Here is a 59,096-nt window from a genome sequence, read left to right as displayed (position 1 = left end):
TGTGTGTGTGTGTGCACTTCATCTGAACATTCCCAACTTGTAGTGAACCTGTAACCTGCTACAGTGTGAAAGAGTGAGAGTTTATTTTTGTTATTTTGGTGTTAGAATTTCCTGCTGCATACATCAAACACAAAGCCTGTTCATGAACCACTGATTCATCTGAGAACAATGTGTTGGAAATACATTTACACTTGGCAGACACTTTTGTCCAAAGGGACGTACATTCATACACTGATGGCAGTGGCGGCCACGCGAGGTGCCGACCAGCACATCAGGAGCAGTTACGGGGCTCAGTGTCTTGCCCAAGGACACTTTGACATGCAGACCAGGGGAATCAAACCAGCAACCTTCCGATAACAAGACACTGGCTCTACCCCTGAGCAACAGCCAATACACACACAATAAAGTTAACATTGAATTTAATACAAACATCAGATTCTTATTTTAAAAATATGGATTGTGTTAATGAATAACACGTGTAAACAGTTGACACGTTTTGTGTACTCTTCTTCGTTGTATGGCCATGATTGAACACGTCATTCACTAATTCGACTAAAATAATCTAATAAATCTGACTTTAGGTCAAAGTGGGGCAGTTTTAGTCTACTAAACTGCAGAGGACTGGAGGAGGAACAGGCCCTTGAACTCACCACTGCGAGGCTTGGTTGTAATGTGCGTCTGTGGCCACTAGATGGTGCTCTTTCATTGGGCACCATGAGCGGCTCCCGAGCTCCACTGCGCCTCTTCACTTGTTTCCCAAAAACTAATGTACAGTCACCGGGCTGTCAAAATATGCGGGAGGCGATGACTTGGCAGTGTCCGGAGTTTAATCTACAGAGAGCTTAAAACACGAGCGTCACAGTGCCAGTCACTTTAACAGGCCTGTGGAGGGTGTGAACACTTTTATTTCTTCCGAGTCTGAACACAGAGAGACAACTGGGTGCTTGGAGGTGAACGTTTAAAATGACGAAATAAGGAATAAATCTGTTTTCAGAGCACGATGCAGTTCCTTTTACTCACAGCCGCGATTCTCTTTACGCACGACCTGACCGGTGCTGTGCGCTCCGACAAGTGCGCCTCCCGGTGCGACGTGAGCTCGTGTCCGAGCCCCAGCTGTCCCGGCGGGTACGTCCCGGACAGATGTAACTGCTGCCTGGCGTGTTCGCCGCGGGAGGGAGACCCCTGCGGCCGCAAGAACGACCTGCCCTGCGGGGACGGCCTGGAGTGCAAGCTGCTCGCCGCGGGGAGGCGGCGAGGCTCCAAGGGGGTCTGCCGGTGCAAGATGGAGCATGAAGTGTGTGGAAGCGACGGGAAAACGTACGGTAACGTGTGCAAGATGAGAGCAGCCAGCCGGAAGGCCGAGCAGAAGGGGAGAGCTGCAGTCAGCCAGGCGCACAAAGGAGCGTGTTCACCTTCAGGCGCAGGTAGGGCTGCTGTGGGTTAGCTCTCTGGGCTTTGGATAAAACATCACACAACTTCACAAAACTACCTGAACTGACTATAAATGTGTTTTTTTTGTTGTTGTGCAGTATTACACATGTTCTATGTGCTAATACTGCAGTGTCATACTTGTTTTGCACTTGATATCTTTCATCTCCTCAGATCTCTGAACAGCAGCAGGGTTTTTTGGGAATCTTGAATGAATTGAGTTGCTCTGAGGTCTATGTAGGGCTGCAACTTACATTATATTCATTATCGATTAATCGATGAATCGTTTAGAACTGAAATTTTTTGCCGAAAAAATATGAACAATGATTAATCTAATTTCAAAACAGTAAGCGATTTCTTTTTTTGAATTTTGCTGCTCTGGATGTTTGTTCAGTAGTTCATTTTATTGGGGCTTAAACAATATCTGGAATAGATCTGCAACAATTAGCTCATTAATCGATTAGTCATTGTAAGAAAATCAATCAGCATCTATTTGAATGAACCGACTGAGCTTGAAGAGTACCAACTACTCTCTGATATGAGCTTCAGTGTCAGGATTTGTTGCCTTTCTCTGTGTTAAACTGCTGTGAGATGAACATTTTCAGGAGTTTGGAAAAAGGGAATTGGTAGACGTCACTGCGAAGGTCACTTTCGATTTTCTGGTATTTTATGATCCATTCATCAACAATAATACCCAACAGATTCATTGACAAATGAAATGAAATGAATCAGCCCTAATCTGGAACTGTTTCTTTTTAAACTGCTTCAGCATTAAGCATCTTATTTGGCATTACTGCAGAATAAATGGCTAACTTTAACAGCGGCGGAGGTTCATCCTGAATGTGGCTCTTTCTCCTGATACTGAGTGTAAAACAGACTGAGTGTCTTCAGTACCAGGATATAAAGAATACAACTACAGTCATGCTTGTGAAAGTTGCGGTTGAGGGGTTTATATTGTGTGTGTGTGTGTGTGTGTGTGTGGAGGTGGTGGTGGTGGTGATGGGTATTTATGTTAACGCAGCGTGCTCTTCATGTCAGTACAGATCCCTCATTGGCCCAATCAGGCAGCCTTCGCTACAAGTTCAACTTCATCGCCGATGTGGTCGAGAAAATAGCACCTGCTGTTGTCCACATTGAACTGTTTATAAGGTGTGTGTGTGTGTGTTTGTGTGTGTCTATCACATAGCATTTATGTTTTATCATTTACAATTTGTCTTATATCTTTTTTTATCGACTTTTTTAAAGAACATTTTAACGTGGGGAGGGTTGGTTTAAGTTATTCTCATGGCATTGTTCGGGTTCATAAAAGCATTGTGAACTTTAAGAATTCACAAGCTGTGGCCTTCTGGGTAATGAAGACTCCAAATTCAAAACTCTTCCTGCCAGGCTGTGCCAAACTGCCTTTAAAACGCGAAACCGGATTCAAATATGTCTGTCCTCTTCCTGCCCGCCCTCGGTGTCCAGACATCCTCTGTTTGGTCGCCACCTGCGCCTCTCCAGCGGCTCCGGTTTTATCGTCACCCACGCAGGTGTGATCGTGACAAACGCTCACGTGGTGACCCCGACCGCCACCTCGACGGGGAGGCCCCAGCTGCGTGTGCAACTCCACGACGGCGACGCATACGAGGCCTCGGTCAGGGATGTAGACAGGAAGGCCGACATCGCCACAATCAAGGTCAATCCTCAGGTGAGCGCGTCCACGGCGGACACAGGAGCTTTTTTTTACATCCAGTCAAGATCACGATGACCCTCTTTATCCACTTTTTCCGGTCCAAAGTGAAGTAAAAGATAGTTTTCCAGACATTTTCTACATCCCTGACCCTAATACAAAAAACACTCGAGCCACATCCCGACACGTCTGTGTGCCAAGCTCTGACAGCCTCCCTCTAGACATTCATGAGGCTAGCAGGAACACTTTCATAAACAGCAGCTCTGTGACTCAGAGACGCAGCGCTGCTGTGTGTATTCTCACACCCATACCTCAAATAGTTCAAGAGTTTTGTAAGCATTCAACTTCTCTTCCTTTCTCTCTCTCTCGCTTTCTCTCTGTCCGTCTCTCTTGTCGCTATCTGACACATCTATCCGTGCGCATGCTTGAGCAGAAGAAGCTTCCCGTGCTGCCTCTGGGCCGTTCAGCTGATCTGAGACCAGGGGAGTTTGTGGTCGCCATTGGCAGCCCCTTCGCCCTGCAGAACACCGTCACCACTGGCATCGTCAGCACGGCTCAGAGAGACGGCAAGGAGCTGGGCATCAAGGACTCAGACATGGACTACATCCAGACTGACGCTATCATTAATGTGAGACACACACACACACACAGACACACACACGCTTACATATACACACTGTTATTGGCCTACTCACAGCCTGATCATTTCTTTTGTACGGGTGTCAAAGTCATGATGTAATTGTCTCTCTGTCCCATACTTCATGTTTCCTATGAGAAGTACGGGAACTCTGGAGGGCCTCTCGTTAACTTGGTGAGTAGAGTGGTGATAATGAGTTCCATGACTGTGAATATGACTGTGAAGGATTTTTCAGCCAGACTGTTCACACATAACGGAATGTCCAGACGTGATCCTGGGACCACATTTCAGGCCTCCAATTTCTCTCGATCCAGTGAATTGAATAAAAATCTGAGAAGCTGATAGTGTAAACACGGGGGAGGCTACAAATGTTATTATTATTCAAATCTTAGAGTGATATATATCAAATGTAGCATTATTTATGTATATTGTTGTTCAATAAAACACAGATCAGTTGAAATAAATCAGTCTTAACTATTGGAAACCCCGGACCTGCATATCAAGAACATACACATGGGCTTTCTGAACCTGGGGATTGAGTTCAGGGCTTGAAATGAATCAAAATGCTTCTGAGGGTCTAAAAAAAGATCATAACTGACAATTTACTATTTATTCATTGTTGCTAGTAGTAGTAAATGACTTGATTTGACTCATTGGTTGTTAAATTGTTAATCACATCAAACTGTAATTAATCTAAAAGAGTGATTAGATAAAAAAACAAAAAAACAACGGCATATATGTGTGTCTCAGCTTTTACTGAAATTTTGGCCTAAATGTACGACCAACATCTTTACAGTGCTTGAGATGCAGTCGTCCGTCGCATTGACCGTGTGCTCCGCGTATTTGTACACGTGTGTATCTCTGCCAGGACGGCGAGGTGATAGGCATCAACACTCTGAAAGTGACAGCAGGGATCTCCTTCGCTATTCCCTCGGACAGGATCAGCCGCTTCCTCAACGAGTCACAGAGCAAACACAGCAAAGGTCAGAGAGGTCAAAGCTGCAGCAGCACCATAGGTAGAAATAAACAGCAACTAGATCCAGCGTGTGTAGCTTGGGATCCTAATAGCTGCAGAAATACTGTGCATGAAGTGGTTATTTCTAAGTGAATCCCACCCCACTTTTTGGTTGTTGCCTTTTTTTGACAGAAAAGACAAGACAGCAGAGACGACTCACAGAGGAACCCCAGTCGGATGCAGGTTGGAGAAAAGGATTTCAGTGACTGTGTACATGTGTGAGGGGCTGTGCCAGGTAGCTCCCTCCACTTCATACTTTTCTGTTGTTTTCAGAGTTGTCAGAAGTCAAGAGACGTCTTTTAGGCATCAGGATGCTTACTATAACCGAAAGGTGAGTTGTAACATCCACAAACACATACCAGCTTTGAAAAAAAAGTATATTTTGGCCTTTTTTTTAACGGTGATGGACCTGTTTCATTCAGTGAAACTCGAGTTGAAGAATTAAATGTCACTGGTGTCATTATTAATACTGGAGTAAACACTGCTCGTGTCGATGTTTTTGTGTGTCTCAGTCTAGTAGCTGAGTTGAGACGTCAGCATCAAGACTTTCCTGAGGTCAGCGGTGGGGTTCTGGTGCAGCAGGTCATACCTGACACTCCAGCACAAAAGTATGTTCACACACGCATGCTAAAACCCAAGCACACACACACACACACACACACGGCGCTGAAGGCACTCGCAAGGAACGAGACCGCCATTCATCAAAGTAGCTGTTCAATTATTACTGTTGTTACTATTATTTATTCATTATTGGGTTGATTTTTAATGAATGCTTATTAATGTTCAATAAATGATTACGGTGGTACTTTATAATAACCATCATTAAATAAATGGGACATGTATAGTTCATTAATCTTTAGTTAATAGTTATTACACTGCTAACAAACAGTAAAATGCTGTTAAGCTATTGTTTATTGTAAAGTTGCAACTTTATAATCACCATCATTAAATAAATAGGACATGTATAGTTCATTAATCTTTAGTTAATAGTTATTACACTGCTAACAAACAGTAAAATGCTGTTAAGCTATTGTTTATTGTAAAGTTGCAACTTTATAAATGATTAATGAATACTGTGTAGTTCAGCTATAAACGCTAATCGAATAGCCATTATATAGTTGCAGCTGATGTTTATAAACCTGTACAACTGTTTAATGAATGATTTATAAAGCATTTCATCATTTGTTAACAGTCAAATAACAATTAACTAATGTTTAATTAACTATATATTTACCATCTATTAAAGGTGCAATATATAAGAATTGAGCACCTGTCAAGCTCAAAACAAATGGGGGCAGCATATGGCTAGAGTAACCGCTAACTGCAGCTAACTGTAGCTGTCATACGCTAGTTAGCTCAGTTAGCCCTGCAGCTAGCAGTCCAGACTGGGAGTTTGAAGGGTAGGAGTGTACAGCTTCAAAACGGGGACGGGTCAGGGCTTGCTTGTTGGTATGCTATCTTCCGTTGATATCTTTGCAACACAATAAAGTCAGAATTGTTGTTTCGTCACGTTCTTCTGATAATTTAATCTTTTGAATGTTGTCACAGCTGGACGTCTCACATATTACACCATTAATGATGGCTGGTATATGATTTCTTGTCCATAAACGATGACTCGTGACACTACATTGCATCAGAAAGCGACTACAGTTTCCTTGTGTTTTAGTGGAGGGATTATGGAAGGTGACGTTATAGTCAAACTGAATGGACGACCGGTCAGGACCACTGAAGACATCCACGCGGTGCTGCAGCGGGACGGGCCTCTCCTGCTCGAGGTTCGTCGAGGCAACGATGACCTGCTGTTCAGCATCCACCCTCAAGTCATTCTACACTGAGGAGCGGCACATTTAATTTGTTTCGAGTGTGAACAAGGCTGGCATTAAAAGTCCCATTTGGCCACGGACAACACACTGCAAGGGAATTATGAACAAGCCATACATGGAAATTTGAACTGATGTGAAGTGTTTTCAGCTCTGATTTCTGGTAAAGCGAGCGAGAAAGAAAAACAGTGTTTACCGTCTGATGATGTATATTTTGTTTTGATGGATTTTGCTGAGCAGAATATTTGGGTGTGTTTGACGAATACCGCAGTTTACTGCAAAACTCGAAATACTGCAGAGGGATGTATTGCACTGTCTGATGTATGTAAGGTGAAATCGTTTCAGAATAAAAGCTTCCAAACAAGGAGCTGTACTGGCATTTATTTCCTCGGGCCAGCAGCTGTCGTCCATCTGCGCAGGCAGCAAGGTTCCACTCTGTTTATGTCTTCTTGTCCCTCTTCCCTCCTCTCTGCCACGGAAAGACGTTCTCTCAGTTTAAACAAACCTAAGCCGACACCACGACACACACACGCTCACACACACACACACACACACACACACTCACACACCGAGTGAAGTCCTCTTACTGGAAAAAAAACACTTTTATCCTCTCCTGTTATGGAAATGGAAATTGTCATGCGTAACATTATCTGAACCACGAAGTTAAGGACAGAAAATCCTCCCCGGGCTGCTTTGTTGGTCTTCAGAGAATCCGGAATAAAACGAATTGCAAATACTCAGATGGGCCACGTTTGGGTCTAAGTAAAATAAAATACAATAATGCATAGTTCATGTGAGAAAACACACAGACACAGACACAGATTTCTACAGGCGTTTCCCACGAGGGCATTGCCTTAAAAAACGACCCCACCTGATGTGTGTGCACAGGTCATAAACTTGACCCAGACAGACGATCCTCCCTGCTTATTTGAATGGAGACTGTGCCATGTTGCTATTGGCTGCGACGCAGTGAGAGACAGAAACAGAAGGACGATGGGGAAAAAATGAAAAGAAAAGGGAAAGAGACCAAGAGGGAAGGAAAACGGTTCTGAAAAAGAATAACAAGGGACAAATTACCAGCATATCACCCAGCAGGAGTCGTCCTCTAACATGTGCTTCTTTGAGTCTGGAGTGTGTGTGTGTGTGTCGCTGACCCAGTTGTTTGAGTGTGTGTGTGTGTGTGTGTGTGTGTGTGTGTGTGTGTGTGTGTGTGTGTGCTGTTTTCAAGTCTCGCCAAGACATGCTGTCATAGCAGAGCGGCAGACTACTTGAGCGGGGACAGAGCGAGGACACGGCTGTTTGTCCTCACACAGGCGAGACTTCACATTAAAACCATATCGAACTGAACACACACCCAATCAAGACAACTCAGACAAGTCAGACATTACACATTTGTCTGCATTCAATGCATCACTTACAGTGCAGTATATAAAATATGCTGCGTACTCTTCCCACAAGGCCTTCATAGTTCAAACCCAATGAACGCATCGCCATCTGCAGGCCTGACGGAGTTTAAATTGAACACTCGTGATCCTTAAACAGACCTGTAGATGGCGCGTTGGGTTCAGCATTTAGCTCCTGACGTGGCAGTGGATGCTCAGACTGCTGTGTATGTGAAGCGTAGCTGGAGCAGCAGTCTACTTGTAGCTCAGGTTTTTGATGTCAAAGTGAAAGTGGAGGGCCCTGTTAAGCAGCTCAAACCACATGAAGGGCTCTTGTGGATGTTATGTTTCCCAAGCAGAGTGTCTCCCAACAGCTGTCCCATGGCCCCCATTCCCCTGGACAAAATCTTGTTTTTGTAAACCCTGTCTCTGTCACTGTAAACACACCCAACGTGTTATTAATTACGAGACTTTTTATGTGATCAACAAAGCGGAGGGTCCTCCGCTAAATGTTTTTCTCTATCGCGCAGACCCAGGTGTTGTTTAGTGGACACGTGATCATAAATATACTGTTACCACCAGATGTGCTGATCACTCTCTGGCAAAAACAAGTAACACATCTAGGAAGACCGTGGAATTACTCTTTTTTTAGAAGAGACCTGATAATAACCTCGCATCTAAACCGTTTAAGGTTACAGGTGATGTCCAGATGTCACTGGAGATTAGGATGTGAGTTAACTGACTCTTCTGAAGACTACTTGTGTTCTGTCATTGACATTTAGACACCTTCCTAATGCGGTGTTTCGTCTTGTTGATTCAGCTAAGTGTTAGTGTTAGTGTACAGTGCACGTTCAGAGGGTTCAGCTCTCTCTGCAGAATCCTCTCCGCTCAGACGCTCCCCTCAGTCGGCGAGGCCTCTCCGGCACTTTACTCGAGTCGGTTCTTTTCATGCCACTTTGTTCTTCTTCTTCTTCGCCTCATCTCAGAGGGGAGTCTGCCGCTTCTCACTGCAGTCATTCACATTCGTCTTGACAGCGTTAGTTACTGGTTTCCTGACAAACTGACATTGCCGTAGCCTATGCAAAACAAGCTTATGAAATGTGATGTATGCCTTTTAATTCGACTACTCTGCAGGACCGGCACAGCTGAAACAATTAGTTGAGCGATCGTTTCTAATTAGGAAAATCAATTGGCAGCTATTAAGATGGTCTTTTAAGCCATTTCTCATGCAAAAAGCCTAACCCAGCTTTACAAATGTGAGGATTTTCTACTTTTCATTTAAATCACTTCAGCAGTTTTAACAGCCACGTGTGTGCGCGCGTGTGTGTGACACCATGATAAAATGCCTTCCAGGAGACACATATTGTAGTTTGGAAATATGATATGATTGGTTTTAGTATTTGACCAGGTCTATGTCTGCCCGTCAGATTTTGTTGCAGTAGAGTCACAACCGTGCAAGATGCAGTCACGGAACTTTAAAGAGGGGTAGCTGAGATCAAAATGACAAAATGCCGGGTTCAAAAATGGATGCAGTCTGAGCAAGTCGTTTCCGTTCACTCTAGCTGTTATTGTTTTTATCTTGTCTGTCTGTATGTGGACAGCTTTTTTTTGTCAGCACTAAAAAGTCCCAATCCTGCAAACAGCTGTCTGGAAACCTTACAGGTGTGTTGTAAAGATCAAAATTAATTAATTATCATAACAGGAACTATCACAGAGGCAATTTGAGTACGTTGCCAGGTGGTTATATGTCTGTTATACATGTTTTTTCAAAAATCAAACTTTGATTGGAATACATTTAGTCAGCATTCAGTGAAAGAGAAAACATAATTGAGATTTCAAACCATGTCTGCTTCACAAGCACCAATACTAAAGCTGTCTTCAACTCAAACTGTCTTTTTTCTTGCTTCTCATATCCAGTTCTCATCTGCTCTACTTCTCTACACTTCTCTGCCATCCTTTTTTTTCATCCCAGTAATACTGAGAGCAGCCGCCCGTGCTTTGAGCCCCCGCTGGCTGGGAAGAGGGTTAGGTCCACGGACCTTAGACCTCCAGGAAAGACATCCATAGGGAATAATGGACCTTCTGCTCAGTCACATGTTCTCATGATGCTGTTTGCCATTCAGAGAGAGTAAGCGATAAAGACTGAGAGACATTTGTAACGGGGCGCAATTATGCTGCCCTATATAATGTCAAACTGGGAGTCATCTGTGACCTCAGAACCTGATGACATTCTGAGTGCAATCAAGAGCTCCTCGATGGATGCTAATCAGCATCATCTGTCTGCTGTTTGCAAACAAATATGCATACACACACAGACACACACACACACACACAGACACGCACACACACACACACACACACACACACACACACACACACACACAGAGACACCACACACACACACACACACACACACACACACACACACAGATTTTATGTGTCACTCAAATTACCTGACAGAAGTGTCTGCAATCAGAAGAATAAATATTCACCTGTTTTAAGTCTTATAATAAAGCCAACCCTCCGGATTTTGGCAGAGATGGAAAGTGACTACAAATCTTTTTTTAATTTTGAGGCTCTTTCCTTGTGTAATTCCATGATTAGATTTAATTGACAAAATGAGTTACTAGTTACTTTAAATTATAAGATTGATATAAAACATAATCAACATATAAATAGTTATTATAATTCAGCTACCTAGAAGTATACAAAGTAATTAACATACGCCCCACCTTTAACAGCTACAGCATTAAAATGAGGCTTACACGAAAAATGCATAACAAGGGTCACAAAATGTGGAGTGGTTACTTGGCAACAAATGAGGATCAAATAAGGAGGCAATTGCTCAATAACCACTAGTTAATGAGTAACTTATTTAAATATATACTCAAACTTAAGTTACAGTTTTTGTGCACCGCAACTGAGTAGTTATTAAGTAGTCCCTCACTGCTTCATCATTAGCTTACGATTACTTCCCTTTTTTGTGTCCCTTCAACCAAAGTGGTCCATCATACTGCGGGGCTGCTGAGGACTGAATCATAAACTTGTTCATTAGTTAACAAGTCTCCTTTTCCTCTTTGTTCTTCATTCTTTCCTCACTGCATTCTGTCCTTCATCAGCTATAGGCACTGTGATGTATAGGTAATAGTCCACCACACCAGTAGGGGATTCTCCACTACATTGAATGGTATGTGTACGCTTCAGTTATAAACAAACCGGTGTGGAAGTACATCTGAAGGTGGTCAGTATTCTCTCGTAGCATTTTAGCATAGTGATGCTACAATAAGTAATTATGTATTCTCAGTTTGACTAGAGAAGTCATTACAGGCACACTCTATAGAATTGGATTAGGCATTACTCACCAACTAATGATTCACTAGCAGCTGGTTCCTAATTAATTCCTAATTTGTTCCCCAGTAAATACTCAAAATGTTGCATCCCTTACTGTAAAGTGTTACCAATAATTGTAATCTGATAATAAGCATACAATTCTGATATGGATTCTTATGCATAATGAGTTATTTTATGTCTTGTACTTAAAGATCAATAAGGAGAAACATTTAAAATGATAATTACACATAAACAGAGCTTGCAGAAAGGTGCAGAATCAGTCTCTTTTCCTTTATAACACTATTATGATTGTGATTTAAACTATCAGGGCCTAAAATTATTGTTTTGTTTATGCCTGTGTAACAGTTCTGACAGCTAGTTCCAACTTCTGACCACGGTGAAGCGACACTTGAATCATGTGATATCCATGCTTGGTAAGCATCAACAGTCTTCTTAGTTTCCAATTTGTCCTTTTATTTTTTTTAAATGTCTGATATTTACAGTATGTGACCAGTATAGTGCATTGCCCCAAGGTTAGCGAGCTAGCATTGGAGACGTTACTGATGTTAGCATTAGCTAGCTAGTGTTCACAATGTTACCTTGAGGGGGCAAATGATTTCAACATCAGTGGTGTTGTGACGTGAATGCAATAGTTGGGGGAAGATACACTCTTGCACTTTTTTATGTGAGTAAATTCTAAACGTGAGACTTTTATTTGTAACTGAGTATTTCTGAATTGTGTTATTGCAGCTTTAACTTGATAAGTAAAAGCTCTGAGTACCACCACTGGATTTTATGTCTGTGTGCTTGTGGGCTCTCATATGGTCAAGGGGAATGAGTAACAAAGGACTGGGAAGCGCTCCAAGAAAAAAAAAATTGCAAAAAAACAGTAAACTCACAGTATGTGGCTCCGGCTGAATCGTGAGCGAGCCCCACAGACTCACAGCAAAGTTGCGAGTTGGAGGAATTTTGGAGGCACAGACTGCACACTGGGGCATCTGGCATGGCGGCAGAGCCATAGACAGATTGGACTCAATTAAAAAAAAAAAAAATCCTGTTAAACTGTGGCATTACAGTAGTACAGGCCCTAACTACTTCCATCTGTCTGCAGTCCAACTCTCTCGCTGCATGACTCAGAGCATTATTGACCAAAACTACTGTGGGAAACTTACTGCGAGAGGAGAGGAGAGGAGAGTGAGAGGAGAGTGAGAGGAGAGGAGAGAGGAGAGGAGAGGAGAGGAGAGAGGAGAGGAGAGGAGAGTGAGAGGAGAGGAGAGAGGAGAGGAGAGGAGAGGAGAGGACCTTTGAGTGGACATTTGGAGAGAAAACAAAGTGTCTGAACACACTTCACACATGTACTGCCCACACAAAACAACACAGTACAATACAGCTAAAGGCAACATCTCTCGCACAACGAGGCTCCACAACTGGACTATTAGTCTCAGAGAAGGCTAAGCAGATACATGTGTTGTTGTGTTGGATGTTTGTCCTTGAATTGTACACTGCGCCGGCAGCCTCCACAAATGTGATGACATAGATTTAAGTGCGGAGATGCCCATTTCTACCTTTATGATAGCAGTGACACGGAATATTTCCTTTTTCGAAAGCCATCGTTTTTGAGTATTTAATGAGAGCTGGGATTCCAGGGATTCCTGGCAGAGTGCTATGTGAGTTTTTCTCTGGAAATACTCTGTCTGTACGCAGTCATTTTAAAGTTGTTGTTGGACTGCAGTGAGACAGCGGGACGACTCCTCCCTCAGTCTGTCCCCGGCTCACTCTCCGTCCTTCCAGTCCGAACATCTCTCTGGGGGTGATTATGCAAGAAAAAAGGGGGTGGAATCATTCTCAGCCCCAGCCTCAGCTCTCACTCTCTGTCTCAACTCTTTTGTGTTCTTTTAGTTCCTTACTTCCACATCTACATCTATTTTCTCCTTCAAACCTCTCGGAAGTTTTCTCCAAAGAAGGATGAGTCTCCCCTGACTCTTTTGCCATCGAGCACACGACTGAGAAATGAATCCAGTGCGAGCTGAGGACGCTGCACTCATATTCCTCAAAGACCTTTCATTTCTTATCTCCGAGTGTTAATGTGATTGACATTTAATCCCCCAGTGAGGGAAATGTTTAATATTGCAGCTCACTTAAAGATTCTCTGGGCTCCCAGGCGATGAACAGAAAAGGAGTTGTGGCATTAGACATTCGCATATAAGGTGAAATTCACCAATCCACTCTGGTACATTTTGTGATTTTCATATGGTAATTCATCATAGAGCCATTCAAGAGACCATTAGAGGCACTGTTTGTAGAGGACAACTGTAGACTTGTAGTGTGTTATACTGTATCATTTTAGATGTATTTTAAGCAGCTGTAATCATTGTTTTGGTTTTGCTCGCCGAACCAGCCTGCTCCTACCTGCCTAGCACCATCAGCAGACACACGGCTAGGAGTGTTTAGGAGCTGAGGAACCAGACATTTCCCTCAGGAGATTGTGGAGACCTGAACAGAACTAAAAAGAGAGCAAATTATTGGTCTTTACGCACAACGTGAATCCAGTGTGTGTGTTTTTTTTTTACTCATTATGCACACAGCATGTCTCTTGTAAGGAAAATACACTTTATCCTATAACATAGAATGTATACAACACGTTGCACGTTTTAGTACCTTTGTGCCACTGACAAAACAAAAATTATATAATGGATGAATAAGTAATAAGTCGCAAGTCAAAACATTGTTTGTGGGGGAGTGTGGAGAATGAGTTGAGTCTCTCGGCCTGAGAAGAGAAGCTGCTCTTTAGTCTGGTGATACTTCTGTATCTTTTACCAGATGGCAGCATGGTGACCACCCTGTGACTGGGGTGGGTGTTGTCTTTTAGTATCCTTTGGGCTCCGTGCAGACATCTCACTTCACAGATATCGCAGATGCTCTGCAGATATGTGCCAGGGATGTTCTGTGGGGTTTTATAAATCACATTCCTGTCCTGGGCCGTGCACGTATAATATCACTTAGGTCCAGTCATAGACGATACAGCACCTAGATTGACCATGACGTGGATCACTGAGAACCTTCATCAACATCAATTAGGAATGTTTCCAGCCAGGATTCTCTCTAGTGCTCCTCTTAAGGTTAATTTCCTTTAGAGATACTTTGCTTATTTACACTGAGAGTTAGATGAAATGGTCAGCTTAGCTTAGTATAAGGTCTAGAAGCCAGAGGAAACTGCTAGCCTGGCTTTCTTCAAGTGTTAACATGACTAAAGAATATATGTTATTACATTTTTTAAACGTGTAATATGTCATTTTATTGCAAAATTGTCAAAAATCAGTTTTGGAGACATCTAATGAAGTGAGCATGCTAACTTCCAAGCCCCGGCAGTCCAAGGCTATTGTGCTTTTTTGGTGTTAGCACTAACACTCACCCACTGTTTTGGGCTTCAGTTTGGACATACTCAGTTCGGCTAATGGGACCACTAGCTACATGGCTAACTGAGCTAGCTGGTTAACAACAGCCACAGTTAGCAGCATCAATCTGGTGATATGCATATTCTTTTTTTTCAGTATTAATTCAACAGGTGGCCAATTCCTACATATTGCATCTTTAATTATTACACAAACAGACATATACAAAGGACTGTGTTGGTTTTGTGTTAAATGCCATGGTTAGTTATCTACATCCATCGGCCAGGAGCATTGCCCTCCTGGAGACTTTATGATGTAACGTTGAACCGCAGATGGAAACATTTGCATTTCTGTTTGTGTGTAGATTAACATGTGAAACAGTGAGCTGGAAAGCTGCAGGCAGGTTTGTTTTGTTTTTTTTGGTTTTTTTTTACCTTACAGAGAGCAGTGCCAGCTGGATTCCCCCTGCTCCCATGCAAGGCTAACGTGTCCGCTGGCTGTGGCTCAGTGCTCGGTGCTCAAACGCGATAGTGCTATCAGCCCTTTTCATCTGAATCTCGGCAAAAGTAAAATGAATAAGCGTACTCCCCCGAAACGTCTACCTCCTTCGAGATTAAAGTATTTGTCATACTCTGAGCTAAACTGTTGAGCAAAACTCCTTCAAAACAGAGACGGGAGCCAGAGCTTTGCTGTGGTTTTACACAAATTCCTCAGATTTGGATGGCCTCGCACACACCCTGCCGAGGAAATGAGACAAACACACACACGCAGGCACACACAGACATGCACACACAGACGCACAAACGGTCGCACAGTAAAGTGAGCCCAGAAATTCTTTTGTCAGGGCTCCAGTGATAGCTAAATCCTGTGAGCCCTTCCTCTGTCTCTCAACTCCCTCTTTCTGGCAGACTGCTGACTCATGCTTTCTGTGTCCCCCCCCCCACCACTCCCCTCTCCGTGTCTCTCTTTCTTTCTAAAAAATCCAGTCTGCAGCCTTTTTTGTCAACTCTTTCCCTCCTCTCTTCCTGAGGCATTTCTGGGGATTTTGAATTATTCAGCTGCATTTGTGACCTCTGCATGTGTGTGTGTGTGTGTGTGTGTGTGCGTGCGTGCATAGGAAGTACCATTTTAACCGTGCGCGTTGGTTAAGGACCATGGATGGTAGGTGTGGGTGTGTTGATGTGTGTAACCAGTTTTAATCACCCTCCCGCCTGTGCAGTTTATTTTGTGTTTGAAGAAACAGTAATTGCCTCGTACTAGCTGTATAGCTGGCTGAGCCTCTTAATGAGAGTAATGCACGCTGCTCCCGAGCCAGAGGCCTCGTACTCTGTGGGTAGAGTTGGCACATGCATGGAAACCACAATTTTCTGCTTTACTGTAGTTGGAAAATGTTCCTCGTGCCTTGAATTTTTCAGCTTCATGTCAGTTTGTCCGTCTGACAGAAAGGGATTTGTTTACACTGACAGTTTCACCACCATCACAGGTGGTGGTGGTGGTGGTGGTGGTGGTGCTGGCGGCATGCAGTAGAGTACCAGGTGGTCCTACACCTGGTTCGCAAGAAGTGGCAAAAATAATGCAGTTTTTTTTTCACATTTTAAGAGCTGAAAAGGAGACATAAGGGGTGCAAATCTGTGAAAATAAACAACAAGGCAGCCAAGGGAAGCAGGAGCTGTAATCTTCGATAACTGCAAAGTAGAGAACCACATGTTCTCTAATGGCCTGAGAGGGTGCCAGGACTGTCATACCTCAAAACATGGAGGCTCCGCGCTCGATTGCGAAGTCAGTGGGAGTCCGAATTGAGCCCAGAGGATGGTTAAGTACAAGGAAATGGCCAACGGACTTTGCAAATTCTGCATAAACAAAGGCAGAAACTGTTTGGATTATTTGAATTTTGCAGAAAGAAATCTACATTTTTCCCCACCGGTGGCAGGATGCACACAGTGCAGCCCAGTCACCACGGATAAAATGTTGCCATTAACTAGCTGCAAACCATACGTTTACATCATGTCATGTCACAGGCTGCTTACAATACATTTCATTTCTACAAAACACCTCATATCACATTACAGGTATATATATAGAGTTATATATCAGGAGGTGGAGGGGATAGTGGATGAGTCACAGGCAATAAGGCTGCCAGAGATCAAGACTGCATTCAACATTTGTAAAGACGCCACAGGAAATAATAAGGAGACCGTAGACCTTTCCAGGTGAGTTTGTCGTGGCAAAAACGGGTATTTTTAGACAAAACATGATCATAAACATGCAATGTGGACATTAAATGACAGGTATTGTGGAAACGTAGATATGGGACGTAAGCCTGACGGGTACAAACGTGAATGCATCAGTGGTGTTTCGCTGGCAACCTAAACCCAACTTCATCACAGCATAGAATTGAACCTAACAACATAAAGAATGCTAACATTTTAACATATCAGTGGTTTGCATGGACGTAGATTGAAAACATTTATTCTGGCAAATGGGTTGGAAAATGATTGGTTGACCAGTTGGTTTGTCCTTATTTATCTATCAGGAGGGTGTATGTGAACAGTTTTTGTCAAGAGCAAGGTATCTCAACAAATACTGGCCAAAACTGCGGTGGCTGACCCAGGGAAGACAAGGCCAGTGCATTTCAAATTCTTCCAATAAAAGAGGAACAAAACACTGACAACTTTAGGAGGCAGAAGAGACGCTGCCAGTCCTTTTTTTTTTTTTTTCATAATGGCATCTGTGTATTCACTTAACCTCACTCTGTCACCGTAATTGCGGGTCAGCGAACTCGTACTGCTGAGAGGCAGCACGCAGAGAGGAAGACTTCCCTGAGCAACAATACCAATCAGATGCCCAGAAAACAAAACAGAATTATCTAATAGCATAAAAAAAAATACCAAGCACTTTAATTGCAAAACGCAGCCGAGCTTCACGTGCTAAACGCTGCAGATGGTCTCGGCGCATTCAAACAGAAAGAAAACCACCCAGCTGATGAAAGACCGACATCCCCGCCGCTGAGCCGCGGCACGTGAAATTCACATGACATGGATTGATGTTTTCCATTGAAATACATAATTAATATACTTAATATACACTGCAGAAAGGCAAAGGGTTCTAAATATTCATGGCCAAGATAAAAGAATATTGTTGATATCGGTGACATTTGTGAAGATGGAGAGCTGGTCCTGGATTCGACCCGATCTGTAATGTCGATAATCCGTTTCAGTTTAAGAGAGATAGTACTCGTGCTAGCATCAAACGTGTGAAAAAAAGAGGCTCTCCCACCTTTATCTCATCACACACTCGCACACAGTCACTCCCACAGTCAGCCTCCCATACTGCCAACACGTGACTGTGAGTGTGTAGGGAAGGAGGGAGGGAGGGGAAGGGGAGAGTGACAGAGAGCATGGATGAAAGTGAGTCTGTGTGTGTGGCTGGACATGTGAGTGTCTGTGTGCGTTAGTGTTTTGTGTGGCGAGCGCTTGCTCTGTAGCTCACAGGGCTGAGACCTATTTATACACCCGGACTCCCACGCTCCAGAAACGCTCACCCGTGACATTTTGGGTTTTTTTTTTATTTCCGTTCTTTTCCCCCCCCACGTCCTCACATCATCTTCTCATGTCTCATGTTGTATCACGTCCCCCTTTCGCCTCTCATCACCGCCGTCCCAGCCCCGGACAGGTGTCAGACTGCCGGGGGGCATGCTACCATCACCATCGTCGAAATGCTTGCTCTCGGGTCACTTTCGAGTGCAGAGCAGAATTGAACAGAGCGGACAGATCAGGGTCACTGCTGCCAAAAAGGCGTGAGTCTCTTCTCGCAGTCGCTCAGAGCCTAACCCTTTACTAAAGAGCTGCACCGGGGGGATGTAGACTATTGACGATGCGTTCCAACGGGAATGTTGGTTCCTTCACAAAATTCCCCGGCAGGTGAACCTGACCGCCAGGGTGGCTGGTGGATGACTTGCGTGCTGTGGCGATTGTGGAGGAGTGGACGGACAGATGGATGCATGGGGTGATGGACAGAGAGTAAGGTCATTCTCTAGCCAACAGAGGCGAAGCTAAGGTGATGCAAGGGCTCTGTACTGCGTTGCCGACTGTGGGAATGGTGGTGTTACGTAATGGCGGCACATACACAGAGTCACAGAGCCAGGGGCAGTGGCTTTGGGGGAAATCGGGTGGACCCCTTGCCTGCTAACAGGACTTTTTTAAGTGCTTCTGCCATCAGTGTTCTGTTGCTTGCGTAACAGCCTCTCCAGCCCTGGGAACCCAGAGGAAAAACGTGACCACTAAGAGGGTTCCTTCTGGCTGAGGGGTGATTTCTCATTCCCTCTCCTCCTCTTTTCCCCCCTCTGTTTCTCTCACACTCTCTCTCTCTCTCTCCTTTTCAGCGACAAAGGGGTTTTTCCTTCACGGCGAGAGAGCCATTAAGTTAACACGCTCAGGGACAGCATTTCCCCCGAGGATGAGGATGAGGATGAGGGTGGAGATTATTCGGCATATTAGTGCAGATACTGTCAATGTGCTCTTCTCAGAACCGTGGAATGTAAATTGCACTCACTGGGTACAGCAGGGTTAGAACAACACCCGGGGAGCTGAGGGGAAGAAAGGCGACGCAGCACACCTTCATGCCCATAGACAAACACATACAATGTGTACATAGGCTGCTGAGGAAGAAAGCTACCCACGCACCGGCACACACTAGCTCCCTCACGCTTGCCTGCTCGCAGAGGTGATAACTATGGAAGACTCGGAATGCCTGGATAAAAACGAATGAAATGAACAAAATAAAATAAAAGACGTTGTGAACAACAGCCTCAGCTCCCCAGAGCAACACGCTTAACTTCAGGTGATGCGCCCCTCTAGCAGTAGGAGGAACTATGATGGGATCAAAGGAGGAAGTCGAATGACATTGAGAAAGTTCACAGATGGAGGAGTTCTGTGTGGAGGTTTGAATCAACAAAACATCGGCTTCAGCGTGGGCCGCTGTTCCTTTTCTCTTCTCCAACCTCCAGTTAAAGTATTTTGTAGGCAGGGCCACAATCGTTGCCAAACATTAACCATGCTTATTATTCTAGCCGCGATGACTAAAATCCCTAACTCTAAAGGGCAGCCCGACCTCGATATCGGGAGGCTGAAAAAAGATGCTGGTGGAGTTACAGGCAAGAAAGCTGACAAGCCAATGACCAGAGTTTGAGACTGTGTCTCAACATTCAAACACATCATCGCCACAGGACAAGAACAGGTTTTATACCCCAATATAATATTTTCCTGACCCTAACCACGTGGATTTCATGCCTAAACCTAACCTTTGTGTTTTGCAGAAACGTATATTGCCAAAAATCTATTGGGTTGCCGCAGCAAGCCATTATCTTTCAACATATCATCCCTAACTTGTATATATCATTCTGGAGGGCATGGATAAAACAAAATTTTTTCTTCCGTTGTGGTATTAAATGCATGACTTTTTATTTTTGCATTTCTTGGCTTATAATTAAATTTGAAAACAATTTTAAAATGACGGTTATTACGCTTTTTGTCCTGAATAGCTGAATGTTTTTTTTCCATTGCCGTACATTTTCATGCAACATCAGAATGAAATACAAAAAAAAGTTGTATTGCATTTCACTCCTGCCTGCACCAAATGCAATGCAAAGGGGGGCTCTGTCCTCGTTGAGATGGAGGCACATCGTCCATGTCAAAATGTTTAACACAGCTTTGGAGCAAGACCATGTTTCATGAAAAATTCATGTCACAGTGTGAAGCAATGTATTCATCTATCAAGCTAAATACTTCTCCTTCTGACACCGACTTATGACACCGGCAAATGCACGACGAAATGGAAATGCATCTAACAATGTGCAGTGTATTTCACTCTTTCTTCGTTTGATTTGTTTCATGAGGGAGTTGTAAGTCTTCCGTAGAGGACGCGTGCACATGGATGCACATAAATTCATTGGAAGATCATCTTTTCGTATCATTATTATTAAAACCATTAACTTGATACAGAAAATAATGCCTGTGGATGTAATTCAGACTGCAGCTGCCTGTGAAGGATTATGAAGAAGGCAGTGCACCATCCATTTTTCCCATCCATCCATCCTGCACATGTCCGTCCTCCCCCTTAAATTCCTTTTCAGCCTCGGGTTCCACCCATCCTCTCAGCCCACCTCCTCAGCTCGCCCCACTCTTCAAACCCTACATTTCTGCTCACACACACACACACAAATAACGCATTTGACACACACCGTCTTATATTATCAAAACTGTATTTTGACAAACATGCTGTGGGAGAAGCAAAAAAAAAAAAAAAGGCTTTCTTACAGGCATTTGAGGGAGGATCAACACAAATCAGCGGCGAGGAAGATGAAGTTCAAAGAGTTAGAGAGCCACCAGAGATTTGGTGTTGCTATGGAGATGCGGGATTCTCTGCGTGTGTGTGCGTGTGTGTGTGTGTGTGTGTGCATCACCTGATGTTTTTTGTTTGGGGGGTGGACCAAATCTGTCACTGTGGTCACAGCTGAACTTATTTGCTGCTGTTGATCCAGTGGCAGATGTTTGAAGGAAATCAAGGTTCACTCATGTGTCAGTCTACAAAAGTGGGTTGTGGGTAAATTGATTAATGTGTGTAAGAGAGAGGATGCACACACACACACACACACACACACACAGCCTAGACACACACACACATTCCACAAATGAATATCTCTTTTTATTTCATTATTGTGATCAGTGCCACTGACACATGACTCCACAGGACCTTTCATGCAACAACACAATAGTATTATTTCTTGGGGGGGGGGGGGGGGGGGGGGGGGTGTATTTGTATTTGGAATATGCGTGCAAACACAGTGCCAGTCCCCATCTTTGATATTAACTGCTTGCATGAATATTGCTCAGGCGTCACATGAGCCAGCAACCGACCGCACGTGCGGGGCGCACGGCATCGCCAGCGAGAAGAGGAGGCGCCGGAGAGTGCGCATGATCGAGAGTAAACACAGCGCACTTGAGCAACCTGAAGTCATCATTCCCACTGCTTTCTCGCTACGGACAGCGGGAGCAGGGTAATTACTGGGGGACGTGGGAAGAGCACCAACACTTAATGAGTTTAGGTGACACGTTAAGCGGCCACTGACACTGACGGGAGGACTTGTTTGGGCGTTTCAGCACCGGACAGCTCTCTCTCTCTCTCTCTCTCTCTCTCTCTCTCTCTCTCTCTCTCTCTCTCTTCCTCTCCCCCCCTCCAGCCCCTCTCTCCCCGCGGGTCTCGTGTTCACAAGCGCGCTTTCTGGCATGTGCGCCGAGAAAGTGTCCGTCAGTCACGGCCGGCGCGGGTCACGGGCGGAGAGCATGGCGGACTCCCCACAGCATCCTCCCAGCAGCTGCCGCTAAACCTCGAGAGATGAGCGGCATACCGCAGTTCCTCCTGGAAGTGTCCATCGTGGTGGTAGCTGTCGTCTCGCTGCTGACAAACTTGTCGGTGCTGCTATGTTTCACCCAGAGCTCCGAGCTGCGCGCCCACGTGCCCGGCATCTTCGTCCTCAACCTCTCCTTCTCCAACGTCCTCCTCACGCTCATCAACATGCCCGCCACGTTCCTCGGGGTGGCCACGGGCGCGAAGCCCTTCGGGGACTCCTTCTGCCAGGCCGTCAGCTTCGCGGAGACTTTCCTCACCACTAACGCGATGCTGAGCATGGCCGCGCTCAGCATGGACAGGTGGGTCGCGGTGGTGTTCCCGCTCAGTTACTCCAGCAAGATGCGCTACAGGGACGCGCTCCTCATCGTGGCGTACTCCTGGCTGCAAGCCCTCACCTTCTCCCTCACCCAGCTGCTGATGGACTGGGGGGGCTACAGCCACACGTACGCCTCGTGCACCGTTCACCTGGACGCGGGGGAGAGGTCGCAGTTTGCCGCCTACGCGACCTTCACGGCGCTGTTCCACTGCAGCAGCTTCGCGCTCTGCCTGCTCGTGCTGTGCTTCGCCTACCTGAAAGTTCTGAGGGTGGCCAGGTCGCACTGCAAGAGGATAGACGTGATCACGGTGCAGACTCTGCTGCTGCTGGTTGACATCCACCCCAGGTGAGGTACACACGGAGGAGGGGGCAAACTTTGAGGCTCAACAGATGTTTCCACCTGCAGCACAGTGGAGGGGAGCAAAAGTCTTTTGCAATGCAAATGATTGAGATGAATGCATCATCTGATTTTATCCTTGCGTCTGTCTGTCTGCCTGTCAGTGTGAAGGAGAGGTGTCTAGCAGAACAAAAGAAGAGGAGGCAGCGGGCCACCAAAAAGATTTGCATCTTCATCGGCTCCTTCATCCTCTGCTTTTCACCCTATGTTATCACAAGGTAGGTCATCTTTTATCATCATTGTTTATTTATTTTCATCACAGGCTTTTATGGCAGTTGGTCAACTTCCTACATGATGATGATGATGATGTGTGTGTGCGCGTGTCTACAGATGCTTTTACAATAATGGTCCCTGAAGAAAATCAAACATTTCCTGTGTCTGGTGTGTCTGATGATACAATAATGGGTTTATATTGATCGTGTGTGCATCTGACAGTGTTACTGTGGAGTTACATCTGCAGCACAGAGACCAGACATGAGTTCCTGAAAACATGAGCAGCCTGAATAATTGAAACACAAGAGCGCTGGAACTTTACTTCAGTGGTTTGTGTTTGTTATCTCGCAGGGGGTAAAACCTCTCTGGTACAAAATGCCAACAAAACATCCTTTAATAAGGCATTATTCACTGCAGGGATATTGTAATGGATTGCATTAAACTGTGCAAATGCCTATCCATGCATCTGTGAGATGAGATAAGACATGATGATTCACTATGTTGGCCTCCAGGGGAAATTTGGCTCGGGCAATGTTAGCTTTTCACATTTCAATCTTCGAAAGGGGCTCTGTGTAAAAATGTAATGTGAAAAATGAGACCTTTCCCGTGTCACGGTTGCCCGTACGAGCCTGTGGAGGATTTGTTGAGGTTCTTTAATGCTGCTGGTTTGTTGATTTTTCTTTGCGGAGGACTCGGGCTCTGATTTTGAGCGACAGTCCAAAGGATGTGACTTGCACATTCTCAGGCGCCTCGTCTCAGTGCCTCACTCCGCTCTGCTAACAGAGAGCAACAGCAGCTAACCTTAATTTAGAAATGGAGCCCGCTGACATAAAATAACGGCGGCTTCCAGCACAACGCGAGGTCCCCGAGAGCCCGTTTAATGTAATCATCTGAAATATACAGGGTTCAGATAGGACAGTTATTAAAGACACTCTAGGCGCCTATTTACACCAATTGAAAGTGTTTTTTTATGATCATGAGAAAAATAAGTCATTATTATGAAATACCATCACATAATTATATTTTAGTGTCTCATAATTATGAGTTAATAAAGTAGTGTTTTTTTTTTGTTGATTTGCAGAAATGCGCATCCCTATTTAGTATTATTGCCATTTAAATTGACATCTTCTGCTTGTACTCCTCCTGCAGGCTGCTGGAGCTGGTCCCCTCTGTGCACATCCCCCGGTACTGGGGCATCGCCGCCAAATGTCTGTCCTACGGCAAGACCTCCAGCGACCCGTTCGTCTACTGCCTGCTGCGTCACCAGTACAGGAAGGTCCTGGTGAGCATCATCAGCCGGTTCATGAGAAAGGATCATTACGCGCTGTCCATCCACAGCACGAGCAGCACGCTGGACACCACCGACGACAACTGCATCACCAGAGTCACCTGAGCCCAATGTGCTTGCACGTTTAAACGGCTCAACACCTGCATACCTTCTGGTCAGGGGCAGCCCCGCAGATGGGAGAGAGTCCGCGTCTTTAACCCAGGGGGTGGAGCACAGGGCTCTTTAAGCCACAGTGTCGTCCACTGGGAGATCTGTGAAGGACACAGCGTATACTCACTGAGACCGCACTGGCCTCTGATGTGTGCCAAAGGCCTTTTCAGACTGTTTCCACAGGGCTCGTCAGTTTGCCGGCAGAGGCATAGCCAAGGATACACCACATGAAACACAGAGCACCATGTTTATGACTATGATCAGTGTAAATGTTGAAGTAACCTTGAACTTGCCAGAAAGTGGTCTTTCAGTGAAAAAAACTGCAAAACAAATGTTCATCCTGGTGGCTCTTTTGAAGCTAATATTAGAGTTTGTGTTAATTGCATTGAACGCAGAGTTTAAAAATGTGTGTGAGGATGTGTGAAGATGTTATATCACAGCAACAACACAGATTCAAGAATAAAGTCCACTGCCACAGACCCACTGTGAGTCAGTTCTTACCTTCCGCTAACACTGTGATAGCGTCACGCTGTAGCAACGCTTCACAGGTTTTTTTGTTGTCCTGTGACGACGAATCACATGAGCTGTGAGCAATTCAAACGCAGATTGATTTTTACTTTCAGATTTGTCTCATTTGAAGGACGCTTGAAGATGTAAATGTATACAATATTTCACAAGGAGAATTGACCAAAGTCAGAAGGCACTTTAAAGCAAAGGGGTGTGTCTTTTCCTTTAAATGAGACCCATTATATTATTAACTGTTCCCTTTCCTTCAGTGTTTGAAACAGGTTCTGGTGTATGTAAAAGATACTGAAAGTTAAAAAGCCAAAAGTCCATACCAACTGGAACGCCTCTCTCCTACAGAAAACACTGCCCCTGAAACGCCTCGTCAGTAGTCCCGCCTTTAATCCTGTAACTTTGTGACATCACACTACGTCACCATGTCACACATTTGCATGACCGATGCCTACACTTATGGTATAAATTAAGCTAACCGGAAGCTAAAAACACGACAGAGATGACTGGGGAAACGGTGAGCAGTGCTGGCTCAGGCATATGTGAGATGACCAATCGGGGCAGACCAGGTATAATGCATATTTTGAGTTTTAAAGCATGTAAACCTATTATAGCAGTAACGCAAAATACAATCATGAACCTGAAAATCAGAATAATTTGTCTCCTTTAATATTCATAATCACATTTATTGTACTACCCTCTTGGGAATCATGAGCCCCATGTTGGGAACTACAGCTTCAGACATACTATGCATTCCTGTGACAGTCTAATAATAGATGATAATGGCAGGAATACCACAGCCATGGCATTAACGTTGAAGGGGTTTCACAGACTTAATGGTGCACAGGGGTGCTGTTGCGTTGAACTGGTGAGCAGGCTCAGCAGCCCCATTATGTCAAACAAAACAGGCATGAACTTCCCTCAATCCCACCCCCACACAGGCCACGTTTCTTCCTCATGTTCACTCACTCTCACACACACACACACACACACACGGCGCTGTGCAGTGAAATATGATCGGCGCTGGCCCTGGACGCACAGAGCCATAATCCTGGCACTTTTCTTTTTTTTTTTTTCGGGTCAGGGATGCTCTGCGCAGACAAAAGAAGGAGGTCTCCGTGCTGTGGGTGGTAATTATCATCCAGCCTGGAGAACGGGAAAAGTTACAGCTTCAAACACACACTGCCACATCACACACCGCCGTTTTTTTTTTGTCAAGCAGCTCTCCCTGCGCTCCAGCAACATGCATTCAGGACTTTGGGTGCTGCTTCTGTACCTGTGTGGAAGTTCGTGGTGCGCCCCGCAGCAGACGTGCCACCCCGGAGACGAGCTTTTGGGTAAGGTCGCTTCAAATGAAAAGTAAAAGGCTCGTAGAGAATAAGCTGAAGGACGCGTGATGACGCGTGATGCGTAGGGAACAGAACCTGAGTGGGCAATGGAGGATTTAAGACTGAAAGAACACATAACACGCAGATTATTGTAAATATTTAAAAGGTAAATGTTCGGTATTAAATGGTGTGTTTTTAAAAAAAAAAGCTATTTAGTTTGTTAAAGATTATAATCTCCCATTTCTGGGAGCTTGCCATTAAATTCAGTAGCAGGCCAGTACAGCGTGGAAGACACGTTGTCACCTGCTTTTTTTTTTGTTGTTGTTTTTTTTTTTGTTTGTCTGTGTTTTTGTCCTCAACAGTAATAACGCAGTCACTCTCTCGGCTCCTGACTTGTTTTTAAAGAGGTCGCCCCCTAGCGGTTTGATTTGTGACCCACAAATAATTCCATGCTTTTAAAAAAATGTTTGTTTCTTCGACCTGTCCTCTCTCACAGGGAGATGCAGCAACAACGACTTCGAAGAAAAACGTAGGTGGAAATTTGATTTCACTCTGGGGCTTTACACCAAGTCATGTCTATGAGGGATTTTTAAAGGTCAGATTTTGATTTTCCAGGTAGCGAGGGTGTCACTATAGTAGACCTTTAAACTTGGATACAATACTGTTATAGAAACACTACTTAACACATCTTTTAATACCATTATAAGCCCAAGGCACACAACAACCTGCACACAGTGCTGCTACAGATGAAAATCACTGAACACTTACCAACACATTTGTGGTAGTTATGATATCTGCGCAGCCTTGGGTGTAAAATCTGATTGTAGATCTGTTTACTTCATAGCTTCGTTACTTTCAATACTATCGTATTTGGATATCGTACACTATAAGAAGTAGAATAATAATTTCAAGTTAAAAGTTTCTAGCTCGCACAGCTCAAACAATCAAATAGTCAAATTTCTTAGCTGCACAACTTACTTAAGTGTGAAGTTATTGGTTTCCTGGCTTATTTCTTTTTTAAAGTAAAGTCAACTTTTAAAGTTCCCAGCTCATCTTTTTAAATTTTGCATTGTCCGCCAACAAAATTCAAGCCTGTTTGGCTCTGAAGTACAGCTAAAGCCCCTGTTAGCTCTCGCAAGCTGCTATTCCACATATGAAGAGCTCCGTCTCTCGCTCTTGTTTTTTTTGTTTATAGGCCTGTAAAAAAGTTGCATAGTGCACCTTGAGAAATATGGTTTCGAAAATGTATGTAAGTATGGATACTTCTGACAACCTGGGTACACAAAGTGATCAGAGCATAGTAAAATGACATGTAATCAATACTTTATAATAACCATAATTAATGAATAGTGCATTTATAGTTGGTTAAGCTTTAGTGTATAGTTATTTCACTGTTAAGAAAAGTGAAATGCCTCATGAACAAACATTTGTAAAGGTTTATATACACCAGTTGCAATTTAAGAGTAGAGTACAGAATGGCCATCAAAATAATGTTTATAGATGAACTACACAGTATTTATCAATTAGTATTAAAGTATTAACAACATGATTAGCAATTTTACAATAACCAATCACATACTTAATATTTATAAAGCATTAAATTGTTTGTTAACAGTGAAACTATTGACTAAAGTTAATTTCACTGTAAATTTTGTCTTTATTAATGATTGTTATTTTAAAGTGTAACCGACATCAGGCGTCCGGAGTAGAGGATTACATGTAACAGGATTATGCAATTATGACACAGAGGTGTAACTGTATTCCAGTAAAGATAAAGAAATAAGATATACTCAGATGCATTCAGTTCAAAGGGGGATTACTATCGGGATCATAACTTTAAAAAAAACAGCTAATAGTGTCTTACACAGCATCACTCTGGTCTTGATTAGAAAAAAAAGTTGTCTTTGTCTATTGATATTTATTTTTTTTGTCTTTATTTCCACATGTTTGATATTGAGGTAAAAGAAAGTAGTCAAGTTACATTACTTTAATATTGTGATAGTTGGATTATGTTACTGACTACATTTATGGACAGGTAATTATAAACTGTATCCGAATACATTTTTAAAGTGACCACCCCAACCCTGCTGACATGTGACATAGTAAGTGGATTGTGTGCCATTAGATGAGTTTTCATGCCATGACTTGACCTTCAGGGCTTTTAAAAACAAAGTATTTGAAACACCAGGTGCCACTGCAAGATGCAACAGGTCTTGTCCTCAGACAGCCGGTCTCTGAGAGAAAAGGGGGCTGCAGCACTCCAGCATTCAAATCTGCAGGGGAGGATTTATAGAGCTTCGGAAATCCCATTCTGTACTTTTCCATTTCAGAGCACCAGGTGCTGCACCAGCCAGGTGTTTTTTTTGTATATATAGATCACAGTGTTTCTTGGCTTCTCCTAACAAAGTGGCAGATGTACATCTTTTAGCATAAGCCATGAAAAGATGTAGTTATTTTGAGTCCAAGGATTGTTCTATCTCCAGAAGTAAACCTCCAACAATCAAAGAAAAAGCTTTTGCTTTACTGACTGAATTATACATGAGGTAACACATCCCTTTTCAAAAGTTTATTCAGCAGCTTTCTCTGCCTTTTCTGTCCCATAGCCAAGTGCACAGAGCTGAACCTGGGCTACTGTAATGACATGGAGTACTCAAGGTGGGTCATAGAGGTTGGTGCTAATGTGGGCGAGATATGTTCATTGCCAGAAATAAAAACACTCCTTTAAACTGCATACATTTTAAAGGATAAGGTCAAATTGAGTCATTATTAACACAGACCCGTGCCAACTGGAGAGTAGGGTTAAGTTCTGTAGTCCACAAAGCACTGTCACAATAAACCATTCCCCTAAACAACTCCAGTAGATGGGGACTTGTTTTACTTGCTAATGCTAATGCTCTGTGCTAAGATTTTGCCTGTAAAATGTATGTAAAATTAAAGTCTATTTCAGATCAAATTTCGATCTCAGGCTTTTCTGAGACTTAGATTACCATAGCGGATAATGGCTTAATTTTAATGTTGGGATGAACTTATCCTTTAAGTCAATGCTGTTATAGTGTAGATTTAAAATGTGTATAAAGTTCTTCACAGCCTCTTTTAGGTATCATGTTTAACAACTGTTCAAGCGCTGCCCCTCCAGAACCATGTTCCCCAACATCCTCGGCCACCGGAATCGCATGGAAGCAGAGTCCGGACCAGAGTACCTCCTCCTGAGCGTCATCCATGCCCTGCTCAACGGGGAGTGCACCCCTGAGATACGTCTCGTCGGCTGCTCGGTGCTCGCCTCGCCCTGCCAGAATGACAAGATGATCCGGCCCTGTCGCAGCACGTGCGAGGCACTGAGGAAGGACTGTGGTCACTCCTTTGAGGCCATCGAAATGGCCTGGCCCTACTTCCTCGACTGTGACCGCTTCTTTGCCAGCGACCAGGAGGGCTGCTTCGACCCGCTGGCAGGACTGAAAGGTATACTTCACACTCTTGTATTGCAATGTTTGGATCAATGCATATACCCTAAATCCTGGTATCACTCCTCCAGCCAGACAGGAGATAGCATTGTCCAGCCTCTCTCCTGAAGAACCCAGCACCATCATCCAGTTCACCTACACCTCCAACGCCCAGATGTACAGCTTACTGAAGAGAACGGCGGCCAAGTGCTCCCACATCTCTCAAGTGTACAGCATCGGACGCAGCACGGAAGGCAGAGATCTCCTGGTTATCGAGTTCACCGACAACCCAGGACAGCACGAGCTATGTGAGTAAAGAAGTGCTGCGTAGATTAATTGTCCGTGTCTGTTTTTCTGATTTATTCAGTTCTTCTTGTTGTGTTCTGTGACCTTTGTCCCCTGCGTACCTAGAATCAGCTGTGCCCAATTAAAAATGTTGATGAGCTCATTTGTGGCCACTTGGGGGCAGTGGAAACAAGCTGTAGACATCAACAAAAATATTATGGTGACCTATACTGAGCAACATTAGCATGAATTTGGAGTTGTGTTTACAGAGACTTGGCAGATGTAAGTTGTGCAGCGTACAGTACAGTGGGTTTATCCAGAGACTCAACCTTTGTGGGCAAAGTGAGACCAAAACAATGAGCTGAAAGAGGCTACACGTGAACCTCAGTAGAGCTGAGGGGAAGGGCAGTTCCCAAATTTGTATTACTCGATCTATTTTAATTTTTGATTTAAGAGAAAACGTACACCTGCTTTTCAGCAATACAATGCTATTGGAGTTCACTGCATTTTTTTGAGGTGGTAGTCGAGGCCAGAATGATTCTGTTAAGGGACCCGAAAAATCTTTGGGCCGCCCCTGAAATGACGCATAGTTAAATGTTTAGTTAGCCAGCTGTGTTTGGAGTAGTCAATCCACTTACAACATTAAAAGCATTTTAAAAGCAACAGGTTGAGGCCGTGATCTCGTAGGACACATGTTAAAAAAACAAGTCGCAGGTGTTGAGACAGTTTATGCAAAATGCGACAATAAGTTAGTGCGATGGCGAAATGAACCACTACTCAAAAGAAGTGCATGGGAAGACAAGAGCACTAACAATGGTCGTTAGAGTATCAGTTACAGGCTACAAGTAGTTTAAAACAGTTTTGTCAATTAGGATTGTGTTGATTAATTTAAAACTGAAATGTTGATGAGAAAAAATCTACAGAAGGAGTTTATGGTGTTGGCGTTTACGGAGCATTTTGTTGTCATTCAGTTCATTGTATTGATTTTAAAGCTGTTACCACTTATTATTTCCAGCTGCAGTAGGAGGCTATTCTGAGTTAGAAAGCTCTGATAAACCCAGTTTCAGACAACCTGACCTATCTGGTGAACATGGTGGATCAATGAGCTGCTAAAAAGCTGAGTGAATGCTGATTTTGTTACGTGTCTGATAGGTTTGCAGATAGGAAACTGTTTGCATTGCCGCAACAGATGTCTAGAGGGAGAAACTATTGTGGTTGTAACTGCCCCAAAGTGAGCTAGGCATCCATTAATGTAACTTTAACCACGTTTGCTTCTGTCTGTAGTGGAGCCAGAGATTAAGCTGGTGGGCAACATGCACGGCAACGAGGTGCTGGGCCGCCAGCTGCTCATCTACCTGGCACAGTACCTGTGTTCAGAGTACATCCTGGGGAACCAACGAATTCAGACCCTCATCAACACCACCCGCATCCACCTGCTGGCCTCCATGAATCCAGACGGCTACGAGCTGGCCGCCGCAGAGGTAGAGGATAGCAGTGATCCGGAGCTCAGCAACCAGGAAGTAAATACTGTTAACAGAAAAAAAGACAAACCACCATTATCCGCTCTGTTCACAATGCTCTGCCTGGGGTCTGAGGGTGGAGGCCTGAAGTACTCTCTGAGGGAGCATTGCTAATCCAGATGTGTGTTTGTAGGTTGTGAAATTGGACACAATGAATTATGAGAATACAGTAGCTGTGTGTTTTGGGAACACGTCTTTTGTCACTTCTAGAATATCAAGAAAGAGAGCACAGTGTGTTTTTTGCTAAAGAACAAAGTACATAAGAAACGTAGCAATAAGTCAGTGATTTTGGTAGATTTAACTACTCTGAAGGTTCAGTCCAAGTCCATTTGCTAAAATGGACATAAGAAGTGAGAGTACTCAAGCCCTCCACCTTCAACTGTTCACCCTTTTTTCTACTAACCAGGGAATTCAACACTAACCATCACTTCACAAGCTTGTTGTTCACAAGTTTTAGTCTTCTACGTTGGAAACCTTTGAGCCTTTTAGCTCCAGTATAACAACACTGACACAACCTTTGGTCAAAAAACGTTGAGCATTCTTTCACTAACGCCTCAGGCCGTGTCACTGCTACCTCTAACAAGCACTGCATGTAGATCTCCTGTAGACTGATCATGTGTATGTCATGCAGGTCACATTCTCACGTCAACTGTGAAGATCATGATTGTCCATGTATGCAGTATGCTGTGTAGAGGTACTCAGTGTTGTATGCATGGGATGGGTTTAAGTCTGACAGACTGACCTACTGCACTGGTCTTAGTGATTTACTATACTGTACACACATACATGGTTGAAACGTTAATCAAAATTTGTGGCATTTTGTGCTTTTTGTTAGTCTGATCACATTTCAGATGTATCATGTAAACCAAGCTCAGTTGAATTTATTTATATTACGTGTATTGCATGTATTATAGAACATTTTCAATTATACCTAGTGCATCGAAGGTGTTTACTGAAACCTTAAACTGTTTCCGTATTTGGGCTGTATATGGCAATGTATATGGGTCATTCCATACCAACTCAACTAAGCTGCTCTGGTTTATGTCATGGATTTTCTTGAAGAAAAAAAAAATCATGTAAGCACTTCCATTAAATTCACGAAACCTCATAAAATCCAATAGCTGTATCCTAGGTATCACTCAGATAGAAAACCTTTACTCCAACACAGTACAAATATGTGCTTGTGAAGTCAAACGACTGAATGTATTATTACAGCCAGTGAAATGTAGAAAGAACATGAATATTAACACTTTCACATAAGATAGTTTCAAGGAAACTGAATTAGTCCTTCTTGGGAAGTTCTACTAAATTATTAGATCAATTAAAACTAAATGTTTTGAAGAAAAAATGATGACATTTTCTGGGGGAAAGTTCTGAATTCTGGGTTAGTTGGCCTGGAATGAACCATATATTCAGTGTTTGCTTACAATATGTGATAATATGCAACAGTTTGCATAATCCAATGATCCCCATTTGATTGTTCGGATGGATCAAAGATGTAATGCATTTGGTGCTCCCCTCAGTTTAGTGCACATTGGTTTTTCTCTTGTAATTTGCTAATTTTTGCCAATTGTTTTGCTTTTTCTCGTGACGGATATATGGTCTTGTCTACGTGTTGACAACAGAAGTAACAAAGATAGTCTAACATGCTCCTTCTTATACTGAGGACTAACGTTCATGTAGTTTACTCATATCTTCATCACATAATCACGGCTCTTACTAATGCCTACACGTCATCATCTTCATCATCATTGTTGTCCTTGATCCAAATATTGTCACTCTTTTTAATCCTCCTAGCTGTTTGAACCCGAATGTTTCAGGGTCATTTGTTCAACGGTTGGATCAGTGGACGGGCCAACGCCCAGAATATTGACCTCAACCGCAATTTCCCGGACCTCACCTCCCTTTTCTACCGCAACCGCCGCAGCAGGCACTACCGCATTGACCATATCCCAATCCCTGATGCATACTGGTTTGGCAAGGTAAGGGGATGTTTTTTTATTAATCAGATATCATGGATCATCATCCCTATTAGATACAGTATTTCAGCCTGAATCCCAAAACAATCCAATCCTACCTTTGGGCTGTAGGTGGCACCAGAGACCTACGCAGTGATGAAGTGGATCAGGGCACTGCCCTTCGTCCAGTCTGCCAGCCTTCACGGCGGGGAGCTGGTGATCTCCTATCCCTTTGACTTCTCTAGAGACGTGCACGAGGAGAAGATGTTCTCGCCCACTCCAGATGAGCAGGTAGGGAGGGAGGATGGGAGACTGAAATTGTGGATTGATTGGTAGACCCTCATATTCCCCCTCTCACCATGCGCAAATAATCTCAGGCCTTCAAGCAGCTGGCTCGCACTTATGCGGACGCCCACGCCACCATGTCAAACAATGACACAGATCGGTGTGGGGCCTCCTTTTACCGGACCAGGGGCATCATCAATGGCGCTTTGTGGTACAGTTTTGCTGGCGGTGAGATACGACACTTTTCACACTGCAGGGAGAACCATTGCATTCTTTTCTAACCTCTCGTCAGGCACTCATTATGCACATATCTCCTTTGCAGGTATGTCAGACTTCAACTATCTGCACACTAATTGTCTTGAGATCACCGTGGAGCTCGGCTGCGACAAATTCCCCTCAGAGGCCGAGCTTTACCCAGAATGGAAGAGGAATAAGGAGGCTCTGCTCAGTTTTATGGAGTCTGTAAGTGCTGGAGGAGTTTCCTGAGCCGATATTATTTACATCAACGTACAGTGGAAGGATAGATGATTGGCATTCAAAGTATCAAATGATCGCTAGGTGTCACATCAACTTTGCAGGTGCAACACTTGTAACATGCAAGTTTGACAAGAGAGAACCAAAAGTGTTAAAATAGTTTTAATAATAAGATTTTCTATGGTGCTCCCTGTCCAGGTCCATCGAGGGATAAAGGGAGTAGTTAAGGATACTGATGGAAATGGGATAAAAGGTGCAACTATCTCCATCAGGGGGATCAGGAAAGATGTCACCACAGGTAAACACATCCTACCTGGTTACACATTTTCCATTTGGGATAACTTTGTTGTCAACTTTTGGTATGTATGGTGTAGCTGTGAGGTGTATTTTACAAAGCTACTATTGGCTACTAGGGGCTATGAAACATTTCTAGCCATGCTAGGATCGTGGTCCTGTCGCTTCAACAATTATTGGATAGTTGACCATGGTACAGATATTCATGGTCTCCACATGATGAATCCTAATGCCATTGAGGACCCACTGACGTTTTTTTTCATGATTTTGACATTTGTTGTTTTGAGTGAAATGTCTCGACAAATTTTGGACGGGTTTGCCATGATATCTCGTACACACATGCATCACTTTGGTTATCCTTTAGCTGTTCCTTGACTGCCTTCATCAAAACATAATCTTAATATGTCAAATAATTTGGTTAATAAAAAAGGAGCAATGTTCCCGTCAGCCTCAAGTGGTCAGGGCACCTAAACTAGGATCATGAACATGGTAAACATTTAGCATGCTAAAATTAGCACCTAGTTTAAAGAACCACATGGCAAAGTTCAGCCTCGCAGAGCTGCTAACATGACTTGTTTATATGTATATACTCCCCTTTTTGTTTTCCAAGGTCTCCTTTGCTGTACTCTTCTTTCATTTATTTAATAACCTCCCTGACTTGTTGTCTTTCCACTCTTAACTTCTCCTCCCCTCCCTCCAGCTGAAGATGGAGACTACTGGCGGCTGCTGAACCCGGGCACTCACATCATGACCGCCACAGCCAAGGGTTTCTCCAGGGTCAGTAAGAGGGTTCACCTGCCTCACACCATGAACAAGGCTGGACGTGTCGACTTTGTCTTGGAGAAGGTTGGGCCTGTTCTACATCATCCTGTTTAACCAATATTGTCCAAATATCCTGTTTTATTCTTATTTTCAAGCCATGCTGGGTTAGTTTTAGTTTGGTTTTTATTTTAATACATTTAACATCATGTTAAAAAAAAAAAGCAGTAATCTCCTACAAGGAGTTGAGATGTACTTTACAGCCCATGTCCTCTAATACAACTAATGCAACTAATACAAAGCAAGTTCAAAGTACAATAAATATCATATTCAATCATAAAGCCAAACATACATAAAGATTTTAATCATCACAACACCATGCAATTAAGCGACGGTCTGTTTATCTTCACCCTTTTCCTGCATCCAGGTTCCTGTGGAGCCCGATATCGACGACCACCTCTTCCCCACAGTCGACACATGGGATCGATTCGACCCCTACAATCAGTTTGAGCGCTACAGCGAGCCAGTCGTAGGTGAGGGGGGGATAGAGCGGGAGGAGAAACCATGGTGGTGGAACTACTTCTCCCAGTCTGGCATCTCACCTCCAAACTGGCTGCTGCGAAATGTCTAGACGATTTGCGGGACAATAACAATCCCAGCACACCACTGGGAGACTGGTGATGGACGGCTGCACGTCCAGTCCCACCCATTGCTGAGTGTCAGAGTCATCTACGTGGCCAGAGCTACGACATTGGAATCAGTAGCATCTTGACAGATTTCAGTGCTCCCTGGAAGGATGTGAATAGGCCCTTTTTCCCCACCAGACATCAAATGTAATTCTGGATTGTAAACAGAGTTTTGGACAATTTTGCTTCGCAGCTGCATTTAACATGTTTAAAGTCAAAATTGAACCAATGGGAGATGATATGGATATGAATATGGATTCGTCAATTGTCCGACTTTACCTGATTTTCAGTCAAAAATAAAAGTATGCACTTACTTGAATACTATATATATATATAGTGATTACAGATTACAATTTAACATGTGACGGCAGCTGCATAAAATGTCTTTGTGCACATTTTTTTTTAAAAAACTGAGTAGTGTACAGATTCAATCCAGATTGACTGTTTAAAAAAAAAAAAGAAGAAAAGATTTAAACTTCACATACCCAGTATGTTTAAGCCACATTTTATGCATCACGGAAGGCTTACAGTCAACATTTCCTGGACCTGTAACACCATCTCATATTGAACACCACATTTACTAAGCTTGGATGAGCAGCAATACTGTGTGCCAGTTGTGAACAGTAGAAATTCTTGCTTTGTTTGTTTTTCATGAGCATGGAAAATATATAATAAACATTCCTGGCATTTCTCCTTTAATTATTCTTCTTATTTATTTAGAAATTATTAAGTACTATTTTTAAGAGTTTATATGCAAAGTTTGTACTCCTTTCAGCTCTAACTCATCTTTGATCACTAGAGGGCGCCAGAGAACATGTAATGACAGACTTCATTAGCGTATCATCAGTCCAATTAGTAGGCGGTAAAAGGGCATTTGTAAACTTCATTCATTCATGAATTCATGTCTCAACAAACAGTCTTCTAGTGTTATACGCCAACAGTGAGAAATGGTTTGTTGTAGTTCTCAAAAGTCATCATAAAAGAAGATTTTCCTGTCAGGGTCAAACTGCTGCCGGACTAGTTTTTCCCTTACATGTTAGGAGATATCTCGCGGACGAACACGTCTATATTAAAGGACTACTGGCCAGGCGCGTGCGGTATCCTTGTGCCTCCACAGGTGCATTTTCTAGCAGCCTCTGCAGGTAGAAAGTTTCAATTCATTTACTGTTAATTATTAGTCGGCGCACTCGCCTATCGCACATGAATGAAGGTTTAGTCACTGAAGTGAGTTTTTGTGTGAGAAAAGCCCAACACGCCATGCTCTCCAAGTGAAACACGCCTTTTCCCTCAGCAGTCAGGTAGGCCACTTCACCTATTTTTGAAGAGCTGTGGCTTTCTTACTAGTTAACGTTTTCACCTGTCACTCAGTGGTCGAAACCATGGGTCCATGAATATTCTGACTTGGCTAGCATGAAAACAGGCAAGCAGCACCAGCAGACCACAGAAGACGAGGTGCAGACAAGAAGACGATGTCAGGAGGCATTCTTGTAATTTGCTATGGAGTGTGCGAGCTTGTTGCAAAAGGAGGAAAGTTTTCAGAGATGTTTTGCCCGACTGATACTCATTTTTGGGGGCAAATGTCGATACCTGTGTTAAGTTAACTAATTCCAATACAGTATAACGGTGTCTGATGACGGCAGTATATTCTACCGTACCAAAATGACATCAGTGTGGTGGAACCATAAACTTTAGTACCCCAAGCATTCCGATAGCGATAAAACGGTAATAGGCAAATATCGGCCAACCAGTAAATCAGACGGGCTCTAGATTTAGGGTTGACTCTATGGAAGTGATACTCACGGCAGGCCAACATGTTCCCACCGAAATCATGTGACAAAAAAACAAGCGATCATAGTTTTACAAAAAATAATATTTTCACCTCGTAGTTGTGAATTGCCATCACGCCATTTTCTGTTTTTCTGTTGATTTAAAAAAGAAAAAAAAAAAGTTTTAGTGAATATTGTTGGAGAATATGAGTCCAGGGTTGGGTTGCAATGGTTTGAGATTTTGACAGTAATAATGTAGGGCAATTATTTGGAAATTTATACCAGCGGCCATTTATCGCAACAGTAGGTGGCGGTATGCACCATTAAAGTTTGATTGTGATCCGTTAATAAACATAGAGAAGGAGAAGAAGGAGAGGCAGAGGGGCCCAATGTGCTCACGATGTCTTTTTAAAAACAGATTCAGAGGAAGATAAGTCGATGGTAATTTGCATCAAATGTTACATAAGGGTTTAGAGAGGAGGGAAAATGTCTACAAGTTTTAACAAAATAAATATGACTGTTAAGTACCTTTTTCTCAGCTATTGTTACCCCAACCAAAAATGTACAAAAATACCCAAATTATCAGCCTTGAGAGGCAGGGAAATATCAGTTATTAGTATCGGCTGGAAAAATTCCATATTGTTCTTTATGACTTATGAATAAAAACAGGTCTTTTTGAAACGATCAAATCCTTTATTATAATTTCATAAAATGTAATGTCCTATGATATAATAAAATGGTATGATAACTGTCAATTCAAATACCATGGTATAGCCTACTGTGTAGCAAACCTCGCCCTGGCAGACCTTTTGTTTGTAACCGGGAAGCGACATTTATGCCAGAAACATAGATTTAAGTCTCCATGAATTCAGGCTAGACAAGCAACAATGAACAACAGATTAAAACCTACACTTTGATGGTCATATTTGATGCAACAAGTGACTGTGAACACAGTTTATTGGAATTATTCTTACACATGACAAAGATATTCACCAATGGAAATATCAGTGGACTATGAAGGTTGCTACACTTTTTAAATGTCATTTTTCAATGTTCCAAGCATCCAATGAGTTCAGCTGGCAGAAGGTTGGCAGTTATTGTTTTACATTCACATTTGTACGTGTCATAGACTACGTACCATATTGACATTTCTACACAATGAGTCATACCAAGTTCACATTACATGTCTATGACCTGACATTCATATCTGGATGTGGAGGAGATGATGGTGGAACTTGGCGACCATGCTGCCAAGCCTGTGAACACAGTTTGCAGCTGCGTTTTAACATTTGCAAGATGGACACCACACAATGGTAGACCTCTGTGCAATTTCCAGCTGTGTTTAGGGGACCAAAATAGGTATTTTAAGCCAAAATATGATATTTCCTAACACTAATCAAGTGTTTTTTGTGTCTGAACCTAATCCAGACTATAAGCAATGTAACAACATAAATTTAAAATGTAACCCCATGATATGTAAAGCTGCAACATATCTGTTGTTTGCAGAAACATTTCCAACATGTATTCTGGTGATTAGGTTGATTGTGTTGAAATGGCCTTTGGTACATTAAAAAAAACATTTTATATGGAACAAAAATGTATATAGGCATACAAATAAGAAACTATGCATGATCATAATGATTATTGCGTAATGATAATGATGGACATAGTTGCGCTATAGTCTGTAGAGTCTGTTTATTAAGTTCTGTCTAATATGATCCATCTGTACCTTCGCATCCTCCAGCTTACCCAGTTGTCACAGCTGGAGCAGAGGATGCACAGCAGTCTATCAATAATATCTGCTGGGGACGGGATTGCGTGCAACCTCTCCTAACCTCACAGTCCATCTGCTATCTGTTTCTAAAGCACATTGACCTGTGTTTGAACTAATGTAAGGGTATTAAGCCATTCATATCCATAATCTATCCTGTAATTAGCTGCACTACATAGAGTCTGCATGGTATAGTCTATATCATGCAATTCATGCAGTTAACAAGGAAGCTAAAGTAGTTATTGACCTTGTCGACTGGTCATAGAATCTCAGAACAGGTTTTATGATGATGATGGGCCTAATGCAAGTCTGCAGTAGGTGGTAAAGCATCCTCATTATGAGACACTATATCAGTGAACTAAATTGAGTCCAGCAGAAAATGATGTGGGCTGCAACAATAACTGTTGGACACTTCATTAGAGTAGATAAGTCTCATGTTGGCGGGCCTCCCACAAAGCTGTATGGAAACCATAGATGCTGTAGAGTGAAAGGTTAACCATTTCATACTAATGTCCCCTTGAAAGCCTACATTAGGTTTGCATCTGTAGCAGTTGTTTATGTGCCTCTCTGTGTTGGAATACTTTGAAAGCCAAACTGTGGAAGTCTCTGCCCTTTGAACCGCAAGTATTGAGAACATTAGTTGTGTTAAAAACTTGTTGACTTTTCCCCTCTTCAATTAAACCTTTGAGAGACGTTCATTGCAATTTACACCTATATGTTCATTAGTTTCCACTGCTTGGCTTTGTCCAGATGCAGCATTTAGATGCCATGAGCATGTCAACAGTGTACTCTTCTTCTTCTCTGTGTTTATTGGCAGATTGCAAACCAATTTTGAAGGTGCAATTGCTACATCAATGAAAGTTATTTCACTTTGCATTATAAGCTCTGTTTATCCAGATATTATTTTTTAATCAGCTTCTTAAAATGAGCAATAGGACATGGGCTTTGACACACAACTTCCTGCCCATGTTTAAGCATGTCTTGAGTGTTGTGTCCAAGCTTACCTTACTGGTTTGAAGTGGGCAGGGCTAGATAGATGTAGTAGATAAATGTGATGTCACACAATTCCCCGTGACAATCAAGACTGAGGAACATTTAATTCAAAATATGGTGAAAGTTGGTCACAGAATTTTTACGATATTGATGAGTTTTTTTGCAACAAATTTGTCATAAATGATAATAAAGGATACTTTTTTCATCTTTAAACTTGATTGTTGCTTATTTAATCAGAAATAATGAATTATACAGAGGAAAGTCCAAGTCAAATCAAGTTTTCAGGGGCTTTAAATGCTTTTGCTTGGTCTCCCTGTTTTCAGTCAAATCATTTCCATTTCTTATAGTTCCATCTAGAAGCTGACTGCTAGACTGTAGCTTGTTAGAACACTGCAGATTACACCACATATCACATGCATAGTTTTGTTTGGTCTTTTTTGTCTGTAGGTTATTGGTAAAACCTGTTGAGGAAAAGATGGTAGCTTCCAAAGCGTCTTTTTTCTACATTATAATCTCTTAAAGTGTCTATCCGACCAGTGTTTCCCACACATACATTTTGCTTGGGAAGGCTGCCCATTAAAATTCTAAATAACAGGTGTTCATCAACATCAGGCAAACTCTTAAAGCTATTCTGAAGAAAGTACATTTTTGAGTCTCATTCTTAGGTCGTCAGCTAAATCAATCATCATTAATAATTTGCTGGTTACCTTTGTGATTATTATTAACAATTTCAAACTTTCATCTTCATCTTGCAAATCATTGAATGTAATTTGTTTCTCAAGATCATCTATTATGTGTAAGCTTTCTCTTTGGGCGGGGGTCAATCTCTCTGATGTTTCTATAGACATGGCTGACCTTGATGAGATGTCTCAAATAAATACAATCTGAGTTCATCTTAAAGGGGCCTTGATATATTTTCTCATAAAACTTCAGCATCATCTCTATTTCCAAGGCATACTTATTGCCCCATAAATTAACCCTGTTGCTAATTTTATAGTTAGCATGAACAGTTATGATCCTCTTATTTCTTTTTGAAAAGGCTGTTTGAATCATGCTATAATTATCTTCTTTCCAAGGCAGTGTGTTCCCAGATGTCTCCTCCTTATGTTCCTGGAGTGAGTTTCCATCTGGCAGGACTTCTACTGAGGTCTCTGCCTCTCTCTCTCTCTAGCTTCCCCAAAAAGTAGTCACTTTCAATCTGACTGCAGCAGTTTCTCTAACATAACCCGTTTTAACACTCTGCACATATAATGCAAATGCCAAACCGCTTTGCTCTGAACTTTCTCCATCTTTTTCTTCTCCTCTCCCTCCTTTCTCTCTCTGTCGGTCTGTCTTTCATTCCTGTAGCTATCTAGCTGCTATGCCCCAGGAGTAGAGGCCTGCTCAATGTGGCAGAGATGATTTGTTTGCTTTGCAATTATTTTCCGTCAGTGGAGACAAATGGATTCATACTGCATAGAAAAACCCACACAGACAGGGCCAGAGCAATGAATGCAGTGGAACAGACCAACATGTAAGATACTGAAGATAAAGACAGGGACAGGGAACATAGAGGATTGAGGGTAAAGAATAGACAGCTTAATATAAAGCTCTAAGGACAAAGAGTATCTTAGTGCCATATAGATGCACTGCATATTGAAATCTATGGTGGTGCGTTAATTGTTACTTTCAAAACCCAAGCCAGTGTGTTCAGGTGAGAGCCTGCATTAATGCAACGGTCTCCACATATCAAGGGCTTTTTGTTGTTCAGCTGATCAAATTATTCCTTTTTTTACCCATCCAACCATGAAGGGTTCCTGCTGCACATCCTTCAGTCCCATATACCTACCTAATTACTTCGTCTGTGTCTTATAAAATTACATTTATATACTTATGATATACAACAAGTATGTATTATGTTTATTTTATCAACATAAGTATTCTTATTCAACAAATGTACATTTATGAATGTGTTTATGCTGCTTTCACATGATCTCAGATAGATTCTAATTTTCCTGACTTGTAAGAGTTAATATCACTAGACTACAGAGCTGGTTGTGTGAATGCAAACTTTGGCTGAGGTTCCCATTTTTGATTACTTTTTCAAGCACTTCTGTATTACTATGGGCAACATTGAATAAATTGAACCTCTTAGTAAAATCTGCGTTTCCCAGTCACAATAAAGACTTGGGTGGGGGTTTTTTGGTAAATCAAACATGACATGAAGACGGCATTAGAAGACTTGGGGCACTTGATTAATGTCAGGGAAAGTTTATGGTTTTGTTTAAAAAAACTCAAAAAACAATGCTTACTCAAAGCACAAGAAAAAGTTTGTACTTTTTGTTTGGTACCCCAAACTACAATATCTTCACAAGCTTAAAGTTTTTCAGCTGCCTTAAATTAAGTACATGAGAACGTCACTTCTTGCCTTTGGTGTCTAATTGCTGTGTTTTGTATGCCCAATATCCAAGTAGCAAGTATGATCACTCTAAAAATGTCTTGCAAAACTATTCTCACTATGTACAGATGTAATCTTTAGATGATAGATGGTTGGTTCAGCATATGATCTCATCATACTAGTTTAAAGTAATACTGTAAATGTTTCTTTTGCGCGTATGGATAGATGATGCGCACAACTTTCAGTCTCTCAAACATTGTTTGAAATACAGTAGACTGACAGAATATGTAGGTAGAGGACAGACTGGAGGTGAAGGGTCTCCCATTTGCCCTGAATGTGTGATAAACACAACTGGGCTGCAGACTTTTTCTGTCTCTGTTGAACTTCCAGACTATCCACGGTAAAAGAGATTAACCTTTTCCTCCCAGCTCGCGTCTCCTTGATTTTTCTTTGTCCTGCCCTCTGTCTTCCTTTCCTCTTTATGACCCTGTCTCCCCTTTTTCTGGTGTCTCTGTTGAGTATCCCTTGTCCTGTCTCCCCCTCCTCCCCTTGTATCCCCTTTCCCTTACCGTCCCTCCCTTTATACGAAGGGCAGGTTCAGAGGTCACCAATTACTCAGAGAGGGCTGAGAAAGTTGTATGGGCTCTGCCCTCGGGGCTGCCATGTTGCATTATCATCAAGGAGATTGCAGGTACGCAGCAGCCACTGGCTGCCGGCACAACAACCACAACCACAACCTCAGCCCCAGCACCGGGCCGTATAGACTGAGCTAGGTTCAAACCCTCCTCATGCCTGAACGGCTAGCTGTCTCCGAGTCAGCCCCCCTCTCTTACTGACCTGCTGGGCAGAACTAATATGTATGTCTAGACTTCCTGGGAACTCCTCTACCTGAGAATACACAGCTGCACAATATGTGTGCTGATTGTTCAGTTACCTTTTTACTGATAGGTTTACACTCTGTCATGTATTGTGGTTTAAATGCCTTTTGTTGCTCCTCGAAAAAATCCTTAGAAATGTAAGTGTTTTCATAAATGACACTTTCAATCCTGACTTCTGTTAACCATTAAGTGCACTGCACTACATGCTGCTTCAAAATATGATTTTTGTATTTGTATTTATTTTTAGATTCCTTCGGTGTTCATCGTTTAAGAGGTTTTAACAGAGGGACAAATTATCTGCAGAGGTCTCCTCTTCCTCCTTGTGAACCTGATGATTGAAAATGAAATTGAAAACCGCTTAATGTTGAAAATCGGTCCTTTTACAGGGATGGTCTGCGAGCTGGTTTCTAGGTGTTCAGGTTGTTTTTAGGTTCACGGTTCAAGGTATATTTTATCAGGAGCTGAATTATCCATCTGCTCCCCTCCAAACAGACACTTGGCTTGTTTCTCTGATAAAACATTGGGTGACTAGAATCCTTCATCCAGTTAAAAGATATGCTTAAAAACAACCAAGATCTGAAAAGTGACGGTGATGTGTCTTGAAATGGTAAGAAAGTTGCTGGCTGGAAATGTCTGGTCATCCGGCCAACAGCCAGCACTTCTAGACAAGTAACCTGTAAGCAAGCAGACAGCCAGACTGACTATCTGTTATATATGTCTCTGTTTATTCTTTGCAAGCAAGTAACAATCCATTATAACCTGTAAAACAACCCCACAACTGATCTGAATGTAGAAAAACTTAGGTCAGTTTCATTTATATACCCCAATATCACAAGTCGCAATTTGCCTCAATCGTCACAATAAAAGCAATCTATTGTCTGATGTTATCCCAGCACACATTGACAAAAGTTTTTGAGGATGATTTTACAGTTGATAAAGACTCACCGTTTCAGCACTGTCTTTGTGCAGTAACTGATAAGTCCCTCTGTACTGATATTCTTTGTCACCTTAAAACTTATTTGATAGATGGTAAAGATGCTGAGTTTAAGGCTGGGAGTATCAGGCTGATTTATTCCTGATTCATTCCTCCCAACAAGCACAGGAAAAAATCAGGGTGGAGAGCTTGGTCAGTGTCAAAGGTCAACCAAGATTATGTCCCGAAGCAGCAGACAGTGTGGGTAAACAACTCTTGAGGCTAAAGTTACCTACTGTAGCATACTACTGTTTAATAAAACTGACAGTTAAATCGCACCTCTTGTTTTCATTGAAGATTACACAGCCCATGTCGACCAAACATTTTATCATCCTTTTATCATCACTCGCTTCTTTTGCTTTTGTTTTTCTCAATGCAAAGTCTTAACTTTACTACAACAAGTTTATTTACATTTGAGAACATGTGAGCTGCTGCATTGCTCCCTGTTGTGTGTGGTGTGCCATTATTTTCAAGTCTTGTAGTTGTGCTGGTTTGAGATAAGTGAGAAGAACATTTGTGAAGATTGTCCTTATGCGTGCGAGATGCAACCCAATTTCCCAGTCGGATAGGATTTCAGAAGTCACGTTGTGTGAGCCTAGCCTAGCCCGCTCTGTCCTGTCTGCACTGCCTCCAGGCTGTCCACTTGTTTAACCTGCCTGCAACTCCCACCTGAGTGCTGCCTCCACAAAAAAGAATGATAAGAATTAAAAACCCTCTTGATTTGGACATTTCAAAAAGTGAAGACCTGTTTCACAAACCCCATCTGAACCAGTTTATAGGCTCTCAGAGAGGCCCAGCCCGGTGCTGTTCAGGCAGGGGCCAACAGAAGCTGTGCAGCCAGTTGGAGTTGAAATGGCTCTTGAATAGAGAATCCCAGAGTCTGATTCAGTGTGCTCAGCCAAACCCTCGATAATTGCAAAAACAGCACTTGGTTCACTAATAATGGTTGTGTGTCATCTCCAATCCCCCGTCCGCCTGTCTGTCCATGCCACAGAGGCAGCAATTACAGACTCGGGCCTGCCACTGGACGTGCACACAGTAAGGGCAGAGGAACAGTAGGCTGTGTGTATGTGTATATGGGGGCGGCAGGGTGCATGAGTAACTGAATGAGATGTATGTATGCCTCAGTGTGTGTGTTCGTGTGGGTGGAAAGGGCAAATGCAGTCTTGCAGCTAAGCTCAATTTCTGAATTGAATGGACAATCCTATTAAGGTGGGCAGCCACAAGAGTACTCTGAACATGAATTATCCCAAAGTTTGAAACAGTTACAACTTGAATCTGCAGCTGGTAACTCCTATTTTAACAACAAACAACTATGCAGTACAGAGGAAACAGTCGTTTAGTTGATTAGTCAGTTGAAAGAAAAAGAGTCGCCAACTGTTTTGATAACTGATGAATTGTTTGTCATTTTTAGCCAAAATTTACATGAATATGATTTGTCACTCTCATTTTCCCAGTTTTTTTTTCTTGGTTGCTGTCTACCTGCATGAACTGAAAAATCCAATGTCTTGAAAACTATTTATGCATAAAATGTTCTGCTTGAAGTTGAAACATCCTTTTTGGTTAAGTGTTTTTTTTTTTTTTTAACTGTCTAAGTGTGATAACTAAGACCTTGTGTGAGCAGCACACAGTTGGACATTTCTCTGAGTCACTTCCTTTACTAAACACTCTCATGGCTACCCATCCATAACTCCTACAAAGGCCATCACGAGGATTTACTGCAACATCGACTGATCTTTCCTGTTACGCTGCTATTGTTTTATTTGATTTTCTCTGCAGAGGCATGACGAACTGGTGTCACGGCAGACAATAGAACAGAGCCAGTGTCTGACCCCAAAACTAATTTGCCAGCTTAAGCTCTTTTAAGAAGTGGCAGTTTCACCAGTACTCAGTTTGTTTACACCTCGTTCTGCTCTCCCCTTTGTTTGTTGTGAAAAAGAAAACTTTTTTTCTTTTTGTGTGCAAAGACCTGTAAAGGAGAAGAAGAGAATAAAAAAAAAAGAAGACATTTTCCATCATCTGCTTTCACACGGTCTCTCATAGCCTCTTTGGCTGGCTTTTGGGAAGTTTTGGAATGAACGTTTTCAGTCAAATTATTTGATCCATTCAATTTACAAAATAAAATACAAGATAAAATATATGCATGACTATCATCACCAGTGTAATCAGTTCTACAGCAAGTGACCTTGATTTCCTTTAAATAGCTCATTTGTCTTTCTCATAAAGTTGAACTTCATTGCTCATAATTTGCTGAAAGACAGTATCTGCTTTTGATTTGGTTGGGGTGTTGTTGCCATAGCATTGCACCACAACAACCAGTGTCTGGTTGCAGAAGGGGTTAGAGGTCAGAGCAGGGTAGCCGTAAGCAGCAACAAAGCGTGTGAAATTGGACACAGCTATGCACCATTTGTGTGTGATTACATCGATTTCCTAGGGCAACTTCTGTCAGCACCTTCTCACACAGAGAAAGCATACACAGTGGGAATCTATGATAGAAAGAAGCTGGTTTTAGAAATTAATCTTAACTAGGTCTGTGCATTTTATGTCACTGTTCATGAAAGCATTACCGCATTTCCAATATCATAGAAGGCGAGGCTTGCAGAGGTAAGTCGGCCTCTAATGCTACACAGAATTCACTATTTGATATGTCGTTATGAGCTCAATATGTTCTCAGTACAGCAGGGAAAACAAAATATTAGATTTCTATACTTTCAAAAATGTGAACACTGAACAGTGTCTCATGGGCTATTCATGCTGTTTGACATAAAGGGACTGACACATCTGGATAATGGTCAGTAAGTAAACACAGACAGTATGTGTGTATTGGTCCAATTTGAATACAACTCTGTGAATGGGCACGAACACACTGAGGCTCAAGCACTCTGAGCATATTATTCTTAAATGCCACACTCTCTGAGTCAGGCTGCGCGCAGTTTTCCTATGATGTTGGTCATTGTTTTAATGAGTGCTTGAACACTGTGGGGAGAAGGATTTCCTACTGCCTAGCAGTACCATCACACAGGATGCAGCCATTTCCTGACATAATGTTACCTGACCCGGGTTAAACAACATCATGCAATGTTTTATCCTTATCCATTGTTCCATCCATAAATTACTCCTTAACAGGGGCTAACACAGAAATAGACTTGTTTTTCTTTTTTAATTTGCCATGCCAATAATGTAAACTATATGAGCTGAGGTCTTACAACTGTTTTTTAAACCAATAGTCAACACCTGATATGCTGCCAAAGCTGTCTTGGTGGAACGCTTTCATTGGTGGTCCACGCTACATACGTATGTCAAGATTTGAACACAGACCTAACGTTTTAACGTATTGCCTTAAGAGCTTTTATCTGATGTTTCAGCCAACAGTTTACATGTCCAGCGGACGGAGCACCATTATTATCCTGGTCTACATAATTAATCAAATTATTATTTAAATCACAATGTTGCCAAATACAATACAAAGGTAGAATGTGTAACAAAAGAGCATTATAAAGAATTACCAGAATACTGCATAAATGTCTCAGCTGACAAATCTTGTTCTCCAGAAGTAAGAAAACATGTTTGTTCGGCATGGACCCCAACAAATGTTGAATCATCATGATTTTGATAATTTTTCAGTGAAAATCAGAGAAATAGCAGTCCTATTATTGTCATTTTGGATAATGTTTTAGACACCTGACAAATTTAAGTTGAATATTCAGTCTCTCTTCGACTCTCGTCGAACCTTGGTTTTCTACCAACTCAAGAGAAAAACAACTGGCTGTATAGGTCACTAAATGTTCCACTGTGTTAAATATTCAGTTGCTAATTGTGATTACCTGGGGTCCTTTTCACAAAGCAGGTTTAGTGAAAACTCTGAGTCTGTTAACCCTGAAATGAGGGAAACTCTGAGTTTTCCATTTCACAAAGGGAGGTAACTCAAACCAGAGAAAGAGGGCTAACTCTAGCCTGTTTCACAGAGAGAGGTAACTTAAGCTCTCGGTCAGTTACCATGGTAACATACTCTATGAACCTAACCTGGTCAGGACCAGGTTTTTCTCAACAAACCTCGAGTTTCTCCCTGTCTCCGCCCTCTTTCAGCCACACATATTTGATTTCCTCATTCATTCAGTCAGCAGGCGAGTTTTGGCGTAGTATAGTTATGCCGTCTGTTTTTTGAGAAAATCATTGCAAAAATCAGTCAGTAGGCCTACATTAGAAGTTATATTAGGTGGCGACTATTTTCACTACCGTGGCATGTCCTTTTGATAATGATCCCGTGGATGAAGGTGCAGCATTACTGCGCAGAGAATTAAATATTCGTCGGGAGATGATTGTCAGACCGCGCATAGATGTTCTTGCATTTCCAGACAATTATCTTTTTTAGCGGTACCGTTTCACGTCACAGTCCATCATTTACACACACAACCTAATCCGTCCTTACATTTCCAACATTACCAGCCGAAGTCATGCTCTCACATCCCAGCAGATATTATGTGTTGCGCTGCGGTGGAGTGGAGAGTTTTTTTATACAACGTCGGAGATGCAGAGCACTTGAGCAAGGCAACTGTATGCAGAGCGGTCAGAAAAGTGTGCCTTGCCCTGAAACGCCTACTACCCATCTTTATCATTTTCAGCTCCTCTGCCTCCATTAGAGGTGACGGTGTTGGGCACACCACCCGTTTTACGGGCATCTGCTTTCTTTCTGTTGGCTGAGTATAAGTCTGTGTTAGTTTAAATAGGCTTAATTATTAAACAGAACATGATATAGATGAGAAGACTTTTATGTGTGTGAAAACAGCATTATGTTGGGGAGAAAACAAGTGTACAGTCAAACAGCCACTTAATATTTACTTTACAATGTAAAACATGATCAAAATGAGGTACCCCCATGAGATTATGCCGAGGTCTTACCTGTTTGAACAATGTTTTTATGTTTCATCTTAAGCTGCTGCCAAGTGCACTTCTCCCCCGCGGGGTTGCACCTAAATGAAATAAATTAATAGGCTACCACTCAAGCAGTTTCCCCCTGTAATATTATTGTGATTGCAAAGGACTACATTTAAACTTACGCATTGACCTGAGCAACAATGTTCTCCCACGCCGTCTCCCTCTCTTTTGCTGCTGCAGCGGTGTTACACTTCCTTCTAAAAACGTGCTCAAACTCACCGTATGTGCGCATTAATATTTCCAGTGGGGTGAAAAACATAGCCCTCCTCTTCCCCGTTGCCATGGTGACTCGTTGAATCGGGGCTCCATTGATGCGGTCTTTTTATACTTGTGGGGCACGCGCTTAACTCCAGGTGAAACTACTCCAAGTTGATCAAACTAACTCAAATCAGCTGTTCTGGAACCGATAAAACTCAGAGTTTCCTACCTCAGAGTAGATCAACTCAGAGTTCAGGGTTAGACTCAGAGTTTGTTGAACCTGCATTGTGAAACGGACCCCTGATGTTTGGTTGCACGCATTTGGTTTATCAGCTCTTTTTCTAAAAACAAGTATGTTTCTGCCAGATTGGGCTTGAGAAGAATCTGCGGGCTGTACAACCAAATCAACCAGTTGAAAGTAGCTAAAAAGATGTTTCGAGATGTAGTGTTGTGCAATGGGTATTTCTCTGTGGATTTATCCTTTATGAATGGTGGTTTCCACTCCTCAAGATGTCATCAAAACCATTGTTTATTCATTTTTATACATATTTTTATACATATAAAAAGATGTTCAGTAACTGCTGAATATACAAGGGTATAAATGTAGCACACAGATAAAACTTCAGGACAAAACTGACATATCTCAATTTCACCAATTTAACGTTATGGCCTAGGCCTAGGCCTTAAGGCTGCAACTACCAATTATTTTCATTATTGATCACTTAAAACCTGATCAGGACATCTCTAATTTTCATTATTGATCACTTAAAAGCCTAGTCTATAAAATGTCAACAAATTGTGAAAAATGCTCTTCACAGTCTCCCAGAGCCCAAAGTGAGGTCTTCAAATTATTTTTATCCAACCAATGGTTCAAATCATTTACTATTATAAATAACAAAGCAAAGAAACGCTTTACTGTTAACAAGCTGAAACCAATAAATGTTTAACAGTTTGCTTAAATGAATAAAAATTCAATGAATTAAATGATTATCGAGATAGTCGGCAACTAATGTTCTTCCAAGCTTTCTGTCTTTTAGATCAGCTGATTAAGTTAGCGAATATAACAACACACAAAAATTAAGTGCATTTGTTTTATTTATATAGAAAAAGCAAAAAGATGGTGGTCACTTTATGTATTCAGTGTGAAAATGCTGTACACCTGAACACTGTGCATAACCGACTACCATGGCAAGCCTACGCCATACCAAGTCATGTATGGAATCCAGTGTATGGTTTTGAGCAATAAGGTGTAAATACATGTACCATTACCCCTAGCAGTCATGCAAGTGCTATTAGGATCAAGGGTTAATGAAACGTAAACACACAACACATTTAAGCAAATGTACACTGGACTAAACAGAGAAATACACATATTTTTCCAAATATGTTCTGGCTGTCTCTTTCAAAGTGAAATACCCCAAAGCCATGTGGTCACTGAAACAAATATAAAGGCGGAGGAGCAAACTTCTGGGGAGCTGTATTTTTAGTTTTAGTCATGATGATTCAGAGGAGAAGTGAGCAGAGTTAATGAAGAGAAGAAAAAAGGTTGGAGGACACACGATAATTATGTGTTTCACCGAAAACCAAATTGGGATCAAACTCTAGGTGCATTATGAAAACAGCATATGAAGTGTGTACTCGGCTAACGTTTTTTTTTTTAGAATCCTAACAGACGTCTGAAATTTCTTCATGGACGGGCAGTCAGAAGATTCACCTGAGGCATCTTCTAGATATGTCTGATTCACTGTCTGACTGATGTTAAATGGGGGTGATGAAGTCAAATGCTGGAGTTGAAATGTCATTCAACATAAATGTCAGGACTTGCAGGAAATATTTTTTTTTATTGTTTGAGATCGAGATATAATGGACCATGCAGTGTACATAACTCAGCGATGTCTTTTGTATCTGTCTTTACAGAGAATGCTCTGAATTGGCCTTTGCACCATTCAGGTAAAAGAGTTTTTATTCTTGTTCTTATGTCTCCAATCTTTTCCTCAACCTCCAATCCTTTTAGTGGAAAGCAGCGGAGTAAAATGCAATTCAATTAGGTGGTTGTTACCCCGAGGCCTCTGATGTTCCTTCTCTTCCTGCTGCTTCTCAAGTCCTTCTCCCCCTCTATTCCTTATGCAATGGTGGGAAGTAGACCATGCAATATTGTTATTATTACACATGTCTACCAAACAGTAGTGGACTCAGTGGGAAAGACGAAAAAGGCACCTGAAACTGAGACCAATGTGGGAGCTTCTCATATAGCTTCTGTTTCTTACACTGAACATATCATCGACCATACTGGAAGATTTTGTGTTTGTTTGTTTGTTGGTAGATATGCAGTAAAAGTATGCTTTCAAGAAGGCTTAAACCTAGTAATGGTGGGTGCACTTTCTTGAAATTGAATTAAGCTACTGATTTTAGAATGTAGAGAACTATATTGTAATTGCTCCTGAACTGGGTCAGAAATTCGGAAACTGCTCAAATCTGGAGGAGATCAGGAAGAGGCAGCATTTAAATGCTAACTTCCCCCACCCCCACATCAACCTGTTTTTTACTGAATGACGTGTAAGCTGGCCGGAGACTTTGGCAGGGCCACGATAACTCACTAAACAGACATTAAGATCAGGGGCCTTGCTCTCTCTAAAGCCAGGCTGTGTTGGTCATGTTTGCTCAAGGAGAAACTAGAAAAACAGAAGAACACTTTAAAAGTCAGCGAGGAAGAGAGAGAATGAGGAAAAGCCCTGAAGGCAAATGGCAGGGAACATCCGTCCCGTTAGACGAAGCTACTTTAGCTGTCATGCAAGAGTATGTGAGAGTACGCACTCAGCTTCACTGAACACACAGATAGCCACGGTGATGATGATGATGCTCATCTACTTCTTATGCTTTTGACTATAAAAATGAACATTTATTTCAGTCATCTTTATCTTATCCAGTCAGTATGGAACAATCATTAAAACCATTGGATTTTGTTAAAATCATCAGCTTTGACCCTTTCCTGCGTTTGTCTGCATTATCTAAGTGAAAAGTCTAGATGTGGATCAATGGATAGATATTTATTTATTTATTTCATTTTTAAGGGCTTTCCTTCTAATTTACTTTGGCTATGAGGAGAAAAACAAAGAACTATGCAAGATTATGATTCACTTAGATTCACGTGACTCCTGGAAAAGCCACTGACCTCAAAGCCATGCAATCTGCTGTGTAGTTAGAAGTCAACCGGCAAGTCAAACCAAGTGGCGTAAACTCTCCAGAGATATTTGGTTTGTCAGAGCTGATTAGACCCAGGGAGGCGTAAGCAGACACTCTGGGATAACACGTGGTGGCGTTGGGTTGAGCCGTTGGCCTGTTTATGGGGCGATGTGTTAGGACGGGGAGAATGAAGCGGGGAGCTCGTACGGATGGAGATGATGATGGTTGATTTCTCTCACACAAGTCTCTCTCTCTCTTCTCTCATCGTGTTAAATGACATTTTCTATTTGATTTCTCAGCCAAAGCTTATTATCTGGTAATTGTGTTTGCTTGTGCAGGCATGCATGAATCTCTTTAAATCTGTGTGTACACAAGAACGGTGATTATAACGACTTTATGTTAGAAACAACTGTTTGCATGTTTACAGACAGCAAGAGAGAGAGGATTTTTTTGTGTTTGTCAATGTGCGCACTGCAGAGAAACACTATGGAGCTTTTCGTCACAGCTCATCACACCGTGAGATCACACAACACGATGTGACAGTGCACAGTGCAGCTCAGCAAGTGGCGCTGGGATTTTAATTGATGTTAAAACCACCAAGTACTCAGAGGGCTGATGGGCACAGTGTATTGAGGGAGAAATGGTATCTGCACTACAGGATCAGTCTTGAACAATGCAACAAATAAAATGTAATATTTAATTTTTGCAAGCATGAAAATGGTCTGCTGGCTTGACTGTATTATAAAGTATATAGAGCACATTATAAACAGTCTCTTTCATGATATTTGGCCACATTTGTGGTTACACTGCCAGTGAAAGTCTTATAATGAACTCAACTGAGTGAGGTGGTATGTCAATTTTGGAAGATAATAAGTAAGCCAGAAAGCTACTAAGAAAGCAACATTTATCATGTGAACGATGGAAAACCTAACTGACTATTAACTGTTTGATCTCAAAATGAGTAAACTGTGATGATATATTACTTTATGATAAAACAACTGAAAACTGTGCATAAAACATTTTTTAAAGTTTATGTGGATCTAGACATCAATCAAATCAAAATACTGTACATGTTGAAATGCACAATCACAGAATGAGCCATATTTTTCACTAATTTCAGTGCAAGTCATAAGAAAATCACAAATGCTCGTATTTGCAATGTGTTTGAGAATTCTTCACAAAATATTACTTGAGCTGCACCTCATGCAAATCAAATGTGACTGAAAGCTTTGGTTAAAGTAATAATTTGACCAAGCATGATTTAACACATGGGCTTGAACCTTGTTTGAATTGAGCTATACACAATATAAACAACATGTTTCTTGACTTTTGCAGTCATGATAGACTGGTGAAAGATAAATGCTAAATTTTAATTGAAGATTAAGGCTTTGTGTTACTTCGCGTAATACAAGTGCTGTACAATTCAGTAAGTTTTATCCTGAAGGCAAGCAGCTACATTAAGCGTGTTTCCTTTACGCTTCACCTTTTTCAGTCTTGTACTCTTCAGCCAATAAACTAGTTAAACTTAAATCCTCTGCATATGACCCTCCTTAATCTTGTATTAGACCAAAGTGATCCTCTGTTAGCTCAGTGCATTGAGCTTATTACACGATGATGAATCTCTCACACTGAGTTAAGTCATTTGGATAGGAAACAGAGATGTGCACTGGGGGAAATTAGCATAGCTTTAGCTTAGCCTACCATAGCTTAGCCCTGCCGGACCTATTGAGAAAGGCACCTTTCGGCTGACAACAAAGCTAATATTAGCTTAGCATTAGCCTTAGCAAACAGGGGGCTTAATCAGGCTGCAGGGCTGTCAGAACGTATAACCACATGCTTCCAAGGGTCCCTTTGGAGTTATAATCCTGGGTCTCGGCAGGCGATGACCTCATGGGCTGGACTGGTGCCTGTGGGAGGATTGGGGAAACTGTGTGTGTCTAGCAGGCCACTCACTGAGGTGTGTGTGTGTGTGTGTGTGTGTGTGTGCGTGCTCTTTATGGCTGATTGTTTTATTGAGGCATACGACACATCGAGACTCTACTGACACCGACGAGTTGAACTTTACAGACATGCACAGGAATAGAATTCCAGCTGTTTTGTTTGGGCATTTCTATGCTGTATCTCATGGAGATAGAGTGTGTGTAGGCCCCAGGATATGAGCGCAATGATATTTCAATTGTCTCCCTGCCACATTGCATTAACAGTGTGCGTTGTTTTTCCTCATGGCTATGAGCTAATTGAAAAGGTTAACCTGTCAGTTTTATCTTACATTATTTGTCTTTCGTCAGACTAAAATAGTGGTTCAGGACATCTGTGACTGGCAAGATGGCATGCTTACTTAAGTCTACTATGACCAAAAGGCCATGTTGTACATATGAATAATGACAGTGCTGCTACAAAGCAAGACAGGAGGTTACCAGGAGCAGGGTTATGCCAACCTCCAGCAGCGGCAGAGAAAAAAAATCATTTCGACCAAATGAGTGTTTCTGTAATTGGACTTGAACTGTATCAGCAATGAAACATTAATCACTATGGATTTATTGTTGCCTGTCTTTTACCCTGACCCATCATTATGGGTTCCTAGAACAACAACCTAAGCTGGCCTGTTGGCCAGGCAGACCACCCCTTTATGAGAGTCTCGATCCAAGAGAGGGGGGCATTGGGGTTAAAATAACTCCACATCTTCACACAGAAAGCTTTGGAAACTGGAAGTCAGTTGACTTGAGTTAAATGCACACACAAGTGCACACACAGACGGTGAGCCCAGGGACTCTGGAGGCAGATTGCTTTGCTGTCAGTGTCGGGGACTGTCAATAGCTCCAGCCAGCCATGGGCATCATCAGCCAGAGAGACCCAGGACTCACTGGCTCCACTGAGCTCCACAGCAGAGGCAACCTGTCAGCGTGATGCAGAAGGCCTCAGGGTTTGAGAGTTAAGACTCTTTCTGAAACATACTGTACTGAGAGAGCTTTGCTGATGGCCTCTGGGCTGGTATGCAGAGAGGATAAAGCCTGGAGACGTAAAGACAAGACATGGGTAGAGCAAGAGATAGCCTTTAAACAAAGTGCTGAAGCTGAGACCAACCAGTGCAGGAGAGGTTTAAAACAGAGGGCTGATGGGTTGATACCACCCTAGCCATTTTTAGATTCATCTCGAAAGGACCTGCAGTCATCCATAAAAGTTAAATGTGGTACATTTACTGGTGATTCAACAAATATTTTAACAGCAACGGACATCAGCTGGCATAGACAGGATCCCACCTGGCAACTTTAAATCTTTACAGGGTTTCTGCAGGGCCTTAAAAAATCTTAAAAAGTCTAACATTTCTCAATTCAAGCAAAAACTCGCAATTTTAGGCCTTAAAAAGTCTTAAATACATCCATATTTTGCATATAGGTCTTATATTACATTTAGTTAGGTCTCAAATATGTACGTTCATTTACGCTTCTGTCGTCGCCTTTTGTTTTGTTTTTGTTTTTTGTTTTGGGGAAATGTGTTGATGAGATTCACAGTCAGCTCCGTCTGCTGTACTTCGTTCTGAAGTAACCAGGAATGTAAATGGCATTTTGCCAACAGCCTGATCGGAATGTATGTCCGTACACTTAGCCAGTTCCAGAAAGACTTTGACTGCGGAATCTGCTACAACTACGGGATAGTGTATATTTAAACAGTGTTGGTTTGAACAACCAGAATTCAGTTGGTTAAAAGCCTGCCTCATAATGAATTTGAAGCGCAGTGTACGCTCTGCAAGAGGACCCTCAACTTGGGCACACTTGATGTGAAAGCACTGGTGTCACACACACAATTGGAAAAACACCAGTTAATATCTAAAATAGCAAAGTCACGCTATCACACGCTTTTGTACACCTTTGTCAGCAGTTGCAAGTTCTTCCGGTTCTGCTCGACCCGATCTCTGCCCCGTCTCTAACGCCTCACAGTCAAGCAACATTCAATACATCTTCGGCTCAACTGTGACGTTGAAAGCGGAGGTGCTTTGGATTGTGAACACCGTTGTTAAATATGTTGGCAACAGATTTGGATGTAGAAAGTTGTACCCCTCTCTCCTCCACTATGATGTGAGTGGAGGTATGTGACAGCCCCTCCTATTCTTTCCTTTCTTGTTATATTAAATTCCCAGATAAAAACTAAACTAAAACTACTTAATCACTTGTTAAACTAATTAAAACTAAACTGAAATAAAAAAACAAACTGAAAAACTAAATTAAGATAAAAACTAATGACATTTAAAAACTACAATAACCCTGACACACACTTGTTCACTCCATTCTTCATTGTTGAAGTTGCTCTGTGAATGGCAGTACATTTGCTTATTTTTGAAAGTAATTCTGGGACCACATTTTTCCTCACTTTTTCGTACTTCATGTAGGTCTTAAATTTAGTTCAAAAAGGTCTTAAAAAGTCTTCAATTTGACTTGTGCAAGGCATTGCACAAGAATAAAGTTTTTCATGATTGTGACATTTCAAAACTGCAGTTTTACAATTAAGTAATAGAGTTTCGCAGGAATGAGTCCTCAAACCCCCTAATCAAGTTAGCTTAGTTGCTAAGTCAGTGTTTTTTTTATTTGATTTATTTATTTATTTATTTTTTTTTTTGGGGGGGGGGGGGGGGTTCAGTTAGATGCCTGAAATAAGGTCCATGGTCACACAAACTGAAGAGATTTTTTGCAATATTAAAAACGCTACTTAATACCCCAAACATTAATTGTAAAGCATTTACATTTCTTAAAAAAGACAGTTGCTAATGAGTAGCTGAATGAGACTACAGAGCTTGACGGGGACACTAAATGTCATTACACTGAACAAAGAGACTCATCCACTCTAGTTGCAAAGTATGCTAACTCTGATTTTACATTACATTACAAATAGATTATTTTTTAATTTAAGTTATGGTTAAGTGTGAATAGTAGTGGTAAACTCAGTAGTGATGATAAAGTTATGTGGATTTGCTATTTAGATTTTCTATCAAGCAGTAAAATTATTGAGAAAATACCATGGGTTCATTTGCTAATTTGATATCTTGATGTGTGTGTGTGTGTGTGTGTGTGTGTGTGTGTGTGTGTGTGTGTGTGTGTGTGTGTGTGTGTGTGTTGGAGTGTGTGCACTCATGCCCCGTGGATGTGTGTGTCCATCCTCTCTCCATGAGAACCGGCCCTCTGGCCTTCCAGCTGAGTTCACAGATCCAAAGTCGAGTTAATCTGGTTTTACCTTTAGCCCCAAAAACAACACAGGAGTAATCCAGGAACAGCTGTAATCAACCATGAAACCACTGATGGCTGCATGCTAGCTCGGGTCAGGGAGCACAACAGGAAGAGACCTCAGGAGAACACTGGGACATTGAACTAATAGTCAAATATGATGAGGATGTGGTGGTGATATATACATTCTGCCGTGTTGATACACAATATAGATTAACACTGTAAGAGTTTGATCGCTTTGCTTGATTTTTATCTTTCCATGACAAACGAATCCTCTTTTCTATTCTATTCCCTCCGACGTCCTGTGTCATTTTACAAATTACAAGTCTGCTAGTGTATTTTAACAACAGGTCAAGGAATCTCTCTGGTTGATAGCGTCTGTCTGAAGTGAAACTGTCGGTGAATTTGTCTCATCACACTCAGAACAATTATATAAGGAGGCTCAGGACACTGAGAGACAGAAAGAGAGATGAGGGCAGGAGAGCGAGAGGGGAGAGGGTACAAACAGATGAATAAATGAGTTAAGTGGGGAGAAGGGAATTTGTGCTTTCATCGTCCCCTCCGCCCCCACGCCTCCCTCCCTCCTGTTGGACAGTCGAGTGTATGCTATAAGTGCTCTCCCCCTTCTCCTTTCGCTTCACTGCTTCTATGCTCATCTCCCAATAGAAATTGCTCTGTGGCATTAAATATGTAAAATTAGCATTTTAAGTAGAACACATTTCTGTGTCGCGCCCCGCTCTCCCCACACTCCCCCTCTGCCTACTGCCCAGCCCTGAGCGCATAAGCCACACAAACTCATGCATGCATATGATATGCA

The 59,096-nt window shown here is 42.2% G+C and overlaps 3 protein-coding genes across 5 annotated transcripts; all 3 read left to right on the top strand.

The window, feature by feature from the left end:
- Positions 1–777: 777 nt before the first annotated feature.
- Positions 778–6,933, top strand: LOC115578889 (serine protease HTRA3-like). 2 transcript variants are annotated; one of them, XR_003983556.1, is made up of 10 exons: positions 778–1,424; positions 2,472–2,577; positions 2,893–3,115; positions 3,531–3,725; positions 3,876–3,908; positions 4,603–4,717; positions 4,887–4,932; positions 5,023–5,080; positions 5,262–5,357; positions 6,416–6,554. XR_003983556.1 is itself a non-coding variant. In XM_030412198.1 (10 exons), the coding sequence occupies exons 1-10, from the start codon at positions 1,001–1,003 to the stop codon at positions 6,582–6,584; spliced, it is 1,470 nt and encodes a 489-aa protein (XP_030268058.1). In that variant the 5' UTR covers positions 778–1,000; the 3' UTR covers positions 6,585–6,933. The 2 variants fall into 2 exon arrangements, 1 of the variants encoding a protein (XP_030268058.1); XM_030412198.1 differs by having other exon boundaries at positions 4,882–4,932; positions 6,416–6,933.
- A 14,884-nt stretch (positions 6,934–21,817) lies between these two features.
- LOC115591978 (G-protein coupled receptor 26-like) lies at positions 21,818–24,923 on the top strand. Its single transcript, XM_030434428.1, has 3 exons — positions 21,818–22,742; positions 22,898–23,011; positions 24,156–24,923. The coding sequence occupies exons 1-3, from the start codon at positions 22,066–22,068 to the stop codon at positions 24,397–24,399; spliced, it is 1,035 nt and encodes a 344-aa protein (XP_030290288.1). The 5' UTR covers positions 21,818–22,065; the 3' UTR covers positions 24,400–24,923.
- Positions 24,924–25,976: 1,053 nt separating this feature from the next.
- Positions 25,977–36,688, top strand: cpz (carboxypeptidase Z). Of its 2 annotated transcripts, none has more exons than XM_030434415.1 (13): positions 25,977–26,297; positions 26,785–26,817; positions 28,892–28,943; positions 29,425–29,747; positions 29,821–30,036; positions 31,298–31,494; positions 33,354–33,515; positions 33,624–33,782; positions 33,869–34,004; positions 34,099–34,238; positions 34,449–34,548; positions 35,245–35,390; positions 35,731–36,688. In XM_030434415.1, exons 1-13 carry the CDS (start codon positions 26,204–26,206, stop codon positions 35,932–35,934), a joined length of 1,962 nt encoding a protein of 653 aa, XP_030290275.1. In that variant the 5' UTR covers positions 25,977–26,203; the 3' UTR covers positions 35,935–36,688. The 2 variants fall into 2 exon arrangements, with proteins under 2 accessions (XP_030290275.1, XP_030290269.1); XM_030434409.1 differs by having other exon boundaries at positions 31,298–31,533.
- Positions 36,689–59,096: the final 22,408 nt, after the last annotated feature.

The sequence above is a fragment of the Sparus aurata genome, chromosome 1 (genome assembly GCF_900880675.1).
Source record: "Sparus aurata chromosome 1, fSpaAur1.1, whole genome shotgun sequence".
NCBI lineage: Eukaryota > Metazoa > Chordata > Actinopteri > Spariformes > Sparidae > Sparus > Sparus aurata.
This window is presented reverse-complemented; position numbering and strand designations above follow the sequence as displayed.

Excerpts from the sequence above, each read along its gene's own strand:
- LOC115578889 (XM_030412198.1), top strand. The coding sequence starts at position 1,001 with ATGCAGTTCCTTTTACTCACAGCCGCGATTCTCTTTACGCACGACCTG. Across the intron at positions 3,909-4,602 it reads GAGGGCCTCTCGTTAACTTG|GACGGCGAGGTGATAGGCAT; the intron begins GTGAGTAGAGTG and ends TATCTCTGCCAG. Across the intron at positions 4,718-4,881 it reads ACAGAGCAAACACAGCAAAG|AAAAGACAAGACAGCAGAGA; the intron begins GTCAGAGAGGTC and ends TTTTTTTGACAG.
- LOC115591978 (XM_030434428.1), top strand. The coding sequence starts at position 22,066 with ATGAGCGGCATACCGCAGTTCCTCCTGGAAGTGTCCATCGTGGTGGTA. Across the intron at positions 22,743-22,897 it reads CTGGTTGACATCCACCCCAG|TGTGAAGGAGAGGTGTCTAG; the intron begins GTGAGGTACACA and ends TCTGCCTGTCAG. Across the intron at positions 23,012-24,155 it reads TCACCCTATGTTATCACAAG|GCTGCTGGAGCTGGTCCCCT; the intron begins GTAGGTCATCTT and ends CTCCTCCTGCAG.
- cpz (XM_030434409.1), top strand. The coding sequence starts at position 26,204 with ATGCATTCAGGACTTTGGGTGCTGCTTCTGTACCTGTGTGGAAGTTCG. Across the intron at positions 33,783-33,868 it reads CGCCCACTCCAGATGAGCAG|GCCTTCAAGCAGCTGGCTCG; the intron begins GTAGGGAGGGAG and ends AAATAATCTCAG. Across the intron at positions 34,005-34,098 it reads GTGGTACAGTTTTGCTGGCG|GTATGTCAGACTTCAACTAT; the intron begins GTGAGATACGAC and ends TCTCCTTTGCAG.